Source organism: Oncorhynchus masou, chromosome 1, assembly GCF_036934945.1.
Source record: "Oncorhynchus masou masou isolate Uvic2021 chromosome 1, UVic_Omas_1.1, whole genome shotgun sequence".
Classification (NCBI taxonomy): domain Eukaryota; kingdom Metazoa; phylum Chordata; class Actinopteri; order Salmoniformes; family Salmonidae; genus Oncorhynchus; species Oncorhynchus masou.
In genome coordinates this window covers 77,042,102-77,114,190 of record NC_088212.1, presented here as the reverse complement: position 1 = coordinate 77,114,190, position 72,089 = coordinate 77,042,102, and the positions used below count along the sequence as shown (strand labels likewise).

The 72,089-nt window shown below is 43.4% G+C and overlaps 1 protein-coding gene across 1 annotated transcript; it reads left to right on the top strand.

Annotated features, from left to right (window-relative positions):
* The first annotated feature begins 35,536 nt into the window (after nt 1-35,536).
* Nucleotides 35,537-49,907, top strand: LOC135551035 (sal-like protein 1). Its single transcript, XM_064982414.1, has 3 exons — nt 35,537-36,375; nt 43,172-46,887; nt 48,196-49,907. The coding sequence occupies exons 1-3, from the start codon at nt 36,303-36,305 to the stop codon at nt 48,634-48,636; spliced, it is 4,230 nt and encodes a 1,409-aa protein (XP_064838486.1). The 5' UTR covers nt 35,537-36,302; the 3' UTR covers nt 48,637-49,907.
* The last annotated feature ends 22,182 nt before the right edge of the window (nt 49,908-72,089 follow it).

Here is a 72,089-nt window from a genome sequence, read left to right as displayed (position 1 = left end):
ATGAGTTTCGGCGGACTTGGTTTCCAACGATTTTATGCCTAGTCATGATGACTTATCCTTGTCATCCTTCTCAGATTTCTTACGATGTAGTACATCTCTTATCAGAGCTACTAGATCATTTCGGTTAGCATTTAGATCATTGTTGAACACTTTGTTGCCCTTGTTACGCTTGATACCCTTAGGTCCTGACCCTTTGTGAGAGTTAGGCGCAGGGGCATATTGGCTAGGTTGATCTCTACGGGACCTGTTAGATTGGAGACGTTCATCGTAGCTATTGTTACGGCGGTGGTTGGCGGGGTGGGTTGTCACTTGGTAGCCACCACCTTTGATCGTCCTCTTTTACTGCACATGTCCCCGATGCAGCACCTTCTAGTTCGAGTGATGGTTCACGCCTAAGCTCGAAGATCGAGGTGTCCGGGCTCTTAGCCCGGCTTGCTTTTGATGCTTCAACAGCGGTCCTTGCGAGTTCTCGGAGCGTCGAGATTGGCAACCCAATGTGGGCAGTAGGGCCCAAATAGTTAATGAAGTTGGGAGACATATTTGACAGGAACAGTTGTTTAAATGGTAATAGATCTTCCATTCCGGTTTCAGTGAGCATGCCAAAGTAAGCTTAACGAAACCGGTGATAGTAGGCTTGTGGATGTTCATTTCGAGCTTGTCTGATATTGTTAGCAAATGAGCTATCGTGTTTGCGAGTCGCAGAATCACTGAATTCTATTTTCAAAACCGTGGCAAGTTTAGCATAGTCGTTTTGCACGTGTTGCTCTTGTAGACGGATGAACCTTGTCACGTGTCTGTTGGACGTTCGCTTCAAAAGGTTGAGCCTGTCTGCATTTGTAGCATTTGGGTAGCCATCCAAGGCATCCTCTATGTCTGCTAAGAATGTCTCAGTGTCATTTGGCTTTCCTGGAACAGAGTAAAAGAGGAGTTTTTGACGATTTTATCAAGGTGATCCCCGCCAAGTGAGCGGGGAGCATCTGCACTCTCCCATGGGGAATTGTGGGCCGAAAGGCAACGAGGAAAAGTCCAACTGTGGTTGTGTTTACGAGGAGGCCCCAATTAATTGTGGGCCGAATGGCCAAGAGAAAGAGGCTGAAATCTCCGGTCATCTACCTTCCCTCGGTCTCTGAGCTCCGGATGTGAGCTAGGTTGCTTGGTTTGGTTGTCCCGATAGCGCGTGACTGTTCTGGAGTTCCTCCAGATGATACCTAAGGGTGGTGTTCTGCTGCATCGCAGAGTCCACCTGGGAGTTGAGGGTGTTTATTTTAGACACGTAAGTGTCGCCCTTCCTCAGCTCGGCATCATACTTATCTGTCATGGTTTGCAGTGAGAGGTCTTGAGTGTGGAGTGAGAGATCCAGTGAAGCGATGTCCTCCTTTTGTTTAGAAGTCACATTTTCCAACTTTCTCACCTGATCTTTCTCATCCTTCATTAAATCAGTGACTTCATTGAGTTCTGCTGTTTTGTCCTCCAACTTGGTCATTGTGTTCATTAACTGATCGTCTTTGGTCTGCAGCTTTTGGAAAAGAACATTATTGCTTTGAATGGTTTCATTCACAACCGCTTGCAGGGCAACAAGTTGCTTGCCCCGGTTTCTAGCTAGCTCGTCAGATTCATCTAGCTTTGCGTGGACTTCATCGTATTTAGTTTTGGCTAAAACGAGTTGTTCCTTTAGAATACGGACTTGGTCAAGAGTTTGTTTGCGTTCTTTGTTATAAGTGTTAGACAGATCTTCCAATTTATCCGTCCTCACACACAGTTCCTCGGCTAGCAGTATCCTATTTCTTTTGGCTTTCGATGCCAGCTCCCTGGTTCTCTCCACCTGTGCCTTGAACTCCCCAGCTTCCTGCTCTGCACTGTCCATCTCTGCTGGTGGGCATAGTTGAGGGCTAAACTGGAGAGAACCTTTTCCAGGCCTCCGCCTGATGGTCTATTTTGAAGAGCGTCTGTCGCAATGTCTGCATTTTTCTCGCTTATGGCATCGAAATCTAACATTTCCAGCCCCTTGGCATAGTTAGGATTTGCATCGTTGCTGAGGTCAGAAATCAATTTTTCCGTGGGTGAAGGTCCACTGATTAGAGGGGTAATGGGTGGAAACCCATTTGATGGATTGCTCATTGTTATAATTATCAGTTATTTCAATTTACAATTTGGGTTTTTGAGTTGGAGGCTGCAAATACGATTGAACTCAGTTTGTAAACGTCAATGAATCATCAAGACTGGGTCAGTAATGTGAGTTGGTTATTACTAAACTTGCCAAAACAGATTTAATTGATTAAATCGATTTTAATTAATGATAAATCTAACCTGTATAGGCTATTTGAGAATTTTTTGTTTAATTTACCTGAAAGAGTTTCTATCTATAAGTTAACGTTGAAAAGTTTAACGTCTCATTGGTTAGAACACATTAGTTTGCGTATTATTCCAATAATCAACCTGGTAAGGTAGTGTAGCAATTTAATGTATGTATAAAATTGAATGAGCCAAGGATATCCAATCAGTTGAGACTGGTTAGATATCGTACAGCATAACCTGAATTATTTAAATTAATTACTGGTGATTCTTCATCACCGGAGGATACTGTTACCACAAGCTAAAATCGACCAGGTACCAGTGAAGGTGGACCTTCACAATGTCTCCCTAAACAACATTAAGCTGGTAAAACAGATTTAATTTATTATTCAATTTGAATGATTAGTCAACCCTGTATAGGCTACAGGAATTAGCTTTAATTAACCTGAAATAGTTGCTATATCTAAGTTAATGTGGAACAGTTTAACCATGTCTCATTGGTTAGAACACATTAGTTTGTGTATTATTCCAATAACCAACCTGGAAAGGTAGTGCATCAATTTAATATATGTATAAAATTGAAAGACAATATTATCCAATCAGTTGAGACTGGTTTGATATCCTAGAGCGTAACCTGAATTATTTCACGAAAAATGACTCGCCAGAGGTTACTGATAGCGCAAGCTGAGATCTCACAGGACTCCCGCCTGGCGTGATAATTCACTATGAACAAAGGGAAAAACAAAAATGGCTGCTCCCCTTTATTAGCTTAGCATCTGGCGCAATGCTTAGCTTTCCTTTTGCGGGGTTTCCGCCTCGCCGCACAAGGGAAGTTCCCTCCAATAAGGGAACGAGTTTACTAGGTGACGTCTCACGTTCAACCCTTATCCTCTTCACGTTACCTAACGTGAGAGGTGGAGAGATGATGACTTCGCTTTGGTCAAACTAATATATCTACTCCAATTTCCGTAATGACTGGCTCGTATGTCCTCTGCTCTAGGAATTCCTTATGATCGAGTCTGGTCGCTCCTGAAGGCGATCGACAGAAATAACACTAAGTTGGGCCCGACTAGTATTATTCTTAGAATGGCTGCATCGGCCGGTACATATGCCCTGGCTCGTAGCATTCAGTAGACCCCCCTACACACTGGCTTTCGTCAGTAATGCCACAGGGGTGGTTCTCTCCAGACCAGTATCTGGGTGCAATTGAACGTCGCACACACACGCTTCTCTCCCGCACTAATTCTGCCTATAGCTATTAATGGTATATATGTATCTTGTTACACAATGGGTATGGAATTAACCCAACAGTGCGGCCTATTCCTATATTAGACTCATCACAGGGGGCAGTTGCCTCTACCAACCAGTTGCTTCTACCAATCTCGTTCTGAATGTCGTATAACCCGTGAATCTCCACCGACCCGGGTCTCACCAATGAGTTTGTACCACACCAATCTTAGTTGAATATTTATTTACTAAAAAGCTAAAATTATGAAATAATATACACATAGACAAAACACATTATAGGCTATTCATTAGAACTTAGCATAACGGGCCAACACACTATGGCGCGTGTTACCAACAATGGGGATTTCAAAAGACAGAGAAAAAAAGAAAGTACACAAGATAAATATACATTTGGTTTGTCAGCTATGCTATTCTAACCTTAGTCTTGCCCCAAACTGCCACTCTTATGAGTCAGAATATAATGATGTAATTACGTGGGAATGATCTCAGAGGATTCTCTGCGTAGGCCTTCAGCTGTTCGATGACGCACTAATCCGGCGCACCTCTCTGAGCGTCCTCCCGATGTCAGTGTCCTTTTTGGCTTAGGAGTCTGTTCCCTCACCCTTTGCTCTGGAAGGGGTCTTCTGAGGACAGACAGCTCTGTAGCTCAGAGCTCACAGCATAGGAATGAAACCCTTTAGATACCACGATTTGATGGGAGATGGAGGCTAGGTGGTTCGACTTGAATTCACCCGCTTAGACACAGCTACTCATCCGTAGCTTGGGTAGAAAAGGATTTCTTTGTGCTCAAAACTTTGGCTGCAGCTTGGGTCACGTAGTCTTGTCGTAAATTCTATACTCACAGGTTTTATACCCTTGGGTCAGTAGTGGGCATAACCGCCTTTCTCTGGGTGAACCAAGTTAATGAGGCAAGGTCTAGATTTGATTCAAATCCAATTTTAGACAACAAACTTAACATTTCATCTTCCCCATAACATTCTCTTTGATTTGGATATTTTCCATACAACGTACAATGTATAAACATCAAACATATACTAGAAAAACTCTTCACATTACAATGTTTTCGTAATAACGTAATCTATTAACCTTTAATAACAGAAAAAAATGACATACATTTTCATATTCCATCTATCGTCATGACCACCATTGTGGCTGACGGAAACCATTGTTCCAAAGTCCCTTTATTTCATGTTTAATGTTCTGAGGCTGGTTCTCCATAGTAACAGGACAAAGTAATTTGTCTGTGGCCTGAGATTTACCAGGGGCGAGAGAGATAATCTGTAGGGTTGTGGTCTCCTGTAACCTGACCTGGTCAGGACAGTCATGACAGGAGGTTAGGGAAAATAGGATTTTCAATGGGAATCAATTGTTTGGTCCCCACAAGGATAGTAAAAAAAGATGTGTGTGTGTGTCAGGGATTTATCTAGTTTCTGGACAAGTATGTTAGATCTTGCTTCTCAAGCGTTTTTAATCTCTTTGAAAATGTCAGTATTATTGGCTTGATGTTTCTAAACCAAAGATGTAATGTGCTGCTTTAGCATATCATATATAGTTCAGATATAATATGGCTTCTGTCACAAAACAAATACAGATTTAAAAATGAAGACGTTGGTGTAGTTACTTTTGCACCTGGTTCATGGCAATTTTTTCCAACAATACCAATAGTATTCTCAGGTCATGTGTGTTTATAATTTCATAAAGCCTGCAATGTGATTTGTAAAAGAGGGGGGTATCCTAGTAATCGTTGTTGTCAGAGTCCCTCTACTCAAGCCAAGGTGTGGGTGAGACAACCACGCAATTACATCTCTGCATGTTGTTGAGACGTTTAGAATTCCCACAACCTAATACAGAAGCATTGATTCAAATTACAGGCTTTAGAGCCCACGGTGGGAACATATTTATTGTGGCACCTTTTCTTTCTCTGCCGGTGACAGTCGACTACAAAAACTAATTAGTGCTTTCAGCCCGACACCCATTAGCTGAAACACAATCCTCGAAGCTCTGTGAAAAATACAATTATGACATTCCTCTTTATAAATCACTGGTTTGGTCCTAATCCCCTTCCAATGGAAATATGATTTCCCACTACAAATTGTCTGTTCTGTTATATGTTCTGCAACACATAATTAAACCTGTGATGTGCTTGAGGAAAGGAAGTCATTTTGTTCAAAGACTTTTGGCAACAGTAGTGTGCTCTGTCTTTCTGCTTGTTTAAGTAACAGCTACTGGTGAACCTGGTCCTGTGAGTTGTTCTAATGGATTAGTAACAACAACAGCAGCAGCCACCTGTAAATAACCTGCGTTCGTGGCTCGGCCAGAAACACAGAAACACACAAGAACACATACACACAGTGGCTGATATGGACACACACACACACACACACACACAAACACACACACACACACACACACACACACACACACACACACACACACACACACACACAAACACACACACACACACACACACACACACACACACACACACACACATGCACAAACACACACACACACACACACACACACACAGGATATTAAATTAATCATAAAGTGAGTGTGGGTTCTGGTGGCCATCAGCAGGTTAGTTAGAAGGCTGTCACTCGCTGACCTGGAGAAAATGTGTCGACACATTACTGCAGGCCATTAAAAACAATCCAGCATTATTCTCAAAGGTGGCTCTGCTGCATTTTCACACCAGGATAAATCATCCACTGCCTGGTGGTCGAAACACAACCAGAACAACACCCTATTATCAACAGAAACAAAGTCTAAAGGAAACTTTTATGAGAAATATTATTAACTTTTATTAATGTTTTTTCATAATTGTTCTACAAATCAAATCAAATCCAATTTTATTGGTCACAAACACATGGTTAGCAGATGTTATTGCGGGTGTAGTGAAATGCTTGTGTTTTTAGCTCCGACAGTGCAGTAATATCTAACAAGTAATATCTAACAATATCACAACATATTCCCAATACACACAAATCTAAGTAAAGGAATGGAGTTAAGAATTAATAAATATATGGACAAGCAATGTCAGAATGACATAGACTAAGATGCAATAGAATATAATACAGTATGTACATATGGGATGAGTAATGCAAAATATATGTAAACATTATTAATGTGACTAGCGTTCCATTTATTAAAGTGGCCAGTGATTTCCAGCCTCTAATGTGCTAGTGATGTCTGATGGTCTTGAGATAGAAGCAGTTTTTCAGTCTTTCGGTCCAAATATGGTCACGAGTGTTAATAAGCATTACCATGACATTATAGTGGTTTGAAGAATAGACTCATCCATTTCCATTACATTACAATGAAGAGGATAAGGATTAAACATAGGCCATAATCTGTTCTGTCCAGATTATTGTTGCAGTGGGTGAGCTAGGCTAAACCTCCACATAATTCTAATCCGACATTTAGTTGTTTGTCTGACTACAGTGCCCTTCCTACAGGTAAAGGGTGTGACTACCCTGGAGAGGGGGGAGGGGGGGGGCTGCCGACAGGACGACATGCCATAAACAACGTCACTGTCAGCCAGGCAAAGACTTCCAGTGTCTGACTGCCTGCTTCAGAGGTCAGGGGGCAAATCTGTTGCTAATCTGATAATCCAATTGGGCTGCCGTATTCACATGATCTGCAGCACTGAAGGATGGACACACTCACCTACAGTAGGCGTATACACACGCAAACGGTCACACACACACACACAGGAACACACACACTTGTGCTGTCAGTCTCCTGGCCTCTGTGTGTCTCACGTCAGTGTTTGACTCTGTGTCACCGTTCCATTTGATTCCTCTGACTCTTCAAGTAGATTAGTGAAGGTGACTTGGAGGGGGAATTCCGGTGCGTAATTGGCAGAATTTATAAACCAATTAAAAGAACATTCTAAAGAGCGTTATTCTCTGCTATTATTAACTTGCTCTGATTGGATAAGCAGGGGCCCCAGTCGATGTGCACACTTCTTATCATACCCTTACTGTTAGTAAGCACAGTGTGCCGACCCCGTTTCTCTAACGGCTCTGTGTTGTGGTCGGATAATTTCAAGGCCAACTCATCCCAACTCACTCAGACACAACAGCAAAACATCACTACTCCTTGCTTGTCCAATTCCAAGTGCATGTTGATGTTGCATGTTACACATTCTCTCTATGCAAACAAGTCAATAACAACAAGGGTTGTGTCCTGGTCTGCAGTATCTCTCTGTATGTGAAGGTACAGTCCTGCTCTCTGGCACGAGGGGAGTAGCAGGCTTAGAGGGAGACTGGATCCCATTTCCCAGGCAGGCCGAACAGAACAGAGCAGAACCCCAAGGCAGTATGCGTGTCTCTGTGGGTGTGTGCACGTAGGCGTATACTTGCATCTGTGTTTGTGTGTGCGTAGGTGTGCATGCATGTGCGTGCGTGTGTATGTGTAGAAACTGAACTAATTGCAGGATATTGGGTCTGATATGATTAGAGAAAGAGGTGAATTCCTGTGCTGTGATGCAACCAGACCAAGGTAAGGCTAATGAAGGAAGGATGCATTATTTTATATTATTAGATAAGTGTGGATCTCACAGTGGATGCTGTGACCCGGGGCACCCAGAGAAGGCAAGAGAAAGAGGAAGGATGACAACAACAGCTCCCAATGTTTAAAGAGTCATACTGCATACTGCCGTACTGCATACTGACGTGCTAATATACTAACAATCCACTGGCGACTCTCAGGGTGCTGTATGTCTCCTTGATGATTTGCAACAAGTGTCAATATTCCTTTTCAAAGAACACTTTCTTGCTTACAATTACTATCCAACACTACTAAATATTCTTATTGACAGAAGACATCTTGGAGGTCATCATGGCTTTCTGCAGTTGCCAGACCTTGATTGGGTCGCCTCTTGTTTAGCAGCCTCTTTGTTTGCTGTGTTTGTTTGACGTGACTTTAGAAACAAAGAGAGAGAAAGAGAGACTATTTATTGAGTACAGCAAGCACTGATCTGTGTTCAAGCTTCCCTATGACCAGGGAGGGAGACTCCAACCAGACCTGGGTTCAAACACTATTTTATATCTTTCAAATGCTTTGAGCGTTTGTTTCAGGCTGCCTGGAGTGACTGATGACCAGGGGTTGCACTTTTGTCACTATTCCATTGGTTTCATTGCTCCAGACACGTTCAATCAAGCACAGCTATAGTATTTGAAAGGTTTCAAATAATATTTATACCCAGGTCTGAGTACTACTCCTCTAACATATTCCCTCCAATCAGAGCAGGATGAGCAGGAAGAGGACATTGTTTACCAATAGAACTAATCACCCTGATGACACCTCTATACACCTAAGCTAACAGTCTCTTGGTCGGGGGACAGTGACTTGAGTGACTGGAGAGTACCTTTATGTGACCACAGACAATGCTGCAGCAGCGCCGAAGACAAATAGACAGGGGGGTGCCGTGCGCTGAGGCAATATTTGGCTTGGCCAGATGGCCAGAGAGAGCATGCAGGGCCAGGCAGGCTTCATAGCCCTCTCCACATCTGCTGCTTGTGATTTGACAGTCAGCCAGCAAGTGTCCGTCCGTCTCTTTGCGTTTGTGTGTGAGGTGTTTCCAGTGCTCTGAGGTAGTCAAACATGGGATGGGTTGGGATGAGCCCCTCCAACACTGACTGATCAGTGGATTGACTGACTGACTGACTGAGCAGTGAGCGCGACCCTGGAGAGAGTCGAGACACATTACCCCAGGGGACCAGGGACATTGCATTTCCCCTGGGATGAGCTTGGCTAAAGTCGATATAATAGAGATACTTACAAAGTCTAAGCAAAGTTTTGTTTTTGCATTAAGCCTTTGTGTCATATAAATGTAGAATTCATGTATGATGACATGCATGATAGAATAGCAATAACAGGATGAAGTCAACAAACGTGGTGTTTTTCAATATGCTGTGCTCAGATTGGCTGCTCTCATTAAGGCAGGAGGAGCTAATGTTACAACTAGCCAAACTCCTCCTCTCCTCTCCTTGAGGACTGCCAGAGTAATACTAGTGGTGTGGTCCCGTTGCATCACCAGTCACCCTGTCCACATTCAGAAGCTTGCTTTCGCAGCTGTTCAATATAAATTCTCTGTGAATATCTTGGTCCAGATGGTTTATTTTTACAAACAATACACAGGCTCACATTCCTGCAGTGTGCCCCCCTCCCACCCTCCCCTGCCTGCCTAACTGGCAAGGCTCACTTTGGAGAGAGAGAGATGGAAGGGTGGGGGTAGAGGGGTGCACAGAAGGCACAGTGACACTAGTCTCATGCCAACAAGGTACAATAAAAGTGATTTGTTCCTGTACAGGTGTGGATACATAACATAGACATAGATATTGAGAGACAGATACACACATAACACACAGTGTTTCATGTGAGGACTCAACAGATGTGCGGGGTTAAAAAAGTGCATGTATATGGATTTTGGATTCCAGTGTGTTTATTTGAACAGGATACATAACCATTTGTCATAGATCTTCGGGTTCCAGATGAGATCCAGATGACGGCGCAGCCGCGTTGTGTTAGTTAATGTCACTGATATTGAATGGAGGGGCGTGGTGTTTCTGTTTACCTTCCGGTCAGTCAAACAGTCTCAGGCCCTGCACCCCTGCCTGCACCCCCAGGCCCTACTGACACAGCCAGCCTACCAATGCCTGTGCACCTGCCTGCACCCCTCCCTGTACCCCTGCTTGCACCCCCTTCTATACCCCTGCTACACACCTGCATGCACCCCCAAGTCCCTCAGGCCCTCCACCCCTGCCTATATCCCGGACTGCACCCCCAGGCCCTACTGTCACAGCCAGCTAATGCACAGGCCTGGACCCCTCTCTGCACCCCCAGGCCCCACTGCCACAGCCAACGAGCCAGCCACTGCACACTGCACATCCACTCCCTTCCAGCCAACAGCTCAGGCCCTCCTCACAAAGGGAGCTCCTAACAAGAGAGAAGAAAGAGCCAGAGTCACTTGGACGGGATTACATCCTAGTAGGATTCTTCAGTCCCCTCCACAGGCCGCCCCCTAACTCTCCCCTCCCCTGTTCAGAAAGTGAGCAGGCAAGGACTCAGTGAATAAAGAGAGAGGGTCCACACAAGAACCAATGGACTGTTCATAGTTGGATGGAGTAGATCGACAGAAGGTCCAGTCTCTACAGAAGGTCTATTGTGTACTGAGGATTCAGTTACTACAGTATATATATACTTCACTATGGCTTTAGAATGAGAATCTTGATATTTTTGCCTCTGTGGAGTTCCTGCTACACACCTGCATGCACCCCCAAGTCCCTCAGGCCCTCCACCCCTGCCTATATCCCGGACTGCACCCCCAGGCCCTACTGTCACAGCCAGCTAATGCACAGGCCTGGAGCCCTCTCTGCACCCCCAGGCCAGAGACATTTTATGATGAAGGAAGATACATCCAATAGGGAAGATAGCTGTATGTCTGCCTGGTGTAAACCGTATTTTAGGAACTTGCCTTGACTCGTCCAGAACTCCCACCAAGCCTGTGAGAGGCAAGGCCATCACCCCACTGATGTTTTTCCATGTCCTCTATATCTTAAACACCCCCAGCACAACACATCCCTAAGGACTCTTTATCCCCCCATCTCTCTCTTTCTCTCTCTCTCACTCTCTCTCACTCTCTCTCTCTCTCTCTTTCCATCCCCCTCTCTCTCTGTCTCTACCCTCTTTCTCTCTTTTTTTATTGCCCCTCCTCTCTTTATTTCTCTTTCTCTCTGTCTCTCCTCCTCACTCACTCCTTCATCACCTTTACTCTAGGTGTTCTTGTCCAATCCACCACTGTGAGACCAGGCTGTGAAGCAGCCTATTGGCGGTGCTTCCTCCCGTTCCTCCACATGATCCCCCCACAGTGGCGGAAGGGGTCAGGTAACAGGTGGACAAAGCCTGGTCGATTCAGAGTAAATGATGCGTGGTCCCAGCGTGGTAAATAAGAGGCAGGGTGCAATCAAAGCAGAGCAGCCTGAACAGCTGCCATTCCTGCTGGGTTCCTGCCGCTGCCTGTGCTGATTGTGGGGATGAGGTCACCTGGCTGAGCCCACCGTGGCTCACCATGCACAGAGGGACAGGATGTGTAGATGAAGTTGACCGCGCTGCCTGTGTAAACCAGAGAAACTCACTGGTGTGCTGTATGAGTTCACTTTAATGATCAGAAGCGTAGTGACATTATTCTTGTTTAGGAAAACTAGAAACCAAAGATAGATGGAATTAGGTTTTTGGGCTGTGAGCGATGGCATAGGATAAGATTATAGTTGTTTATGGATGGAAGTGGTAATAACCGTTATTTTTTGTGTTTTTCTACTTGCTTATCTTTCATGGAGAAGTGTGACAGTCATTTCAGTGGTGAGGATAGGTTTATAAATCCCTACAATAAAACCACATAGTTTGAAAACAAAAAAACATCAAGCAGTTTCCAAATCGCTCCTTATAGTTACTGCTTTAATTTTCTTGTTCCCTCGCCAGCCCCAGAACAGGAGATGGGCTATAGAGATGTAGCTGTTGTTTGTAGGAAGCCTGCATGTGTTGTGTTGTTTAGAACGCTTTACGTCAGAGCTGCTGACCTCAGAGCTGAAAGACTGAATCACTCAGCAGCCTTCCCCTTGGAGCTCCTCCCTTCACTGGAGCCAGGGAGGCAGCCCCAGCTGCCTGCTCTCCCAGCCAGGGCTCCCCAGCCAGGGCTAACCCAGCCAGGCTTCCCCTCAGCCAGGCCCCACGGCACTGCTCCACACCCCTCCTGGAGCTGGGGACAGGTTCTGGGCCTGGAACTCTTCCTCACATCGCAGCCAGGACAGCAGTCCGCCAGCCCCCTCAGCCAGGCCCCATTGTGGTGCTCCACTGCCCAGTAATTGATGCCTTGGACTTGGGATATATTTAATCACCATAACAAGGAGTTGGTAGGAACAAATGACCTTGTAAAGTCTCGCTCTCTGTGAAGCTCTCTGAATGAGCTGGATCACAGCTTATGGGCAGGGGTGGAGGAGGGTGGATTTGTGTATGTGCAGTCCACCTACCTCCCCTGCTCCCCTGCCCAGCCACCCCCACCCTTCCTCCCTGCCTCCCTCCCTCCATCCACACCCCTAGCACTACCTCCCCTGCCCAGCCACTCCTCCCACCCTCCTTCCACCCCTCTCACCCCCATCCCCACCCTTAACACATCCGACTGCAGGCCAACAAATTTCATTACAACAGCCTTAAACTGCCCAGTTTTAGAGGCTTCTAATTATTCCTCTCTTAGATGTGGTTGTGTCGAGAAAGGCTGTAAATCAACAGAAGTGGGAGACGCCAGGCCTGGAGCTGTGAGAAAACTGGAAACAAATGAGCTGCCTCCCCTCCTCTCCTCTCTCCCTTCCTCCATGCTATTGCTCCCTCCCTCCATCCATCCATCCATCCATCCATCCATCCATCTATCCTTCAGCCTACCCCCTCATCTTCCAGCAACATGCAGGAACTAGAGGAGAGAGCGATGGGGGGAAAGTGAGGGGGGTGGCTGTTGTCCAACTGAACACCTCAAAGCGTTATATGAGACCAGCAGCCAGAGACACCGGAGTACAGTGACCCTGGCCAACACTATATATACACTCCATTGTCACATTCCATATGGCACCCTATTACCTATTTAGTGCACTACATAGAGCTATGTTCAAAAGTAGTGCACTGTGTAGGTAATGGGGTGCCATTTGGGATGCATGCTATATCACATAACTAGGTCACTCAGGAGATGGAACGATAGCAGATTGGGCAGATTTGTATGAAATGATAGCATGTTTATTAAGAGGAAATAAAACCAACGTGATATAGTATGACTGTGGACAGATGGGACAGGACGGTAGCCTGGATATATGAGCTGGTCTAAGGAAACACAGTCAGTCGTATTGAAAATACTTTGTCCTCTGATTCCTCGTATCCTCTGCTGTAGTGTCTAGTACTGAACAGACATGATAGAGCTTCATTGACCACAGATCTGAGCCCCACTGGTATAGGTGTAATAGGAGTTGTGCCTTTAGGCCTGTAGGTGTGATGGGTTGTCTGTGGCCTCATTAGGGTCCCATAGTGTGAGCGTCCGCTGGTCAGGTGTTGCGCTGAGGGCCGAGTTAGGGGACTGACACTCCTAGCAGACAGAAGTGCTAGCTGAGTGGTACCTGGAATCTGCCTGTCCTGTCTGTGTCTGCTGCTCCCTCCACAGACTGGCCTGCCTGTAATCAGCCACTTTAATGGTTCCAGCCAGTAATTGCCCTGTATAGCCCCAAGATAGCAATCAAAGGTCTCAGAGATGCTGAATTCCACGCTCTCTCTCTCTTTTTGTTTTATCCGCTGCTTTGTGTTTGGGGGCACTGTAACAAAAGCATCTTGGCATCTGTTTCTTAGAGTTTGAGAGGGGGGAGATCAATTCAAATTGAACTAATGGCAAAATTGATATCTCTTTGAAGAGTGGGCCCAGCCCCCGCTTCCCCCGCCTCTGTCTTGTGTGCAGTTTTCCCTGTCCTCTGCTCTCTTATCTTTCAACAATTACAAGACCTAGTCTAATGGCCCTTTTAAGTTGCCTGCCAGCTGTATTTGCAAAAAAAATGATGTCTTCATCTTCCTAAGACAAATAAAGCTGTGGTGAGCGAGGATCATTCTTATGCAGTGTCAATGCCTTTACTCTGAAGTCATGGCTGCATAGGACATCACGCTGTCGATTAGTGAGATGAGCTATGGCTGTGTCCTCAAGTCAGTTTGGGCCAACAGGTACACGTACACTATGTGTCATTTGTTATGCTCCAGGGACTTATGTGTCACAGTCACTTGTTTAGTGGAGAGGGAGGGCGGCTATGAACGAAGGGGGGCTATGATCAGTACAGCGATGTAGCAGGGTGAGATCATCAGTTAACACAGTGACAAGAGAAGGAGGAGTGAGGAGACACCTGCAGCTCAGCAGATGTTCAATCCATTATCACTAGCTTGCTCCTCTCCCCCAGCCCCATCCTCCACCCCTCATCCCCAGCCCCCACCAGTCCCAGTACCCATGTAGGCCTAGCCTGTCAGGTGGGTGGGGATAACTGATGCACATTGCCTGAACGAGGCATCAGCCACCAAAATACACCTGCTTCTTATCTCCCACCTATCCTGTATCTAAGTACTGACAATGACCCTACAACACTACACAGAGTACATTACCAGTCCTTACCTGTTAATGACATCAGATGCCTGTGAGAGGGTGAGATGCTAACCTGATTAGAGATCTACCTTGCATGATCCAATGCAAGGAGGTCAAATCTCATCGTTGGTTAGCATGCACAGCGATGGATACTAATATGTATGAGAAACTGAGAAAGAGAGAGGGAGAGAGAGAGAGGGGGAGATAAAGAGAGGCAGCAGATACCAGAGAGAATAATGAAGAAGTCAAGGGGAAGAGGGTATCAGTACCACAGCTCAGCTGAGAGAGAGAGAAGGGAAAGAGAGAGTGTTCAAGCGGGTGAAAGAAAGTAGCGCTGGCCAAGTGTTTGAAGTGTATCACTGTAGGCCAAACATCTGAAGAGGACAAGATTGCAAACATGTCACAGTATCGCCTGCTTGCACTTAACAGCAGATGTTAGGTCTCTCTGGGCTGGGTAATGGCTCCATACTCAGGTTGGCCTGACCTGATGAATGAATAATGTTCTGCACAAAAAACTGAAACTGTAACAAGCTCATAACGCCGATCGCAAATCCTTTGCTCTTTTCCTCTTTAACCTTCCCTCCCTTTTCACCCCCACTCCTCCTCTTCTCCGCCACTTCCCTGGTTGCAGAATGCCCAGCCACGCTTCCCGTTTAGTGTGTGATTACTTTGAAGGGGACGGATGCACATACATTCCCCGCACGTAACCGCACCGGGGAGATTTAGCTCCTAATTTATGGGCAAGGGGTTCAAAGTTGTAATAATATTTGGCTAGTATCATGGTAGGCCCTGTCTGCTCTGCCGTGATGGATGGAGGCAGGATCAAGCCATTGTGATTCTGAGCATGACGAGGTATTGGCACCAAATAAGTTTATACCCCCACAACACAGTCCTATAGGGCTGGCTGTGGCTGTTCCGAGGCTGGACAGGGCGTGGGAGAGGAGCCGGGGTGGGGGTTCATGAATTATATATATGACTCTGTGAGTGATTGGGCCTGGACCTGGCCATACAGTCAACAGAGACAAGAGACAAGGGAGAGAAAGGCTAGCTAGCTGACATGCTGCTGTCCTCTCCTGCTCCACTTCCATGCTTATGTTTATGTACGTTAATGAGGCTCATGTTTATGTACATTAATGAGGCTCATGTTTATGTACATTAATGATCAGAAGCTGGAATAGAACAGCGTCTCTCTATTCGGTTTGGTGTCTGTGTTGGTGCAGTTCATTGGCAGTAAAAGACAAAGCCACGGGCAGTGAAGGCGGCTGAAGTGGTGATGAATTATTTGGGCAGAGCTGGCTGGCTACCAGGCATGGTGTGGGAGGGGCTGTAGTGTTTTGGTTAATGTGGGTCTGGTGACTGGTTTTACTGGTGTGAGTTAATAATCATTCTGAGGTGGTTTAACCCACTGTTTGGGTTAGCTTTAGCTCTTCAGGTTTGTCCACATCTATTTTGTCTATAAGACCAAACTTCACTTTTCTACAAACGTTTGAATATTGTCCGTACAGCAAAACGTATCAGAATGCAGATTCATGGTACTGCATAGCCTTTAACAATGGTTTCTTTTCATCTAAGAAAGTGAAATCCTTTATTCCTTAGGGAAAAAAATATGTTTTAGAATACTGTATGTATTAGGATATACACTGACTGTACAAAACATTAAGAACACATTCCTACTATTGAGTTGATTCAATGCTGGCCTATGTTGATTACAATGCTTCCCACAGTTGGGTCAAGTTGTCTGGATGTCCTTTGGGTGGTAAACCATTCTTGATACACACTGTAAGCTGTTGAGTGTTTCAGTTCTTGACACAAACGGTATGCCTGGCACCTACTACCATACCCCTTTTTTGGGGGGGGGCTGCAGGGTTGCCTAGTGGCTAGAGCATTGGACTAGTAAACAAAAGGTTGCAAGTTCAAATCCCCGAGCTGACAAGGTCCACATCTGTCATTCTGAACAGGCAGTTAACCCACTGTTCCTAGGTCATGATTGAAAATATGAATTTGTTCTTAACTGACTTGCCTAGTTAAATAAAGTAAAATTGTCTTGCCTATTCACCCTCTGAATTGTACAAACACAATCCATGTCTCAAGGCTTAAAATCCTTCTTTAACCTTTCTCCTCCCTTTCTTTGATTTAACAGGTGACATCAATAAGGGATCATAGCTTTCACCGGGATTCATCTGGTCAGTCTATGTCATGGAAATAGAAGCAGTGTTAGATTGATCATATTTGTTTCGTTACAATATAGTAATTAAAAGAATTTCCCTGCTTGTGCTTTGATTTCTGTCTTGTTTTAGTTTTTTCTCTAGTCTATAGCACCACTGGCAGGTCTGGAATGAGTGCCAGTACATGTTTGTAATACACAGAATTAAACATTGCCATTCTGTTTTAATGAACCACTTGTTGGAAGGGCATTGATTCTGAGGACCAGTGGAGCCACACAGAAGATAACAGAACATTATTTAATTTAACTCTGTCCCAGTTCACACTTGACCAGATGGAGATGTTGTTTTTTATCTTTGTAAGGAGAAAAAAATCTCTTTAAAAATTAATACATTATTTACACCCACCACTGACTTACTAGCCTGGCGTGTTAAATCAAGTCCACAGCAGGCTCTTTGCTGAGTCCGTCTTAATGACTTCTAAAGCATATGCTTTTAAATCTTTGTTTTTTTTGCCTGGTGCTGCAGCTCTGGACTTTTTTCCCTTTATTAAACCATACACGCAAGAACGGTACATATGCACGCAAACATACACACACACACACACACACACACACACACACACACACACACACACACACACACACACACACACACACACACACACACACACACACTCACACACACACACACATGGAACTGCCCTGAATGACTGTATTACACTGTGTCATTTCCACAGGCCAGTGATTAGAGGGGAGCAGGTCCTCCACTGGCCTGATTAGATCTGGGAAAGGAGACCGAGTGACCCCCCCTCCGGGAATGAGAGGAGAGGTGGAAGGAGGCAGCAGAAGAGGGAAGAGAGGGGGCCTGACCCAAGGTAGTCTACAGAGCAGCTGCTTTCATTGTCAACATCCCCCAGATAACATCAGCAGAGAGAGGCCAGCAGGTAACTGTTTTACATGGTGTCATCTGGGGTGGGCCACACTGGGCTGGCCGGTTACCACCTGAGATTTATGAAAATGGGGAGTGATAAAATAACAATGGTCCCTGGGCCAGACAGGGGAGAGGTGTCTAATTCAATGAGCTGTCTTTATCCATGGCTCCATACCAACAAATAGATGGATCTCTAAAATGAATGCTCCCGCCACTTTGCCTTCAATTAGCAAACAAACCCAATTGTTTGATTGTCTCTGAGGGAAGAAAAATAAAATGCATTTGATACGGGACAATCAGAGGAGCAGGTGAGCAGAGAGATAAGTTTCCAGGTCATTGTTCAGGCGACAAGGGGGAGGAAGGAACAGGTCGGACTCTGGGTGAATTCAATCAATTGATGCTGTTTCAAATGATCCTGTTGTGCGATTATGCTGTCCCCAGTGTCGTAGGAGATAGTCCACGTTCAAATGGATGTTGCTTGCCAACATGCTCAGTGTATGTGATTTTTTTAAATTAAAAATCTGATTTCTGCTGTTTATACAATATAATAACTACATATACATATTTGTACATTATATTTACATTTAGAATTAATCAAAATTATATATAAAATCTGTACATTTCTACTGCAAATGGATAAAACTAAAGCCTATGGCATGTGGTGTGGATAGATTCTCTCCACTCAATAACAGCAGTGATCCTTACAGATGTTCCATCAGTCCGACATGCATGGCAAGTGTATGTTTTTGTGTTAAGAGGATATGTTTAATTCAACCAGAGAATAATTATTGAAAATACTTGGCTGCAATCCTAATCTGTGGGTCCAATCTGAGCATAAGCCTTAGTGAGATTAGATCTATCCCCACATTTTCCATCCATCCATCTGCTTCAAGACATCACCCAAGAAATACACATTTTCTTTAGTCGGGAGAAAACAACAGAATTAGGGCCCTGGCCGCGGTATTAGCGTGAGTGTTTACCAAATCAGCGTGGATTAGAGAGAAAGCCCCCACCCTGGCACAGGAGCATGGTTCCACAAAAGGACAGAACAACACTACATTCCTAAAGTTCTTTGACCCAGACCCCTCCACCATCCCACCCCATTTCCATTACCCGAGCCTATGACTTTATATGCAATCAGCTTGTATATTGCTTGGATACATTCTAAAAACCACAGCAACAAATTTGGGTCTCAAATTGACAGAGGAATGAATCAAAGGGATGATAAAAGGGGTGACATCATCAGACGTAGCCTTGATCCAGCTGGAAAGCCTTCCTTCCTTCGTCGGTCGGGGCCATAGGAGATAGATCGCCTCCTTGCCTGGGTTTTTTCATCCCGTTGTTAGTTTTTTTATGAGGCAGGAATGGAATGGCAGGTGCCCCTCTGTACCCCTTTGTCTCTTGGCATCTTGTGGCAGTGGTCCTCATCAGGGGAAAGAGATGCTTTGAGAGCTTACATTAGAGGCTTCCGACACCATGCCTGGGCTCAAATAGTATTTGTTTTCTGTCAAATACTTAAAATGTTTGATTGAGCCTGTCTGGAGTGCCAAGTAGTCCGTGTTTGCATCTTTGTGGCTATTCCATTGGTCCCATTGCATTAGGTAAAACTTAATTAAGTTCAGATAACGTATTTTACATTTCAAATAGAATTTGAATCCAGCTCTAGTGGCAGACAGCTGCATTAAAGGCATCTTGTGGATGAGGTTGGTCACGTCAGGAGATTCATTAAATTCTGTGTGTCAGGCCTGTTTCCAGCCTCCAGCCTGCCACCACTTAGCCTCTGACTGAAGATGCAGGTCACCTGTAATAAACACTAAAGATGGGACTGGGAGGAGTGTGGGGACAGTCGGGGAGAGTGGTCTACTCTAGGGCCAAGGAGGAGGTTGGAGGGAGGGGAGAGTCACGAGAGACTTTGAGAAGTCCATTTAGAAGGGCATCAATGGAGTGATAGTTCTTTGTTCTTCCACTGCAAATCTACCATTCCAGTGTTTTACTCGCTATATTGTATTTACTTTGCCACCATGGACTTTTTTTTGCCTTTACCTCCCTTATCTCACCTCATTTGCTCACATCGTATATAGACTTGTTTTACTGTATTATTGACTGTATGTTTGTTTTACTCCATGTGTAACTCTGTGTCGTTGTATGTGTCGAACTGCTTTGCTTTATCTTGGCCAGGTCGCAATTGTAAATGAGAACTTGTTCTCAACTTGCCTACCTGGTTAAATAAAGGTGAAATAAATAAAAATAAAAGTTTGGTGTTTATGTATTCATGGTAAAACCGTTGTTTTTTATTTGCTGTTAGATGCAACAAATCATATTTCTTAGTTTCCCCAAAGTGTATTTCTAACTTCCCTAAAAGAGTATTTCTTATTTTCCCCAAAGTGTATTTCTAACTTCCCTAAAAGAGTATTTCTTATTTTCCCCAAAGTATATTTCTTAGTTTCCTAAAATCATATTTATTTGATTCATCAAAGTATGTTTCAAAATGTGTTGTGAATATTTAATATTACATATTTATATAATAACTCTTATCTTTTGTCATATTTTAGACACCACCATTGTCCATCCTATAGTACACTTCAGTAGGAAGTACAGTATCTCTCCAGTCAGTCAGTTCATATGAGCCTGTCTTCTCCCCAGACATCTTCATGTATTCTGCTCTGATAGGTCCTGACAGGAGGCTACTCTTACATCACCCGGACACAGTCTGCATGGCGGGGAACATGTCCACCCATGGCATTTGGGGATTTGATGATTTAGTTACACATGTTCACATATGTCTGGGGGATTTAAGACACTTTACTACCATTTGGGCTGATGTCTTATTCAACCTCATGGTATTTACATCTTAACTCTGTCTGTCTGCAGCTCAGCGTTTCTGCTTCACACTTTGGCTTATTTCATTTCTCACTTTGCGTTTCGCAGCAGCACATCCCAATAAATCACCAAATGGCTCCTCTGTCTGCCCAACAACTCACTTTCAGTCCTGCTTGTTTTAGCCCTCTCACTTTTAATGAGCATGACCAATTGGATATGTGCTATTGGCAACTGCATAGCTCCTCCAGTACAGCGAGCCATTGTGCATTAGAGTAGCAGGGGACCAGGAAAGGGATGGCTTCATGGGCTGTCTCCGGATTTCTACTTTTTAGTATGTGTGACGTTCTGTAAATATGGTTCATGTGGCTCCCTGTCAGCCTGTGGGGTCATATGTAGCCCTATGTCAAGTGTATGAACTGTGTCTTATGTCATGTCATGTGTACTGTATGTTCTGTACTGTGTATGTGATTATATGTGCATAAGGTGTCAGTGTGTATGTGTGCTTACACAGCCAAGCGAATGTAGAATACGTTTTATGTTACAGTTCAGCAGGGAGGAAGTATCCTATACAGTCTCGTTACATCACCTATGGAGGTTATTGCAATCAGACACACCACCAGCAGGAAATGGCATAAGAACTGTCATTCATTTCAGTGGAATATTATGTTTGTTGTTCTCTCTGGTTTTTGAAATGTTTGAGGATGTACATGTAATATTGATGTGCAATGTGTTGGGGCTACCCTCTGGCTTAATAGTGAACTTGCCAAGGTGTTTCTGTTCGTGCCGCAGAGCATTTTCAGTATCTGAGATAGGCATCAGGAATAGAAAGCTACTGTATTTTTGAGGTGACAAAAATGTAATTGAGTAAAGAAATGTTTTCCTTTGTTTGAGACAGTTGTGTTTGACCTGTATTCAGGTATGTGGTGAAATGTGAAAATGAAGCAAGGGTTTAGCTCTACGTTTACACAAAGACTTTTCAAGAATGTTTACAATTTCATGCATGAAGTGTGTTGCATTTTATTTGACGTGAGCATAATTCAAGCTTGCTCCAGATGCATATTTTTGTCTCTTTGAAGATGAAAGAAGAGCTGTAAATCTGAGTACAATAACACAACAGATAAAATTCTGTTATCACTATCAATATGTTCAGTCAACAATACCCAAGACCTTATAGATAACCACATTATCCACATCTCAAGAAGCTCTTTAAGTGATTCTTTATTAAGGAGTCTTTAGTAACTTGAAGTACTACTGCTGTGTTTCTCTACAGATCCCTAACTTGGTCTGTAACTCCACTGAGGGGATGTTTCTGGTGACCTGGCCTAGTTCAACTGTTTCTATATTCATCCAGAGACCATTTTATCCATCAGCTCCTTTAAACACTCCCTCTCTGTGGGAGATTGTGGTCCAATTATCCGTCTGAATCTCACTGCAGGTATCCAAATGTCAGCCGTCCCCTGTGTTCTTTGTGCTACTGTATCTGCATTGTGGATGCAGTAATTAGTACCTGTGGGACGTTGTCTGTGTGATCAGAGGGCTCAGGGTATGCATGGCCTCCATTATGGCTCTGCAGTTGCAGCGTTCAGGCTTGGATCTTCTGTGCGACTGTGAGAGAGGCCTTGCATTCACCTCGCATGGATCAAACATGGAGGTGTCATCGGTGCACAGGTATGGAGGCAGAGGCAGCTGATGCATTAGGGAGGGTCTCAGTGTTCTCACAGCCTGGAAATGGAGACTGTTCTAAATGTACATTCACAAGCCTTGGTACAGAATAGAGAATTAGCTGATAGTTTCAAAACTTTTCAAATGAAATTACTGTGATGCCACTTGCAAATAATTTGACTATGTCAGTGTAGGATGTATAGAGGAAGATTTTACTTAATTTGAGACTTTTGTAATTATTTTAAATTAGCACATTCAGTTTAGTATCTTTTTCATCACCAGTCTCACAATGCATGATTTTGATAGATCCCATGCCACACAGCATGTCTTATGCTCATCTTGGTTCTGTAAATGACGTAGGGAAGACTAATAAACCACAAAAAAGGGAATCGACTGATGAGGCCTCTCAGTTCAATGTCCCCTGTTTGATATAAGAGCTGTTCTATGCTAAAGCACTCTCTGCTCGTTTTTCCTCTCCCCTCTTTGTCACTTAAAGAATGCTTGGCGTCTGTGGATTAATTAAGGCCCAAACATTAAATATTGATTGATGCATTATCAGTGGCTCACAGTCGCCTCCTCTCAGATTGATTTCCCACGTGATTTATTGTCATATTTGCAGAGTCATTTCACTTGATAACAAAGAGAAATTGCCTTGCAACCTCAGTTACCCCCCTCCGCCTCCACCACCCCCCACTACCATTAGCCCCCACATTCACAGTCTCTGGTCTCCCTCTGTATTGCTCTTTCTCTCTCTCACCTGATTGTCTTTTGCTCTTTCTCTTTATTTCCCTTTCTCTCCCTCTTTCTCTTTATTTCCCTTTCTCTCCCTCTTTCTCTTTATTTCCCTTTCTCTCCCTCTTTCTCTTTATTTCCCTTTCTCTCCCTCTTTCTCTTTATTTCCCTTTCTCTCCCTCTTTCTCTTTATTTCCCTTTCTCTCCCTCTTTCTCTTTATTTCCCTTTCTCTCCCTCTTTCTCTTTATTTCCCTTTCTTTCCCTCTTTCTCTCACTTTCGCTCCATCTTTTTTGTCAAACTTTTGTCAATCTCCTAGCACTTTGCGGCTGAGCCTTGCTCCTAGATATTTCCACTTCCCCATATCAGCACTTACAGTTGATCGGGGCAGCTCCAGCAGGTCAGAAATTTGATGAACTGACTTCTTGTAAAGGTGGCATCCTATGACCATGCCCAGTTTGAAAGTCACTGAGCTCTTCAGTAAAGCCATTTTACTGCCAATGTTTGTCTATGGAGATTGCATGGCTGTGTGCTGGATTATACACCTGTCAGCAGTGGGTGTGGCTGATAATTACCAAATCAACTAATTTGAAGGTGCGTCCACCTACTTTTGTATATATAGTGTATGTCCGCACACTAGCACTTCTGATAGCATTATCTACTGAGCAATGATTGACAAGTGTTAACCACGATGCAATGTAGTAGCCAAACCATTTAACGCTTTCTCTCCCCAGAGAGCTGGAAGTCTGGGATCTGGCTCCAGGGACCTAGCTTCAGCGTGAGTATGTTATAACACAATCCTCTTGACTTTTGATGTAATATTAATATGCCACACAGTATTTATGATTTGTGCCTACCCCATGTCAGCTGTGAACTACATTACTTTGCAGAGGAGGAGACTGATTTATGAGCTTATGAGCCCCATGTATTCACATGATCATTTATACTGCTGATATTTACTATCAGCTCTCTGGCTGAGGTCCTGATTTCTCTTTAACACAGAGATTTGATTTGATACAGAACTGTGCTTCCCCTGACTTTTACACGTGTCAAACTTTGATCCTTCTTTATTTTTCCCAAATTGACAAACCTGAGGTGATCCTCTGATCTTGTTAAGTATGTACTACTATACATGTATGTCATTTCAGAAAAATTGATTGGATTTATATAGCACTATTCTACCAACTGAGGTACTCAAAGAGCTTTACAGTAGTAGGGGAAACTCATCTCATTCACCACTGTATGTTCACAGATTATGATTGTGTTTACGCCTTTCATCATTCAATTAAAGAATTAATCTTCTCAACACAATTTGACAAATAAACCGAATGCTCCCACGATAACGGTTAAGCACACTACTGTATGTAGACACATTTCAGAGGTTTTCAAATCAAATAAATGGGTTTACTTCATGTGAAGTTAGAAACCATTCACTGTCAATCCAATGATCCTGTCTGTTATGTTGGTATAATCCAAACGCTATATCTGTACCTGCATTATGTAAGGCATTAAGATGCCTTCCTTCATTTGCTAATTCATTGTTATCCTGTTGATTTATACCTTGTCCTAAACAGAAAAATGCATTGTTTACATAAGTTTAGGACTACCATTGATATTTTTAGAGAGTATACTCTAATCAACTTATTATTTGAGGAGGAGGGTTGGACAAATGTAATTTTCCTGATGGCAATTGAATTTGGAGAAATGTAATTATGAGACAGACAGGGTGTGAGTAACATCAGTGTTGAGGTGTGGGAGTATGAAGTGCAACAAGCTCCTCGTCTCCAACCTAGTACACCCTAACAAGGCCTGGTCCCAAACTGTTTCCTGTACTCCTTCTGTATCTTCTTCTGTTTTAGTCTATTTTGAATAGATTTACCAATTGAGACCAGATTTTGTTTTCACCAAGTCATGCAGCCTCTATTTGGTGCGCTTGGTGATGAATTCATTAACAATTAAGATACGTGTAGCTTTTCCTTTTGTACTTGACATCCATGATCAGTGATAACTGGAAGGAAATGATACAATTAACCCTAATTAAGTCACAGTAATATTCATGTACCTACCTAAAGATTAGAGATGAGACATGTTCATGTACATTATTGTACAAGCTCTTTGTAATGTCTGGAAACAGCTAATTAAGACCACATTTGCTAATTGTTCATTTGTATTATTCAGATCAGCCTGTCGTGATACATCAAAGTGCTATAATTCATCATGGAGTCCTCCGTTCATCTCTGTCAGAAGAGCAGCGTGTCTCACTGTGTGGCTGAAAATGAAATGTGCGTATTTCACATCAATCACGCTGTAGGGGGATAGTGATGACACAGGGGAGAGTCATGTTCACTTGGTTTACAGCAGAAGTAGAGTTGTTTGGTGCCAGGGGCTCAGTCTGCACTGTGGCCGTTATGAGCACTGGGCTGAATGTCAGACACAGTCTGCACTGTGGCCGTTATGAGCACTGGGCTGAATGTCAGACACAGTCTGCACTGTGGCCGTTATGAGCACTGGGCTGAATGTCAGACACAGTCTGCACTGTGGCCGTTATGAGCACTGGGCTGAATGTCAGACACAGTCTGCACTGTGGCCGTTATGAGCACTGGGCTTAATGTCAGACACAGTCTGCACTGTGGCCGTTATGAGCACTGGGCTGAATGTCAGACACAGTCTGCACTGTGGCCGTTATGAGCACTGGGCTGAATGTCAGGCTCAGTCTGCACTGTGGCCGTTATGAGCACTGGGCTGAATGTCAGACACAGTCTGCACTGTGGCCGTTATGAGCACTGGGCTCAATGTCAGACACAGTCTGCACTGTGGCCGTTATGAGCACTGGGCTGAATGTCAGACACAGTCTGCACTGTGGCCGTTATGAGCACTGGGCTGAATGTCAGGCTCAGTCTGCACTGTGGCCGTTATGAGCACTGGGCTGAATGTCAGGCTCAGTCTGCACTGTGGCCGTTATGAGCACTGGGCTGAATGTCAGACACAGTCTGCACTGTGGCCGTTATGAGCACTGGGCTGAATGTCAGACACAGTCTGCACTGTGGCCGTTATGAGCACTGGGCTGAATGTCAGACACAGTCTGCACTGTGGCCGTTATGAGCACTGGGCTGAATGTCAGACACAGTCTGCACTGTGGCCGTTATGAGCACTGGGCTGAATGTCAGACACAGTCTGCACTGTGGCCGTTATGAGCACTGGGCTGAATGTCAGACACAGTCTGCACTGTGGCCGTTATGAGCACTGGGCTGAATGTCAGGCTCAGTCTGCACTGTGGCCGTTATGAGCACTGGGCTGAATGTCAGACACAGTCTGCACTGTGGCCGTTATGAGCACTGGGCTGAATGTCAGGCTCAGTCTGCACTGTGGCCGTTATGAGCACTGGGCTGAATGTCAGACACAGTCTGCACTGTGGCCGTTATGAGCACTGGGCTGAATGTCAGACACAGTCTGCACTGTGGCCGTTATGAGCACTGGGCTGAATGTCAGACACAGTCTGCACTGTGGCTGTTATGAGCACTGGGCTGAATGTCAGGCTCAGTCTGCACTGTGGCCGTTATGAGCACTGGGCTGAATGTCAGACACAGTCTGCACTGTGGCCGTTATGAGCACTGGGCTGAATGTCAGACACAGTCTGCACTGTGGCTGTTATGAGCACTGGGCTGAATGTCAGACACAGTCTGCACTGTGGCCGTTATGAGCACTGGGCTGAATGTCAGACACAGGAGTGTAATGCTCTGTATAAAACCCTCTGTAGATTCAACGGGTGGATCTCAATACACTTTCATGGATTCTGGCATCATCTCTTTTCCCTCCTCTCCTACAAATAGGTGAAGGTTTTGCATAAAGTTGGATAAGCTTTCAAGATATTTATTTCAGACCATCTGCCATATAGAAACGGTCCTCTGCTACTTCGCCTGTTATCTAGTCCCGGGCTATTCCCTCCTCCATACCTCAGTAAAGAGGGTTGGATACACTTCCAGTCCAGTCTGTTCCCTGGCCCTGCCTGTATTGGACTCAGCCCCTACCCATTGTCTTATTGATCACAAATGAAACAGTGAACTGATCAATACAGTCTTAATGCGAGTTTGTTGTTCAGTCACTTGCCATTTAAATCACCTGTATCACCCCCAATGAGTCATCTGTTTTCTGTCATACATTGCACATGTTCCAACTCTTTGCTTTGTTATTTTGGGGAGGAGGCTGCTACTCCCAGCTATCATCATAAATACCTAACCTCACTAGACTGTTGTTCAGTGCCATGTGTTATCTACACCTATAAGAATGCACTGCTTTGACCCTTGACTACCTTTTACACAGTGTTGAAGAACAGTATTATTATTTTGCCACCAATACTTATGGAGGCTATTCTTAAATGAGGTTTCATGAATGTCACAAATGAAACCAAAGTGCAACCCCATTGATTGTGCAGGTAATTCAGATGTAAATGTGACTGTGGGCTGGATGGTGGCTGGTGAGGGAGACAGTGTGGAGCTAGCCATCACACCTGCGATAATAGCAGTGTGCTGTTAACATCACCAGGGGTCTGACTGCCACATGGTCTGCTGCATTATCAATGTTTGGAGTGGAGTGATGCGCTTGGCTCTTAAATATAGGGCCTGTACTTAATACATGGTGTGTGTTTTTTACCGCGGTGGGGTTGGAGGAGTGTAAGGCTGCAAGGTAGAGATAGTACCTTGATAGTCAGTCGGCTCTCAGCTGAGCCACCTGGTTGAATAAAGGCTACATTATAAAATCAAATTAAATACAATTGTAATGTTGCTTTCCATGTTAGCTATGCTTAGTTAAATTATCATTTGAAATGGTACTATTTATTATTTAACATTCTTAAATTGTTCAATGAAATATGAATTTGCTTATGATAGTTAGCATAAATGTATGCATCCACCCCCAATTTTCGACTGCAGAAATCAAACTTGCGAATTGTGACTCGTCAGGAGATGGAGGCATGTGTGTGTGTGTGTGTGTGTGTGTGTGTGTGTGTGTGTGTGTGTGTGTGTGTGTGTGTGTGTGTGTGTGTGTGTGTGTGTGTGTGTGTGTGTGTGTGTGTGTGTGTGTGTGTGTGTGTGTGTGTGTGTGTGTGTGTGCGTGTGTGTGTGTACACGTGTGCCCACAACCCTCTGGCAGTGATGTCTAGTAGGTACTATCACGTTCCCGTTTAGCTCCAGTGCCAGACTGGAGGCTGTGAATGACGGGGCCAGGGGGATCCGAGGGGGGCCAGGGGGATCCGAGGGGGTGCCAGGCTGGCACGTCCTGGGAGATGTTTGTCAGGAGATGTCCCTCCCTCCAGCATGTTTACACTCACAGGGCTGTTACTGGGCTGGCTGGAGGGAAGCTAAACTGTGAGAGCAGACGTCTTGTGAAAGCCAGAGCTCTTTCTGTGAATATTAACGAGAGAGTAGAGCAGAGAAAAGCAGAACTATCTGGACAAAACAAAGCTGGGTTTTGAGTTTTAGTGGGATAATAGCCCAGGCTCTTTCACAGCAGAACCCAGGGCACTCTGGGAGAGAGGGGAGAGACACTGAATGGGAGAGGAAGTCATAAAAAAAGCAAACCTCTTTGAAAAGAGACCTGTGTGAGTGTACTTGTGTGCATGTGCGTATGTCGTTGTTGTTGTAAGAGAAGGTTTTTGGTTTTCAGACATTAGAGTGAGACAGAATTAACGTAGCTAGCTATGACATCATAAAAGGGGAGGGTGAATCACCCTGGTCATGAAAAGGTAAGGAGATCCACGCTATGCTCTTTGCCAGACACTGAGGGGAATCGAAGCAACACAGACAGACAGACAAGACAGCCAGGCCAAAAAGCTGGGAGGTGACTCAGATTAGAGGGCAGAGAGAGTCTGCAGACTGCAGCTCTGCTCTGTCTGACACACTGCCTGAGTAGGGCTGAGGAGCGAGAGAGAGAACGAGAGGCAGAACAAGTTGGGGGAGAGAGAGACACTGGGAGAGAGTGAAAGAGTGAGGAAGAGAGGTGGAGAGAGAGAGAGTTTGTGAGAGAGAGATGGCACTGCTGTAGCGTCACTGAATAAACTCACACATCCCTCTAGCTAGTGAGTGTGGTAGTCATTGGGAAAGAGAGGGAGCTCTCTGAAGTCCCACATCCGACTGTGCTTCAGCTTGTGGGCTAAATGAGTATGACACATTAACCCCTGGGCATCTTCTCCTTCTCTCACAGTGCCAAATACAGTAATACTGTAGACATGATGAGGAATGAAATGCTCAATTCTAATCATAACACATATTCCTGAATGCGTTTGTCAGAGATGATCTGCCAGCAAGGTTGGGGTCAGTTCCATTTCAATTGTAATTTTTGGTTTATTTCCTGAATTGACTGAATTGAAATGGAATTGACCCCAACCTTGTCTGCTAGTTGTTATTGCTCTGCAGACATTTCCTTAGTGTAGTCTACACTCAGTGCTTTACGGCGTGGTCCCTATGAAATAAAATAACAGACGGCTTTACAAAGAAGGACCTCTACTACTCCTCACTTTACTTTTCCAGACAGTGACACATTTCAACCACCATGACCTCAGTTCAGTATAATGTGTGTTTGTGCTTGTTTTAAAGAACAATTAAAAATGGAAAGGCTTTCAAAATAAGGCATTATTTTCTTTATAGGGGCAGAGGGAAACATGAATGATGTAGAGAACATCTTGAAATACTCATCTGATATATCTCACGCCACTTTGGCCCAGCATGGAGATAGCATGGCAACTGTTGTCCACCCGAGTAAATTGGGATCATTATGCCAACCACGAGAAAGAACACTCTGAACCTGAAATAGTGTAATAATTTAATACTGTTAAACATTATTGCAATGGCCAACAAATTACAGTACAGCTTTAAGATGACACCATATGAACTAGAAGAAGAACACAATTGAAGACAGGGCAAAATTATGTGACGGAAGATTTGCAGTTCTCTTTGTTGCTATTTTTTGTGTGTGATGTACTTACAGTAATGTTAAAGCCTCATACCTCATAGGACCCTCAAACCTCATAACTCCTCAAGGTGTCTAGAGTAAATATAGTGAAGGCAGCTATCTGTCACAGATATACAGTAGTCCCCGGGTGTACCACTACACCAGCCCTACTTCCCCAGGAGTGCCAGGCAGGGGGGGGGGGTTGTGTAGTGGTACACCCGACCTCCCATCCCTCTCCTTCGGCTCCAGGCAAGTCAGGGACAAGCGTGAGATCAATAGCCCCTGTTTGCCCGCAGCATCTCCATTTCTCAGCCGGGACACTGATGCTAACTATCAATAGCAATAAGGGTCTGTCTGAGACAGAGTTAAAGCGCTGGCCAACCAGCATGGCTGTCTGACGATGGCTGATAAACATCTTGTGACCAGGACTGCTACAAATAAACCACTTGATATGTTGGAACTTTTCAGGGTTATTTATTGCGAGGACATATGGTTTTCGTGGTGTTCTCTGACTCGCTCGCTCTCCCTCCATTTTGTTACGTGTATGCATGGCCTTTTGTGGGGTAGTAAGTTACACTGCCTGTTTGGTTGGTTCACCCGAAGAAACGCCATGTTTAATGTTCGCGAGTGTATGTGGTGTTGTGGGGATCATTTCAAGTGTAATTTAGATTTTTTTCTTCTAGGGTCTTAAAAATACATAAACACTCAGCTTTTTTGGTGATGTCTGTGATTTCTTCAAGATGTTTAAAGTGTTTTGTCCTCCTCTAACTCCCATGTCTGAAGGGATGTGTGTCCGTGTAATTCTGACTCCAGTGAAACATTTAACAAACTAAGCATCTCTGTTTCCAAATATAATTTGTCAAAGTCATATGAAAGCAGAATCTGTTTTAAAAGAATATGAAGGATTCCAGAATTAGAATATTGGTGGTATTCAGAGTGTCAAGGTGTTTATCATTATTCCAACTCAAGCGAGTGGGTTTCATCAAATACAATCAAGTGAATTTGTATCATAACTATGGAGAGTATTTGATGATTGTATCTCTGGGAATGACTGTTTATCTATTGAGAAATCACTCTGGGTCTCTTCTGGTTTTGGTTGAACTAACGAGAAACAGACATTGAGGTCCAGTGTATGGATGTGACACAAATACTTTTAAAAATCAAATATCTACTATCCTAAATGCATTTATCACATAAGATTGTTAAATAGATCAAAACCCACTTATCAAGTGAGCACACAAATACCACTTCCTGCAAAATAACACACAACACCCTATGTGTGCAACAATACTCTAAATCTTACTTAAATCAAAAGAGGCAAATAATTCCATTCAAATAGCCTTATACATATGTGTCATTAAACCCAACCTGGGATTTGAGCATGTATGAACAATTTGACAAACCCCAACCCACAGTGTCCTGTTTTTTGGTTCTGAAAGGAGCTCTCACTCCCCCACTAACATCCTGAAGCCGGTATGTATACTCGAGCTAAGTGTCTCGTGGCTTTAAATACAAGATCAACTGTTGGCTCTCTGCTCTCACACCTCACTTCTAGGTCAGATACTTATTAATCTACCCACAGCTCTCAGCACTAGTACCTGGACAACAGCTAACCTGACAACACACATACACAAAATGGAGCAACAGGGTGCTGGAGAGAGATGACCTCTGGCACCACTGTGACACTTGTGAATGTTTGCTTGTTTTGTTTTTTCAAACAAGCCAGACCTGAAAGGAGAGGCTGTAACTCCAACTAAGGTCATGTAAATACAAACAAGTTCCTATTGATATGGAGTAATGCTCCAGGAAGTTGTGGAGGGCAACAATGGGGAGACACAATCTGTGGGACAAGTGTAGCAGGGCTGCTAGAGGACAATAGAAGAGGCCTGATCTCTTAATTAATGGACATCATTCTCTGCAGCATGAGGCAGGTACTGAATTTTAATGCAGACAATTTTTCAAAGGTTTCCCTGCAAAATGGCACATTGTGTTGTCTTATATAGAGTTTTAAACACGGGAGAATTTGACAGAAAATATGTTGTCAGTTATTTTGCTGTTATTGCTGATGGAAACTTGATACATCACAAAAATCAAGATGATTGACAGGATGTTAAGTTACTTATGAATAAATGTTGTCAGAATATTATTTTGTCAAAATATGTATTTAAATAATTTTAACAACGAAAGACATAATATAATATGTAATGTCCACAGTTATGTTATCTTGGGGGATTTGTATCGAATAGTTATAGTTGTATAATACTCTAAACCTTTAGAAGCAACATAGGTCTACTTTAAATTCTAGAAGGTTAGCACATGGAAAATAAATGACTATGGCTTTGTGTAGCAGGCTGGTCTCTGCATGAAATCCCTTTAATCAAGACTTTAATCCGCATCAAGGACGGCAGTGTCATGAATGAGGCCATCCTCTGCTTGTCCAGTATTCATCTTGATCATGATTATTGTGAAATGCTTGCGTTTGAAATTAAAACACTAACTAATTGATTATATCGTTTTAGGCCTACCATGGCGTGCATGTCATGTAAAGCAAGAAACTCAACTGAAATGTAAACATTCTAGTAAAGCAATATTCATGCTTTCAGCTGAGTATTGTCTTGTCCCATGTCAGTTGATAATGTGTCATTTGCTCGTTTATATCCTATTGAACGCCTCTTTATCCTCATGAGGCGCACAAGTGACTCCGAATAAATACCGAATCTTAAAATAGTCCGGTGTTCTTCAACTGTTCGCATGTAAATTAGGCCGATACAGCGTAGACCTACTGGGTAAGTAAATGCCTTGAGGAGTGAAATGAGCGGTAGCCTATACCCGGAAGACTACAGAGCGTTATCCGTTTTTTACAGATTGAAAGTCCTCATAAATGTATCCGTGAAACAACTTGTCTAGTTTCTTTACATTAATTAAATAATTTCGAGCTGTTTAGAGCTTTTATTATTCTGTTTTAGCCTCCAGCCCACTAATGCATCTGACCTAGTTCAAAGTGTGATCCAACTAGTTGTAATTCTTTGGGCATCGTGTTTAGAAACCGACAGAACTGTGTGTGAATACTACATGTTGAATGCGGTGTTACACAAAAGCCCTCTATTACAGAGAGAGAGAGGGGGGGTGATATTCGCAAGAGACTGATCTATGGGATCCACCAACAACACAGGTCTCGGGGTGCGGTGGAAATGCCCATTTTGCTTATGATATTCAATTATGCGGTCAAACGCTCTGTGTTTTCTGAGCAATGATCAATTATCGGATGTCAATGATAATAGTGAATGATGGTCCCACGCATCCCCCACTCTTGGATGCTGCGTATCGATTGCGCGTGACAGAGAGAGTGAGTGCGCACTGAGATTGTGTGCGCAAAATACAGCGTCAGTCACTTTTCCTGCGTTGCAAAAATATTCTCCCAAACTCAAGAGAATAAATACTTGTTTCTTGACTGAAACAACTAACATCTAATTTTTAATTGACTCAATCTTAATGTATACGCTATGTCTTACTCTAGTAGTACCCGCTTTATGAATATGATATAATTGATAATAATTTTGACATATTTTCATTATAAGCGAGAGATGTCCACCTAAACAATTTGTAAGTCGCTCTGGATAAGAGCGTCTGCTAAATGACTTAAATGTAAATGTAAACATTTGTTTCCAGTGCTGCCAATTAATTACCCCTCTCAATGTGGGTGGGAGTGAGTTTCGGACAGCTTTTATTTAACCCCTACCCCCATCCCTCGCTTTCATTCCTCCACTTATTTCAATTCAGACCCCCAAAATTCTTGTTGATTGTGTCCTTTATCCCGTGATTGTTAACACAGTATAGTCCGACCGTTTGGGGTGAATCTCATTTAAAGTGTCTCTCGCTCGGTTGGGCTGCAAATCACCCTGTTTACAATCTCACACCAACACTCACATCAATTAACTGCCCATTGATTTTTCAGCCCGGGACATTACAATATTGCAGACCTATTTTCTTGCGCCTCTTAGTTTTATCGCCGATATAATTATCAGCAAAGTTTCTTGCCCATGGGTATCAATGCGAGTAGGCCTATTATTACCCTGTATGACATATAGGTATGTAATTGTGTATGTAATTGTATTCCATTTTTCTTATCATCTCTGTATGAATAGGCTTTATTTTTGTTGCATCATTTTATTCCTTGTTGTCTTATTTGTACGTTTTGAGATATTGAGGGATTGTAAACATAAAACTTTATTCCATAGACTATACTGTAAATGGCCCTTCCAATATGAAAATATATAAAACAATATTTCAATTTTATAAAAATGTGAAAATAGGTATTACTTTTGATATTTTGTACTTTTGATATTGATATTCTGTATTGACATATCAGTGTCCGCCAAAAACACAAGTAGCTATCGCCAATATTTTTTTCCCTGTCCCTTCCTCAGCCATTAATAAGTAAATAGGACTCGTCCTAAAAGATAGCTGAAACAAGAGAGGACTAGAGGACTAGCCTGCAGCAGCTCTTTAAATATTCAGTGAAAAATAATGGCATCCAAGCCATCACCTATAGTAACATTATTATCTTCATTTCTCAAAATCAGCCAGACTGATAGCTTCGTTTATCTTTTCCGCACAATAAATCTAATAGACACAGAGCAGCTCCTATGGGAACTCCTGCTCTCTTCAAACATTCCCAAGGATGACTCCAGGAGTCATCACGAATAGTGTATAATTTTAGAACTATGATTCTTAGAATTGTAATATTATTATTTGTATTATCATTATAAAAAAAGTACTAACGTACATACAATAGGTTATAAAATGGAGTTTGCTATTGGCTTCACATATTCAAAGCAATGGGTTACAATTAAATTATATTAATCAACACTTATTAGTTTTCTATGTTGAAAAAGTATACAGTTATCGTTGTGTTTGAAGCAAAGATCAACGTCTATTCAGTGTAACCTCTATAGTTTTAAATTTCTATTATTCTACTATTATTATTCTCTTTAAATCCACTTATTGAATAGCAACTGCTTTTGTCTTGCATTACAACTGCGCAATAAGGCTCTCATTTTTGTTACAGAACTGATGAAAATATAAACTTGACGTACAGCAAAATAAACATACACAGGCTACCCGTGACATGCTGGGCTACTGTAGGCTACAATTTGGACAAGACGCTGATTGTAGCGAGTTTCGCTAAACAATCCAATCAACGTATGAAATTAAAACAACTCAATGTTTCAATGACGCGCAAGTTCGTGAAATGTATGCATGATGTGCTGAAGTAGCCTATGTATAGTAAACATATATAAACAATACAAACATGTCCATGCCTTCGAAACAGAATCATATACTCTTTACTGTTCCCTCTACTGGTCAGTCACTCGCTCACGCTCACACACACACACACACACACTCGCTCGCGAACCATGCGTATGAGAGAGAGCGAAAGAGAGAGAGGTGAGCGAGAGATTGCACCTCCAACGGCTTATGATAGAGTAGCCCAGTGACCAATCACATCATAGGTGGGCTGGGCTCAACATTTCTCACAGTCCTACATGGGCCCTTAAAGTTTGTTTGTTCGCGGAATGCGGTGTGTGATGAAAACGTGTTACTAACCCCGTTCGGCGATAATCAAATGAATCTGATTGGGATATTCGATACATATCTTGGACTTCCAAGACACCTACAGTGTAATTACGCACGAGACTCCTATAGTCGATCTACGTTTCCCTCGCTGCATTGAGACACCACTAAACAACGATTAGGTATCAGTGTTTCAACATACAAGATCTGAATTACAGCGACCTCAATGCAAATCTGAAAGGAGGATACAGCAACAGCGACCAGAGTTGTGGAAAGTATTTGTATGTGAGATCACGGAGGTTTCACCGTGAGCGTCTCGTCAGTTCAAATTGACCTAACTCTGCTTGGTTTGATCGCTGCTTAGTCAATAGGAAAGATACCGTTCAGCGAATGGACTGAAGACTCTGACATTCCACTAGTAGCCAAGATAAGCTTTACGTAGCTACCAGCTGGTTGCTAAGAAGGGTTAAACTGTATCTAAAGGGAGTTGGAAAACCCAGCCTTTTCTTCCACACGGATCAACTCATTGGGTGGGAGCTGAGAGAGAGACAAGAGTCCCCAGCAAATCAGGACCTAATTGATTAAAGAGACTTAATTTGAATAGGGGGCTGGCGAGGTGCCAATAGCCTTTCAAGGAACCCCCGAATGATTAATCGCAAAGCATTATTGATAATCATAACAGGACACATGCGCGGTGGATGGACTCGATTTTCGTAATTTTGAGCAGATTTTTTAGCAATTTTTTATTCTTTCTTGGCTGATGTGTGAGCCAGCATGTCGCGGAGGAAACAAGCAAAGCCGCAACATTTCCAATCGGACCCTCATCTGGCTTTATCCGAGCACAATGGTAAGTTCTGGCAATGGATCGCTGTTATCCACGCTACTATCTTTTAATATCTGCTTTTCAGATGTTTTTGTCATTTTAGGATGACAAAAACGTCTTCCCCCTTTTCGAAGTTAGATTGTTTTTTTATGAATCCATGCAATTTACTTTTTCAATCATTTTATGATAACTCGACACATTTGCTATGTGTATAGGCTATCTACTTTATGATCAAACTATGGCCCGTGCCTTTTCTATATATCGCTCTAAGACACAGTCACATACTTTTATTCTTGAAAATATCATGTTACTGCGTTTTGTTGTTCATATAACTTTAGAATAAAACTTTGTTACAAAATAAAACCATTTAAAAGTGCATGCGTTATATTCTTGTTATTAGGCTGCTTAGCCTACTTTTACCTCGACATAGGCTTCTATGTAGCCTACACTTTTAGAATTCACTTTTTAGAACACTTTGTGTAGTAGGCTACAAAGATTGATTTTTTAATCAACATTTTTGTCTTACACACTTTGAAGCAAGTTTCCTCTATTGCTGCTGCAAGCAAAGTTGCTGCAGCGAAAGGCTCGTTTAAGTTTCTGCTTTTGTAGTCGACTTAGTTTCACTCCAATCGTTGCCTAACCTACTCTATACACGGACAAGTACTGGTGCGTAGAAATAAACCAGTATGTTCTTAAATGTTTTCCCTCTATTTTGGGTTTAGGCCTATATAGAATATAAATAATCATTTGCATACTCGCCTAACGTTTCTACTGTTTCTGACTGTCCTGTACATAGGCTAGTCTACAAAATCGGTATTTCTCAGCCAAGCCTTGATTCAAATCAAATGATAAGAAAATATAAACATTATTTGCTTACAATGAATACCTTATCGATTTTCAGTTTGCGGACATGGTGTGGTCTTAATTGTGGATGGTAATCATTCGTTTACAAATCATATGACTTTTAAACCACAATCTCAATGTGGTGCACGATGCAACAGAACATTGAAGCTATAATGGCCTTATAGTTATTATGTATATCATTATTTAATGTTAATACATTATAATAGTTTTATGCTTAGCCGCATGCACACTTTTTGTTTACTTCCCACATTTCCCTTGTGTATAATTTTCAAGATATTTCAAAGGTGAAATGTTCAAATTCTCTCTCTTTCGCTCCCCCCCCCTTCTCTCTCTCTCGCTCTCTCACATACACACAAACACACACACACACACCGAGAGAAAAAGAGCGAGAAATAAATAGTGAGGGACAGAGGCCTGTTATTTTACGAGATAAACAAGTTAACGTATCTCTAAATTTTTCAAAAATATGTAAAGGATTTATGTTAATTTACTTTAACAAAAGCTCAGCACCAAATTACCTCACGTCATGAAAATTAGCTTGTATAAAGAATATGTCAAGTTGTGGTTCAGACCATCAAAAAGATGGCGACAGGGTTGAATGAACTACCTTGGTTGCTTTTGGAACGCTTTGTCACCCTTGCGAGTTTCTACGACTTCGGAGTGACCAGCTGACCATCTCTGTTAAATCCACCCAACAATCCACCTTTTCCTCTTATGCTGATACATTTGATAAAATTACGTTTTCCAACGAGATTTACAACAAGCTGGGCTTTAATTTTCTATTGCTAAAGATGTGCTTTAGACCTGCTGTGAAAACCAGGTTATGGAAGTATTTTCTATAGGCCTACAACACCCATAGCCATAACTTTCACCCTATGGTGTTTGTAAGGTAGTTTGATGCGGCAAAGTTTAAGTTTCACTGTCTTAAAAATATCAAGTAATTTCCAGATTATTAAAATTTGTATATTCTATGTTTCCTCAAACGTACAATTTCCGGAATTATTTTTTTTCAAAATGGTTGAATATTCATAGTGAAACGACTGTAGTTTCGATCTAACATTTTAGAATTGTGGATGTATTTTAAAAGTCTCACATGTATAGTAGATTTTAATGTTGCGCTTTCTCTATTCATTAGTTTATATGAAAGGAAATCATAATCTCCTATCTCTCATACAGATTACATTTGACTTGTTTGTAGTTACTGCTCTATAGTAGCCCATATTACACTAGTATTACTATTATTACTATTAATATCTGTTTATTGGAAGTCTTTGCCATGACATAGCCACCAGAAAGGAAACTCTAGAGGCTCTTTAACTGACCTTATATGGCTGATTTTTCCATCCACATTGTCTATGTATTTTCCTTCTGAGGAGTTGTATGGAAATATATTTTCCTTGAGACAGTCAATTTAGTTTGACTTATTTTTCATATATAACTAATCATATTTTAAGCTCTTTCTGTGTGTGTACAGCTATGTTGTTTGCAGTATCGTTTACAAAATGCTAGCTGGAAATAAAGCTCTGTTTCACCCAACTATAACCTTGCATAAGAAGCATTTACTGCTACCTAAGGTTGCAAGATTTGGTTGGAACTAAGGATCAATGCAAAACATAGTCTATACCTAGAATCATACTTGTTTTCCTTGACTGCTGCATTTCCCCTAAAATGTAATAAAGTAGTGAATAGTAACTTTAGTCATTCTCTGTCAGCAGACTGGTGCCTACTGAGTTTCACAATAAATAACCCAAATGCATCCTGCATTAAACAAGCTGAAAATGCAATACCTGTAATTATGGGTTAGGGACATGGAATACTTGCATTTCTGGTAATGGGTTGATAATTCTAGAATGTGTGCTCATGACTGAGATATCTCCTGTTTGTGTGGAACTGGAAAGTCCTCAAGAGTCTCTGTATGCAAAATAAAAAGAGGGAGGCTAACATTCCCAATACATTTGAAGGAGATGCTGAGGGCATTTTGCCGCTGGATAGTTAGTGTATGAGGCTGAGAGTCAAGGCTGTCTGTCTCTCATCTCGTCCCTCCGAGAGAGAGAGAGTTCTCGGGTGGGATGTTCAGCTGTTTTAACCTTTGCCAGGGTCCCCCTGTGTCTCCCTGTGTGAAGTTGATGAGAGTTCAGGCTGCAGTGTCTTCTCCTGTACCTCGTCATTGACCCCGCTGATCAGAGCCACAGGGGCCTAGCAGGGCCTCTGTCCTCTATTTGTGATGGGGGGGGGGTCTTATCAATGTGACCGTCATCCACTTCCACCCTGCAAGAGTAGCCCCCCCAGAGGGAGATCGGCAGGGCGGTCCTCGGCCCTTCGCACTGTTGTACCCCGCAAACAACAGGGATTCAGTTACTTGTCATTTTGCCAATGTTTATATAGTGGAAGGCTGAGATGTATCCCGACTGAAGGACTTGCTTGCTTTTCTCCCTTCTCCTCCCCTTTAAGCTTTAATCATGTCACCAGGGCAGAGCTGGGGCTTGTCCATCCGGGAAACGGCAGCTATAGTGGAACCCCATCTAGTGTTCACTGGGATGTTTCCAGTGAGGCCAGCAGTGTGAGGGCTGGAGAGGAGGTGGGTTAGCTCAGGCAGGCATCAGACATTCTACTGAATTCACAAGTGTCAAGAGGCTTGAAGCCAGCGTCCCTACAAAGTAACGTAGGAACTCTCAAAAAGCTACTCTGCCATCTTTTCTACTAATCCACATCTCTATATCACTTATTATTTACTCTCTTCTGTCTTTTCTATCAGTGTCTCTCTGTTTTGGCATGTGTCTCTTCTGCTTCCCTGAAGGCCTGTGCTCTGGTGACTCCTTGTAGCATGATGATGATGATGATGATATTTAGCTGTTTTAGGACACCATTTTTATACAGAGTAACGCATTATTTCTATTCAGAGATAATCGTCAAGCTATTTTTTAAACATTGACTAATGTATGCACTGTTGCTGTTGATATTTGGGTGTTGTGTGCATTGGGGCTGTTCTCATTTAGGCTGCGCATTTGTTGGCATTATTTTCATAGTATTTGTTTTTTTATTCATAAAGACATGATATTAACAAAATACCATCTCTTTTTAAGTGCATGTCTACTTATGTAAACAGACATGATTACATGTCAGTACATGATTATAGATGTACTTTCAAATACTCCATGCTTCTGAGATGTTTACCTTCTTAGTAGTCAAGGTGGTGGTATGGAAATAGCTTCTTGTGAAAGAGCACATTTGAGATGGAATAATTTGATTGTTTTAATTTGACCACTATTTGCTTTACAATCACTGAGTATTTACGAAGGAAGGGGGTGGGGTGGGGTGTGCTGGGTGTTGAGAGTAACACACTTTGAGATTTAGAAAGTGAATTTACCCCTTGGTCGGTCAAATCCTAGCCTGTTACAAGTACGTTATTATTAGGGACATATATATTGTGATATCAGTGAATGTTATGAGAAGTTGATAACAGAGTTACATGTGGGCATATGCTCTTTGTTTTATTTTTCTCTGTGGTTTTGGATATAGTTATTTTGGTCGCTAAACATGATCATGTTTAGATAGAATCCACAATGTGATATAATCCACAATGTCCAGTTTCCATTCACTCGACGAATGAGAGAATGTTACATTTAAAGATAGTTATTACTGACTGCCTAACTAAATAAGTTATCCACAGGTCTCTGAAGAAACTTGAGCTAGTCACTTGTTCTTAGTGTTTTCATACAGATTACATTGGACAGTTTAAACAAACCTTTGGATGTATGGAATCTTAAATCCTTTAAAAATATATATTTATGATATATGGAAATAGTAGCTTGCGGCTTCAACATGTGTGTCATCACTACACTCCAGTGCACTTTAATCTAGTAAGATAATAAGAATTAACACTATGAACTTGATGTTTACATTTTTGCTTTTATAGTGCATTTTTGTACTTTTGTAAAAGTTTGCTCCTATAACCTAGGTAAGTTCTTGAAGGGCGGTTCAAGCGCTTTCATTTTGTTGACTTTGGATAGTTTTCTCACATTTTTGTTTAGCTACATTAGTGTTTCCTACAGCAGTATATTCAGGACATTGTGTAAATTGATGTATTTCCTCTTACATAAAATCCACTTTTGTTCACATGGTCAACCAATACCAAACAAAGCTACTCTTTCTTCCCACGAGGTAAATCAAACACATTTTTCATTACTGACGCTTTCAGGGGAGGCTGCATGGTTGATATTAAAAAGTTACCATTAAAGTTGGAGCAAGTCTTCTCCGTTTGCATGGTTAGAGTGGTGTGAGTCTGGGTTTTACTGTCATGGCAACTTTACGTTATCTGATGTCCCAGAGCAGAGAAACATTGAGGGAGATAATCCCTGAATTAAACAGGATCTGCTTTGAGTTGGCCAAGATGAGCAGACCAGGCCAGGCCAGGCCGATGAGCCCGCCGCTCCCATGCTGTGTGAACAATGGGAAGCCATCCTGTCTCAGTGGGGAAGGGCCGCACTCCTCTCTCTCTCTCTCTCTCTCTCTCTCTCTCTCTCTCTCTCTCTCTCTCTCTCTCTGTGTTTCATTTTCAAATTAACCCTCCCTTTCCACCCGTGATGAAAATGTAGATCGCCGGGGCCCACAATGAAAGGGATTCATAGAGAATTGCAATTTGTAAATCAACTTGTATGTTAAACAGTGAGATTTGGGTTTAACAAAAAGAAGATAGAATGGGGAAAGTCTGGAGCACAGCAGTGGCACAGGGGTGTTGACTCGCCTTTTGTTCTTGTCACACTGACCCCTGTGTTTGTTGAATGGAAATGGCATAACCAAGACCAGTTTCTATGCACATTTAAAAGACAATTATTCATTTTGCGTATTCTTATTGGCTGGTATTGAATTGCCTGTTGCTTAAACTGCTGTGGCCAGTTGGTTGGTTTTGGGCAGCAAAGCCGTTCATTCTAATAAATATGACAGCAGCTCTACTCATAGTTCTTGACAAATTTTCTTGAGCCATTTGTAGTTATGTTTTTTTTTCTCCCTATAAAGTATATATATATATATATATATATATATATATATATATATATAGCACTGTGATACTTACACATTTATATCACTACACATTTTTATACAAAGTTTTATACGTTATGTTTTACTCTTCATTTTATGTTAGGGACTATAATGTGTTTTATTTATTTTATTTTATGTAATTTATTAAATATACATAACATATTTATAAAAACATGTGTTATGTAAACATTACAGATATTTTAGTAAAAACAAAATGTATAATTCTTAGTGATATCAGTACAATAATGGCATATATAATTTTGCACTGTCTTTGTTGAGTGTCCGAGTGGCTAGAGAGAACAATCTGGAGTCCAAAGGCTCTGTTTATTGTGGCTGTCAGATTCCGATTGCAGCCTGACTGGATACAAATTAGCTTAGTGACAGGGATAACCTGTCCAAGATGCCTGTAGTCGAGTTGAAAATGAGCAAAGATGACAGCAAATTGAAAGTCTAATAAGTCCTTCAAATGGTTGATTTGTGCTCAGTGGACATGTAGACATTGAGGAGTATGAAATATTGGAAATCAATGCTTCTCTATGAAATGTCATTAAGCCCCAATGTCCTCACTTCATAGTATTTTATATGTTGATGGATTATCTATAGAAATGATTACTTAAAAGATGGTTGGATTGATGAAACCAGATGTACATCTTCAAAGATCACTTATTATTGATTTCCATTCTTTTCTTATCCTGTTTCTCAGAGCCACCACATTAAAAGGGGTCTTTTTCACTCTTTTTTTTGGTTTACTGCTGCTTTTTTGATGGTTGTTTTTCGTGAACGTATCAAGCGGATAAGTGTAAAACTGATTAATTTAAGATGAACAACAAAATAATATGAATAGATAAAGCTGCCTCTTCAGCTGCAAAACATTTCTAATCACTAATCCTCTGTTTCCTCCTCCTGTGTTTTTCAGGGGACACAGAAGAGCCCTGCTCTGAGGAAGACCCCCCCTGCAAGGAGTCAGATGCCCATGTCTGTAGCAGATGTTGTGCTGAGTTCTTTGAACTATCAGATCTTGAACAACACCAGAAGAATTGCACTAAGAATCAATTAGTTCTGATAGTGAATGAGAATCCTGCCTCTCCTTCCGGAAGCTTCTCGCCTGGCTCCCCTCCACATAATCCTGATGAGCAGATGAATGACATGGCTAATAACACTGATCAAGCAGAGTGCAGTGACCTTTTGGAGCATAACGCTCTCGACAAAGAAGAATCCATGGACGTCGACGTTTCCGGAATCAACGCTCATTCTGGTCACGACAATGATGGAGGCAGCAGCCACATGGAGGGAGGCAGTAACATCAACATGAACACGGGCGAGGGAAATGGCCACAGCTCCAGTAGGAAGAGCTCCGGACCAGCACCGGGCACCTCGTCCGTCTCTGTCCCCCAGCTACCTCCGCTTGGCAACCTGACTGACCTGGGGAGCATCTCTATGATCAACAGCAATGTCATCATCGAAAACCTGCAGAGCACCAAAGTGGCTGTGGCCCAGTTCACCCAGGAGACGCAGCGCTCCTCTGGGTCCGGGGGCCCCAGGGTGGCAGTGCCGGCCCTGATGGAGCAACTCCTGGGCCTGCAGCAGCAACAGATCCACCAGCTGCAGCTCATTGAACAGATCCGTCACCAGATCCTGCTACTGGCCTCCCAGTCCCCTGAAATGGTGCCCCCCAGCATCTCAACACCAGGAGGCTCGTTGGGGCCGTCAGCCAACCCACTGACCACGCTCAGCTCCCATCTCTCACAGCAGCTGGCTGCAGCTGCGGGCTTAGCACAGAGCCTGGCTAGCCAGTCTGCCAGCATCAGCAGCCTGAAGCAGCTGGCTGAAAAGGCGCAGCTACCTCAGAGCAACAATCCCAGCAGGGGTGAATCATCTCAGAGCATCAGCTCACTGGGATCGTCCACAGTCAACAACGTCCAGTCGTCCTCTGACAAGAGGCCAATACATGCGATCAGCAGCAACCTCCACTCTCAGCTCAGTAACCCATCACACACTAAGTCATCCATGCCAGCCTTTGGGATAGGTAACCTGTTGAACCCTGTAACTAATCCACATCTACCTCAACCCCCATCTGGAAACCACCTGTTTTCCAGCTCCCTGCCCAGTATTGGCACCACAGTGGAGGACCTCAACTCTCTGGCTGCGCTGGCCCAGAGGAAAGGCAAGTCACCAACTTCATTTGAACCCAAGAGCAGCTCAGAGGAGGCGTTCTTCAAGCATAAGTGCAGATTTTGTGCCAAGGTGTTCGGGAGTGACAGTGCCTTGCAGATCCACCTGCGGTCTCACACAGGTGAGAGGCCGTACAAGTGTAACATCTGTGGCAATCGCTTCTCCACCCGCGGTAACTTGAAGGTCCACTTCCAGCGTCATAAAGAGAAGTATCCACATGTTCAGATGAATCCATACCCTGTCCCCGAGCATTTAGACAATATTCCAACGAGCACCGGCATTCCATATGGTATGTCAATGCCTCCAGAGAAGCCTGTGACCAGCTGGCTGGACAGCAAGCCTGTTCTCTCCACTCTGACCTCATCAGTGGGCATGCTGCTCCCACCAACCATACCCAGCCTGCCGCCATTCATTAAAAAAGAGGATCATTCGGTAGCCATAACCAGCCCCCCCATTTCGACAAAGACTGACTCCGGTCGTGACGCTGCTGAGCCATCAATGAAAAGCAACGACGGGTTGTCTGAAGAAGCTGCTGCCCTGCCTACATCAAACGGGAAAACTGAAGAGGGCAGTCACTCGTCGAGCTTCATGGCGAGCGTGAGCTCTGAGTCTGAGCGCAACACAGAATACACAACCTCCAACAGCCCACCTATGATGACCAACCCTCTTATGCCCCTCATGTCTGAGCAGTTCAAGGCTAAGTTCCCGTTCGGGGGCCTCTTGGACCCGCTCCAGGGGTCGGAGACCTCCAAGCTGCAGCAGCTGGTGGAGAACATCGACAGGAAGTTGACGGACCCCAATGAGTGTGTCATCTGCCACCGTGTGCTCAGCTGTCAGAGCGCTCTGAAAATGCACTACCGTACTCACACTGGAGAGAGGCCCTTCAAGTGTAAAGTGTGTGGCAGAGCCTTCACCACCAAAGGGAACCTGAAGACCCACTACACCGTCCACCGGGCCATGCCTCCACTCAGGGTCCATCACTCCTGCCCCATCTGCCAGAAGAAGTTCACCAACGCAGTGGTCCTGCAGCAGCACATCCGAATGCACATGGGAGGGCAGATCCCAAACACCCCACTGCCAGACAGCTACCCTGAGTCCATGGGCTCCGACACAGGCTCCTTCGATGAGAGGAACTTCGATGAGAACTTCGATGACCTGGACAACTTCTCTGATGATGATATGGAGGGGATGGAAGGAGTAGAAGGGATGGAAGATGGCCCTGACAGCAGCGTCCCAGACACCCCTAAGTCAGCTGACGCCTCCCAAGACAGCCTGTGCAATTCCCCCTCTCACCCCGAGATGGTCGTTCAGGACGGGCAGGAGAAAAATCATCATGCCCATCACAATGCCTACCACAATACCCACCATGATATTGACTATAGAATCCACCACAACAACCACCATAACAATCAGCTTAACAGCCACCATGACAATCAGCATCACAACCACCATAACCCCCACCAGAGGCTGGTAGAGGAGCTACAGGCCAGCAGAATGAAGGCCATGGGGAACGGAGGTTCAATGGAAGGGGACTGCCTTACTAACGACTCCTCATCCCTAGGTGGGGACATCGAGAGCCCGAGTGCCGGGAGTCCAGCAGTGTCAGAATCTACCTCTTCCATGCAGCCCCCATCCCCCACCAATGGGCACCCCCAACATCACCGTAAATCCCCCAGCTTGGAGGAAAGACAGGAGAGACAGGAGAGGCACCAGAGGGCTTTGTCCCTGGATCACATCAGTGCCAGCCTCATGCAGCATCACCCTTCTAGCCTCGGGGCCCTGGACCTGACATCCTGCAACCCGTCTAAAGACCCACTGGGCATGCTCTTCCCATTCCGTGAGCGTGGCACGTTCAAGAACACGGCCTGTGACATCTGTGGGAAAACGTTTGCATGTCAGAGTGCCTTGGACATCCACTACCGAAGCCATACCAAAGAGAGACCGTTCATTTGCACAGCCTGTAACCGGGGCTTCTCGACCAAGGGCAACCTGAAGCAGCACATGCTCACCCACCAGATGAGGGACTTGCCCTCGCAGCTCTTCGAACCCTCTAACACCAGCCTCTCCTCCAGTCCGACCCCCTCCCTCCTCTCTGTGAACTCCCTGTCCTCCATGATCAAATCAGAGGTCAACGGCTTCCTCCATGGCCTCCACCACCACCAGGACCACCACAGGGACCACCACAGGGATCACCACAGGGACCACCAGGACCGAGATCACCATAAGGACATGCCCAGCAACATGCCCCATGGCCTGGTGACCACCTCGGCCTCTACATCCCCAGTGCTCTCGGCCTCTGCCCCTCCACGCCGGACACCCAAGCAGCACTACTGCAACACTTGTGGGAAGACCTTCTCATCCTCCAGCGCTCTGCAGATACATGAGAGGACCCACACTGGGGAGAAGCCCTTCGCCTGCCACATCTGTGGTCGGGCTTTCACCACCAAAGGAAATCTCAAGGTAATTGTAAGATTATAAACATCATGAATGCAATGTTTAAAATACACACATATTCAATATCTCATGGCAATTGTATATTTAAAAACATTATGAATGGAATTGGAAAATGTCCACATATTTATTCATGAATATCATATAGGAGGAGTATAAAAATCACCAGAATTTTGGTCCATAACTTTGAGCAACAAATTGAAGTGTGTTATGTCAGTGCCATTCGGAGGCAGTAATGTTCTATAATTGATGAAAGAACCAGCTCAGCGGAAAGGTTGAATCACCCCATTAATATGATTATTGGGTAGAAACCTGAGAATGTGATCAGCAGAGCACAGCTGGGAATGGTTCAGTTAACAGCATTAACTACAGTAACCAGAGGCAACCATCCTCAGTTTTCCAGAGTTTACCCCTTGAAAATCCCAGAGTTTCCCTTTGATCAGTAGGAAAAGGCCCCTAAGAGATAAACAGGAAATGAAGGGCCAAATGTGATCACACCACTCAACTGTGAGAAATCAAAGGGGCGAAACGTAGAGAGGCGTAATATTTAGGAAGCATTGTCAAATGTATAACCAGATTGCAATTACTGGGTAATCAGCACCAGTTATAGTTTACACCCTTGTTGATATAAAAAAAAACAACGTATTATTTGTAGCACGATTTCACATTTAGCTGATGCTATGATTTTGTAGTGTGTTTTTATTAAAATAATGTGTAATTTCTAGCAAGTGATATTGTAAAATGTGTTATCTAGAGCACACATCTAACAATGTATTTTAAAATATCACTTGCTATAAATTATGCATTATTTGAATAAAAACACACTCTAGTCAACACAATCAGTTGTGTGTCTGACACCTCCATGTTTCTACATTGATTTAAAAAGAATAACATTAATTATCTGTAACAGTCATCCTTTCAGGATCAAAATAAGAAGACAAATGCATTGTCCTCGTTGGGAAAGGGCATAGCAGGGTAAACATCAGATGTAATACTGGCCAGGGCAATGAGAGTGGGCACTGCAATTTGAACCAAAGCACAAGGGTCTCCCTCATGAGACGTTTGAATGAAGGTTTCAGATTAAATGCAGTATTTCATCCTAGCCATAATAAAATGGTTACACCATGCCCACGTCCCCACGCCGTTCACAGCTCACTGCACCAATCCTCCTGCTGCACCCAGGGTGCTGAACTCTTTTAATACTAACTTTCTGTTTTATTTTTTTCCACGGCATCATATGTGCCTTTGTCGTGGCCAAGTTTGAAATATTTATAATTTGCATCCTCTCTCTCTCTCTGTATCTGTTTCTCTCTCCAGGTTCATATGGGCACACACATGTGGAACAGCGCCCCTGCCAGACGCGGCCGCCGGCTCTCTGTAGACGGCTCCATGGCCTTCCTGGGCACCAACCCTGTCAAGTTCCCAGAGATCTTCCAGAAGGACATGGTGTCTAGGGTGGGCAACGGAGACCCGGCTAGCTTCTGGAACCAGTACGCTGCAGCCTTCTCCAACGGCCTGGCCATGAAGACCAACGAGATCTCTGTCATCCAGAACGGAGGCCTGCCGTCTCTGTCGGGGAGCATGGGGAACGGGGGCAGCTCGCCCGTGGGCGGCCTCACAGGCAACCTGGAGAAGCTGCACAGTACAGAAACCAGTGCCGCTCTGGCTGGGCTGGAGAAAATGGCCAACGCAGAGAACGGGACCCACTTCCGATTCACACGTTTCATGGAGGACAACAAAGAGATTGCCACCAACTAGATACTTTTTCTCTCTCATATGTACACACACACACACACACACACACACACACACACACACACACACACACACACACACACACACACACACACACACACACACACACACACACACACACACACACACACATAGTGAGAGAAAAGAGAAAGAGAACCAGGCAAAGACAAAGAATGACTTGGCTTTGGCTTGCCTTTGAAATATTACCAACATGAGTGTGAAGAGAACTTGCCTTTTTGTACAATGTACAACATGTTATAGTTTTAAGGAGCTTATTTATTAGTGATTATAACCTTGCTTGGAACCAAGTGGAAGCATTAACAGTTAGTTTTTTTCTGTTCTACAGCCAGAATGGGTATGAGCTGAAAGTAAGCTGTTGAAACTTTAGCATATCTTTACCTTGGCATTAAGTTATTTTTGTCTGTAGTATATAGCTTTAACACAACTGTTGATGTTCATGTGATGCATTTGATCTGTAATAAGTGAAACAGAATGGCTGTAAATAATGTACACTGATCTACTCTAGATGGTCTAACAGATGTGTATTAACGTTCCCCCATGAAAAGAATCATTGAGACTTCAGGCAAGGGACTATGATTACACTGTAGTCATTTCCTTATCAACCGCTGTTGATCTTTTATTTAAGGAAAATGCAAGCTTTCAAGCATTTCAAGTGTTTATTTAGAGTTACAGTAGGCCTAACCTGTTTTGTTCATTCATTTTATTCTATGTATTGTACTTTTTTTCTTTCTTCCATAGTTCCATTTTTTTCTTCTTGATCTTTTTTTTGTATTGCTTTTTTGTGTAAAGTTTAACACAAAACAGTTGTGTTGTTAGAGGAGATGATGAATTCAGAGAGGTTCGCTTCCGGGTTTGAACTGAGAAGAGATGTGGGTGGGATTCTCCTATAGGTCATCTGCTGGATTTCCACATTGCTGCTATGTCCTCAGCATCCTCATTGGCATCAAGTGCAACATATGTGTTGACGTCTATGTAAATAATGTAAGACGTGAGAACTAGAAATTCCATCACAACAAAATGTACATATAAAGCTCATAAGACAAAGTCCATCTTGGCTAGGGGACAAATGATAGTGTTTTTATAAATATAAATATATATTAGGTTTGACAACCTTCGGACTGTTACATGCACTTTCTTGGAAAGTTGGAAGATCTTTATGGGTCCAGTTTCTCTACACTTTAATACCTACTAACAACTAAGATACTGTCATTCTTTACTCTATTATTCAAATACATCCGTTTTCCAAAAGAAAACTATGAGTGTTTGTGTCTCTTCATTCTCTTTTGTTTCTTTCTGTTTTGTATGCTTTATGATTGAAGATAATGGGGGTTTGGAATAATTGGAGGGTTTTCACTTTTGAAATGTGGTCTTCTCATGTTATTTGAAGGAACATATATTTTTTGTGTGGATTGAACTTTTAAATGTGAGTTTAAATAGGGATACATGCACTTATGAAATAACACTGTATCATGGATCTATAACACTTGTCAATGGTCAATTAATTTATCTCCCCTCTCATTTTCGACTGGCACTTGTTGTGAAGCAGCCTATTCTTTCTAAAGTAATTTAAAAGTGATTTGCATGATTGTGTCAAACAATCTGAGTTCGGATGTAGACGTAATCAATGAGGACACCAGGGTTGTGTTGATCGGTCATAAAAATGTATGCGATAGCAGAAGTCACATTTCTTAGTTCATCATTCCTGCTGTTGTCAGCCCTTTGAATCTTTAATTAAAGAATCGACCGGTCCGAAACGCCCTGTCTTTCATAGGCTTGATGTGCTGGATTTATAAGACTCGTCGTCACTGTCTAGGCCTGGGTAACTCTCTCTGTCGCTCATTTTACATTTTAATCCATGGTTCACCAGAGTGAAATTAGATACGAAGTGAATGGGAAGAATTGGCCTATGCAGATTGCAGCCCACGTTTCGTTCGAAATTTAAAATAATTAATAATTATATTCTTGATGGCCAGAATAGGCCTGATAAATTACTTCAAAGTGAACAACAGCATTCTAAAACTGTCTCTAAATTAGACAATTTAGGCGTACCATGTGTCATAGCGCATAGTATTTGAATATTTGATGATAGAAATATTAACTTTTGTTTTGAGCTAATGTGCTAAAACAGGCTGCATTGTTAATTTCTGTGTAACGCCTCACAAAACTAGAGCAGGAGACATATCGCCAGAAAGACCACGTGGACAGTTGATGGAACGGCTGATGACATTAGAAGCATATTTCCCCTTTTGCTTTTCAACAGCTGCATTTAATTTAACACACCATTGCACATCCTGCAATACAGGACCTGTTCATTTGAGATTCGCATCCTCTCTCCCTCGCCGCTCTCTCTCCCCCTCTTCGGGATTTTATAGCTGGCTAAATTCCCCAATATTTACAAGATATCGACGCTAAATGATCCTTGCAGCGAGCCCGGTGCGGGACCGACAATGAGATCCCCGCCCCTCGTGCCTTTTTTCCCTTTGACAGTCACATCTGGTCCCCTGATAGAGCGTTGTTTGTACAGTGCATCAATTTCCGGATTATTTTATTACAGAGTCGGAATAGCTGACTCCTTCCTCTGTTTATTGACTCAAAATTATACAAATGTGCTCTCATCTCGGTGCTCCGTGATTTGGTTTGTGAAAAGAAAACAAGAAAAATTAAGTGTAGGATAATATCGGATTTTTTTGTCTTTTAAATGTGACATTTATTGATAAAGCAATTTATGATTATAGTTTGACTAATGATACCTCATATGCCCATTTAATCCGTCGTAGATTTAGCTCCATACACTTTGATGTAGAATGGAAGTTAATATTTCGTTTGTAACCTTAAAACTATGCAGGAAAAAAGTTTTTCTTTAGATTTATTAACACGAATTTCATAAATAATTTTATACTATAACTATAGTTGGTTCAATCTCCATCCAGAAGCACCATATTAAACAATCTATAATAGTGAATTTAATAAACTATAATGAACTAATAATAATAATAGCAATAATAATAATGGTAAAATTGCCATGACAAAGAGAACAATTTGTTTGTTTAATTTGTTTATTTCAACCATATTAAATCATTCATAATTCTTAATTAAATATAATAGATTCAATTTTCAAATGCATTTAATAGTGGATGGAAATTATGTTTTTTATTTTAAGAGCTGGAATTACTTAAATTCAATCAAACTTTGAACGGGTGGAGCTTCAAACATGAGTTATATGTTTATATGCAATGTGTGGCTATAGTTCACTATATCACTGCTGTGCATGTAGGGGTAATGAAGTGTTTGATGTGATACAATGTGCTTGTTTTCACTCAGCCTCAAGGTGGATAAACTACTCTGATTGCAGTAGGGTATAGTCGATGTTCTTGATGACAGTCCAAAGCTCTGAAATGTTGCAATGCACCAAGGGAAATGTGTTGAAGTGTTGTTGTTTTTTCAGGAATATCTCCTTTTAATGTATATATCATTTTAATTCAGCTATTTAAAGAAAGATCAACTCTTCAGAGAGGCTTGAGAGCCCATATACTAGGGAGCAAACCATCAACGATTGCTAATTACATAATCATAAAAAATAACCCAGCCTTAACTCGAGGGCCCGGCCACGGATTTGGGAGAATGGAAAATGGTGGGATAAGCATATGGAGCAGCTCCCCTTGTGTGATCAAAGGAGAGAAAAGGGATGCAACAAGGAGAAATAATGAAATAGTTACATGCTTTTAGTTGTGTAACAAACCCTCAGTGAGTGGTCCTAGTGATGTGTGGTGGAGGAGGGCCTTTTTCCCCAGGCGTGCAGCAGGCAACAGCCCTACTAGCTTTGGTTAAGTATTGATTGAGCTGTGCAGCATTACAGAAACACTTGAATCTCAGGTGGCAGGAATGTGTAGAATTGATCTCTTCCACTGTGCCTCCCAGTAGTGGCTTTCTGCTTCACAACACAGCACCACAGGAAGACTGGGGTGAAACATGGTGAAACACAATCTCCACAGGCTGAGTGGGGCTGCCCCTAGTCTGCCCATGTGGCTCTCTGACAGACAGGCTTTTGGAGTGTGTCTCCATGCCACCATCCAGTGTTATAGAATAAGATGAATACACACTTTTTAATTCACACTCATGCACATAAGCATCTTCCATAACGTTCTTATAGAAGATGTAGATCTGTCTCATTTCCACCACTACGGGTATTGATGTTTGTTTTGCAGACTTTATAACATGCTGTTTTAGGGTTGTTGTCTAATGGACTTAACTGGTTTAAGGTGGTAATGTCTGAAGGGAAGGATGGGACACATTAACAAAGTAACTTTACTGTCCCTTTAGTTTTAGTGTCTCTACAGTAAAGTCTGTGCTCTATAATTAGCAAATGTATAACTTGTAATTTGCTATCCTTTTTTTGTTTTTGCAATCTTAGTTATGAAAGAATCAACAGCAAGGGAGCAAACACCTATTTAATTCTATAATCCATCAGACATATTTTATGGACTTGAACTCATGCAGTGTACCTTCCATACAGTCCCTACACAACCTCCCAGTGAAATGTGGATTATGCTCCACAGACCTGTGTACTCCAAAGCCCCCCTTCTTCACTGTCCCATCCTGGGCTGTCAGGCCTGCCGAGTCGATACAAACTGTGGCCTGGGGCCTGGTGGTGTGGAGAGCCTGGTATGGTGTGGAACCGGGACTCCCCACTGAGTCTCTGGCCTGGCTCTGGGTGATCTTAGACCTGCTGAGAACAATGGTGAGCCACGCTGAGCCACACTCCACGGCCCCAAGACACACGACCACCGAGCCACACTTGCACCGCAGCCTACACCTGTCAATCAATACCAGCCAGTTGACAGGCCTGCAGCTAAGGGACTCTCAAAGGAGCTTCCTAGAGTGACTCTCAAGTGAGTGTCAAGTTCAGGTCTTTTTTATCATATGTAATCATATGTAATATACACTTTAAAAATGAATTGGAAGTCATACTCATCATTGAGTGAACAGATACGTGAATAAAATAAAATAAAATAAAAATGTTCATATTCTCTATAACTATCAGCTAATTAGAGTATGCTTTCAAATCTCCTCTCTTCTCCTCTTCAGCTCCAGTATGTCTCCCCCTCTCTTCTCCTCTTCAGCTCCAGTATGTCTCCCCCTCTCTTCTCCTCTTCAGCTCCAGTATGTCTCCCCCTCTCTTCTCCTCTTCAGCTCCAGTATGTCTCCCCCTCTCTTCTCCTCTTCAGCTCCAGTATGTCTCCCCCTCTCTTCTCCTCTTCAGCTCCAGTATGTCTCCCCCTCTCTTCTCCTCTTCAGATCCAGTATGTCTCCCCCTCTCTTCTCCTCTTCAGCTCCAGTATGTCTTCCCCTCTCTTCTCCTCTTCAGCTCCAGTATGTCTCCCCCTCTCTTCTCTTCTTCAGCTCCAGTATGTCTCCCCCTCTCTTCTCTTCAGCTCCAGTATGTCTCCCCCTCTCTTCGCCTCTTCAGCTCCAGTATGTCTCCCCTCTCTTCTCCTCTTCAGCTCCAGTATGCCTCCCCCTCTCTTCTCCTCTTCAGCTCCAGTATGTCTCCCCCTCTCTTCTCTTCTTCAGCTCCAGTATGTCTCCCCCTCTCCTCTTCAGCTCCAGTATGTCTCTCTCTCTTCAGCTCCAGTATGTCTCCCCCTCTCTTAGCCTCTTCAGCTCCAGTATGTCTCTTCCCCTTCAGCTCTTCTCCTCTTCAGCTCCAGTATGTCTCCCCCTCTCTTCTCTTCAGCTCCAGTATGTCTCCCCTCTCTTCTCCTCTTCAGCTCCAGTATGTCTCCCCCTCTCTTCGCCTCTTCAGCTCCAGTATGTCTCCCCCTCTCTTCTCTTCAGCTCCAGTATGTCTCCCCCTCTCTTCTCCTCTTCAGCTCCAGTATGTCTCCCCCTCTCTTCTCTTCAGCTCCAGTATGTCTCCCCCTCTCTCCTCTTCAGCTCCAGTATGTCTCCCCCTCTCTTCTCCTCTTCAGCTCCAGTATGTCTCCCCCTCTCTTCTCCTCTTCAGCTCCAGTATGTCTCCCCCTCTCTTCGCCTCTTCAGCTCCAGTATGTCTCCCCCTCTCTTCGCCTCTTCAGCTCCAGTATGTCTCCCCCTCTCTTCTCTTCAGCTCCAGTATGTCTTCTCCTCTTCAGCTCCAGTATGTCTCCCCCTCTCTTCTCCTCTTCAGCTCCAGTATGTCTCCCCTCTCTTCTCCTCTTCAGCTCCAGTATGTCTCCCCCTCTCTTCTCTTCAGCTCCAGTATGTCTCCCCCTCTCTTCTCTTCAGCTCCAGTATGTCTCCCCCTCTCTTCTCCTCTTCAGCTCCAGTATGTCTCCCCCTCTCTTCTCTTCAGCTCCAGTATGTCTCCCCCTCTCTTCTCTTCAGCTCCAGTATGTCTCCCCCTCTCTTCTCTTCAGCTCCAGTATGTCTCCCCCTCTCTTCTCTTCAGCTCCAGTATGTCTCCCCCTCTCTCCTCTTCAGCTCCAGTATGTCTCCCCCTCTCTTCTCATCTTCAGCTCCAGCATGTCTCCCCCTCTCTTCTCCTCTTCAGCTCCAGTATGTCTCCCCTCTCTTCTCCTCTTCAGCTCCAGTATGTCTCCCCCTCTCTTCTCCTCTTCAGCTCCAGTATGTCTCCCCCTCTCTTCTCCTCTTCAGCTCCAGTATGTCTCCCCTCTCTTCTCCTCTTCAGCTCCAGTATGTCTCCCCCTCTCTTCTCCTCTGATGGTTCTCATGGATTTGGTTTCCTGTGGAAAAAACAGTGACAGTCTACAGCGTGTACACAGCTGGTTGGGAGACAAGACTTCCAGATAGTGAGTACAAACATTAAGCAGGATTTCTTTGCCCTGTGTTACACTCACAAGGAAATATACACTATCCACCCAGTTCTAACACTTTTCATTTACCCTTCGTGTTTGTTCTACATTTAAGTAATCCTCTTTGGGCTCATGTAGTTGTAAAAGATAGTATTTGCATGGTTTATTTTAATGGTAGTGCGATTCTGGGGACTATCCAAACGTGAAGGTCATTTAGCTTGCAGTTCATCCGCTCTCTTTCCTTTTGTGTGGTGAGAAAGAGAGATTGCATTTCATGACCTATTGTGTCCGGGGAGTCCCCAGACAAACAGGTGGGAGCACTAATGTGGGGTCCTCTTGGGGAGGGCAGGAAGACTGGTTTAGTCAGACCAGACTGGAGGAGAGGAGGGAATGGGAGGCTCTTTGGGTATTCTTTAATAAGCCACTCATGCATAGCACAGCCACCACAATGCTCTGTTTCCCCATCGTCCATCCAAAAGGATCCTTCAGGGATGCTAATGTCTGTAATGTACAGTAAGGGCTTGTCTTCCCCACAAGGCCTCTGTTGTCTTTCTCCCCCCTGTTTATCATCACCAGTGAAATTGCAGGGCCGTTTTAGGAGGGGTTTATTGCAAAGAGAGACATTTAACTTCTTTGTGATGCTAATTCTTAAAAATGTGCTGCCTGGGTTTGTGTCTTTCAAGCCAGGTAGTTTTATAAGGCTGGGACTTTTGAGGAGAAACAACCTGCTTTTATTTAAAAGGGGAAAACGGTATTGAGTCTTTCTTTATGATCTCTCCAATCTGCGTTTTTAATTTAATGTACGTTTGCTTCCATTTTAAGATAAGTCACATGTACGTTTGTTTTATGCAGTAGAACGGAGACAGATCATCTTTCTTTTCTTTAAGAGACTAGCTCTTTGAGATTAAGTAGGCTGATTGTGTCCCTTTCACCGTCAGAATTACGGTTGGTAACCCTAGCCACCACTGTCTGCTAGAGGGCTTAGACACACACAGGCTCATTGACACTCTCTGTTAATGTCATCTCACAGATTAGATTTCCTCATCACCATCTAACCTTAAGTCCCACAACCCTCGACATACATTTTTACTTTCCTGTTTGTCACAGTGCCCAAGCATGCCAGCAAGGCAGTGGTTCAATATATCAAAGCTATGGTCTCAAAACAGAGATAACGATTTGGAAATGATCAAATATTATGGTTGATTTCGATGTTCGCACGGAAGACTTCAGTCACTTGTCAGGTGTGCTTGATGCCATTGACACTTGACCAAGATACTTGAGTTTATTGAATGAGTCATTTTCTGCCTGGAAGTGAAAAGGGTACCTGTGCAGTGGTAAGCCCCTACAAGCACATCACACAGTGACAGCTGATGCTCTAGTACAACCCTGTAGCTATTGAAGTTTGGTCAAAACAGACCATGCTTGTTCTAAGGTTTTGTGTTGTCCTCCTGTATGTACACGGAACAAAAATATAAACACAAAATGTGAAATGTCGGTCCCATGTTTCATGAGCTGCAATAAAAGATCCCAGAAATGTTCCATGTGCACAAAAAGCTTATTTCTCTCACGTTTTGTGCACAAATTAGTTTACATCCGTTAGTGAGCATTTCTCCTTAGCCAAGATAATAAATCCACCGGACAGGTGTGGCATATCAAGAAGCTGATAAAAAAAAAGCATCATCGTTACACAGGTGCACCTTGTGCTGGGGGCAATAAAAGGCGACTCTAAAATGTGCAGTTTTGCCACACAACACAATGCCACAGGCCAGTAAGCTTGGGCGATTAAGAGTGCTGGCCAGTAACTGAAAGGTTGCTGGTTTGAATCCCTGAGCTTGCTTGGTGAAAAACTTGTCGATGTGTCCTTGAAAAAGGCACTTAACCCTAGTTTCTCTGGATAAGAGCATCTGCTAAGTGACCAGAATGTACTTCCTCAGTGAAAAGTGTAACTGAGTATTGGAAAATATGTATTTGGTTTGGCCAGGTTAGTCCATAACACCTGTGATGAGCTGGAAATATCCCACATCCGGTTGGTTAATGTTTGATCAATTAGAGAAGGGACTAAAATTGTCCTGTTTATTTTTAGGTTAGGGAGATGTTTGTATTGTAATAGTGTAGAGAGATGTTTGTATTGTAATAGTGTAGAGAGATGTTTGTATTGTAATAGTGTAGAGAGATGTTTGTATTGTAATAGTGTAGAGAGAGGTTTGTATTGTAATAGTGTAGAGGAACGCGAAGCGAGGCGGCCATCTCTGTCGGCGCCGGAACTGGTGACTGGTAATATGACTGAATACAAACAGTGCAGCTATTCCCTCCGTAAGGCTATCAAACAAGCTAAGCGTCAGTATAGAGACAAAGTAGAATCTCAATTCAACGGCTCAGACACAAGAGGTATGTGGCAGGGTCTACAGTCAATCACGGACTATAAGAATAAATCCAGCTCAGTCACGGACCAGGATGTCTTGCTCCCAGGCAGACTAAATAACTTTTTTGCCCGCTTTGAGGACAATACAGTGCCACTGACACGGCCTGCAACGGAAACATACGGTCTCTCCTTCATTGCAGCCGAGGTGAGTAAAACATTTAAACGTGTTCACCCTCGCAAGGCTGCAGGCCCAGACGGCATCCCCAGCCGCGCCCTCAGAGCATGCGCAGACCAGCTGGCTGGTGTGTTTACGGACATATTCAATCAATCCCTATACCACATGCTTCAAGAGGGCCACCATTGTTCCTGTTCCCAAGAAAGCTAAGGTAACTGAGCTAAACGACTACCGCCCCGTAGCACTCACTTCCGTCATCATGAAGTGCTTTGAGAGACTAGTCAAGGACCCTATCACCACCACCCTACCTGACACCCTAGACCCACTCCAATTTGCTTACCGCCCAAATAGATCCACAGACGACGCAATCTCAACCACACTGCACACTGCCCTAACCCATCTGGACAAGAGGAATACCTATGTGAGAATGCTGTTCATCGACTACAGCTCGGCATTTAACACCATAGTACCCTCCAAGCTCGTCATCAAGCTCGAGACCCTGGGTCTCGACCCCGCCCTGTGCAACTGGGTACTGGACTTCCTGACGGGCCGCCCCCAGGTGGTGAGGGTAGGCAACAACATCTCCACCCCGCTGATCCTCAACACTGGGGCCCCACAAGGATGCGTTCTGAGCCCTCTCCTGTACTCCCTGTTCACCCACGACTGCGCGGCAACGCACGCCTCCAACTCAATCATCAGGTTTGCGGACGACACAACAGTGGTAGGCTTGATTACCAACAACGACGAGACGGCCTACAGGGAGGAGGTGAGGGCCCTCGGAGTGTGGTGTCAGGACAATAACCTCACACTCAACGTCAACAAAACTAAGGAGATGATTGTGGACTTCAGGAAACAGCAGAGGGAACTCCCCCCTATCCACATCGATGGAACAGTAGTGGAGAGGGTAGTAAGTTTTAAGTTCCTCGGCATACACATCACAGACAAACTAAATTGGTCCACTCACACAGACAGCATTGTGAAGAAGGCGCAGCAGTGCCTCTTCAACCTCAGGAGGCTGAAGAAATTCGGCTTGTCACCAAAAGCACTCACAAACTTCTACAGATGTACAATCGAGAGCATCCTGGCGGGCTGTATCACCGCCTGGTACGGCAACTGCTCCGCCCACAACCGTAAGGCTCTCCAGAGGGTAGTGAGGTCTGCACAACATATCACCGGGGGCAAACTACCTGCCCTCCAGGACACCTACACCACCCGATGTTACAGGAAGGCCACAAAGATCATCAAGGACAACACCCACCCGAGCCACTGCCTGTTCACCCCGCTATCATCCAGAAGGCGAGGTCAGTACAGTTGCATCAAAGCTGGGACCGAGAGACTGAAAAACAGCTTCTATCTCAAGGCCATCAGACTGTTAAACAGCAACCACTAACATTGAGTGGCTGCTGCCAACACACTGACTCAACTCCAGCCACTTCAATAATGGGAATTGATGGGAAAGGATGTAAAATATATCACTTGCCACTTTAAACAATGCTACCTAATATAATGTTTACATACCCTACATTATTCATCTCATATGTATACGTATATACTGTACTCTATCATCTACTGCATCCTTATGTAATACATGTATCACTAGCCACTTTAACTATGCCACTTTGTTTACATACTCATCTCATATGTATATACTGTACTCGATACCATCTACTGTATCTTGCCTATGCTGCTCTGCACCATCACTCATTCATATCTTTATGTACATATTCTTTGTCCCCTTACACTGTGTATAAGAAATTAGTTTTGGAATTGTTAGTTAGATGACTTGTTGGTTATTACTGCATTGTCGGAACTGGAAGGACAAGCATTTCGCTACACTCGCATTAACATCTGCTAACCATGTGTATGTGACAAATAAAATTTGATTTGATTTGATTTGATGATTAGAGAGATGTTTGTATTGTTTTACTGTAGAGAGATGTTTGTATTGTAATAGTGTCGGGAGATGTTTGTATTGTAAAGGTGTAGAGAGATGTTTGTACTGCAATAGTGTAGAGAGATGTTTGTATTGTAATACTGTAGAGAGATGTTTGTATTATAATAGTGTAGAGGGATGTTTGTATTGTAATAGTGTAGTGAGATGTTTGTACTGCAATAGTGTAGAGAGATGTTTGTATTGTAATAGTGTAGAGAGATGTTTGTATTATAATAGTGTAGAGGGATGTTTGTATTGTAATAGTGTAGAGAGATGTTTGTATTGTAATAGTGTAGAGAGATGTTTGTATTGTAATAGTGTAGAGAGATGTTTGTATTGTAATAGTGTAGAGAGATGTTTGTATTGTAATAGTGTAGAGAGATGTTTGTATTGTAATAGTATATTTCGGCTGTGTCATGATGAGAATGCACCTCATAAAGTATGGCATGATGAGACTACCCCTCACTGTCACGTTCTGACCATAGTTCTTTTGTGTTTTCTTTGTTTTAGTGTTGGTCAGGACGTGAGCTGAGTGGGCATTTTATGTTGTGTGTCTAGTTTTCCTGTTTCTATGTTTGGCCTGATATGGTTCTCAATCAGAGGCAGGTGTTAGTCATTGTCTCTGATTGGGAACCATATTTAGGTAGCCTGTTTTGTGTTGGGTTTTGTGGGTGGTTGTTTCTTGTCTTCTGTCTTTGTGTCTATGCACCAGATAGGAATGTTTTGGTTTTTCACATTTGTTGTTTTGGTATTTTGTAGTGTTCACATTTATGGTCTTTATTAATCATGTTGAACTCTAACCACGCTGCGCTTTGGTCCGATCCTTCGTCCACAGAAGAAAGCCGTTACACTCATACACTATGGCATGATGAGACTACACCTCATACACTATGGCATGATGAGACTACACCTCATACACTATGGCATGATGAGACTACACCTCATACAGTATAGCATGATGAGACTACACCTCATACAGTATGGCATGATGAGACTACACCTCATACAGTATGGCATGATGAGACTACACCTCACACACTATGGAAATGACGAGACTATAACTCATACAGTATGACATGATGAGACTATACCTCATACAGTATGGCATGATGAGACTACACCTCATACACTATGGCATGATGAGATTACACCTCATACAGAATGGCATGATGAGACTACACAACAAACAGTATGGCATGATGAGACTACAACCTCATACACTATGGCATGATGAGACTAACCTCATACACTATGGCATGATGAGACTACACCTCATACAGTATGGCATGATGAGACTACACCTCATACACTATGGCATGATGAGACTATACCTCATACAGTATGGCATGATGAGACTACACCTCATACACTATGGCATGATGAGACTATACCTCATACACTATGGCATGATGAGACTACACCTCATACAGTATGGCATGATGAGACTACACCTCATACACTATGGCATGATGAGACTAACCTCATACACTATGGCATGATGAGACTACACCTCATACAGTATGGCATGATGAGACTACACCTCATACACTATGGTATGATGAGACTACACCTCATACACTATGGCATGATGAGACTACACCTCATACAGTATGGCATGATGAGACTACACCTCATACACTATGGCATGATGAGACTACACCTCAAACACTATGGTATGATGAGACTACACCTCATACACTATGGCATGATGAGACTACACCTCATACACTATGGCATGATGAGACTACACCTCATACAGTATGGCATGATGAGACTAAACCTCATACACTATGGCATGATGAGACTAACCTCATACACTATGGCATGATGAGACTACACCTCATAAAGTATGGCATGATGAGACTACACCTCATACACTATGGCATGATGAGACTAACCTCATACACTATGGCATGATGAGACTACACCTCATACAGAATGGCATGATGAGACTACACCTCAAACAGTATGGCATGATGAGACTACACCTCATACACTATGGCATGATGAGACTAACCTCATACACTATGGCATGATGAGACTACACCTCATACAGTATGGCATGATGAGACTACACCTCATACACTATGGCATGATGAGACTACACCTCATACAGTATAGCATGATGAGACTACACCTCATACACTATGGCATGATGAGACTACACCTCATACACTATGCTATGATGAGACTACACCTCATACACTATGGCATGATGAGACTACACCTCATACACTATGGCATAATGAGACTACACCTCATACAGTATGGCATGATGAGACTACACCTCATACACTATGGCATGATGAGACTATACCTCATACACTATGGCATGATGAGACTACCCCTTATACACTATGGCACGATGAGACTACACCTCATACACTATGGCATGATGAGACTACACCTCATACACCATGGCATGATGAGACTACACCTTATACACTATGGCACGATGAGAATACACCACATACACTATGGAATGATACGACTATACCTCATACACTATGGCATGATGAAACTACACCTTGTGGAATATGGCATGATGAGACTACACCTCATACACTATAGCATGATGAAAATACAACTCATACACTATGGCATGATGAGACTACACCTCATGCAGTATTGCATGACGAGACTACACCTCATACACTATGGCATGATGAGACTACACCTCAAGCAGTATGGCATGATGAGACTATTTCTCATACAGTATGGCATGATGAGACTACACCTCATACACTGTGGCATGATGAGACAGCACCTCATACACTATGGCATGATGAGACTACACCTCATACACTATGGCATGATGAGACTACACCTCATACACTATGGCATGATGAGACTACACCTCATACACTATGGCACGATGAGACTACACCTCATACACTATGGCATGATGAGACTACACCTCATACACTATGGCATGATGAGACTACACCTCATACACTATGGCATGATGAGACTACACCTCATACACTATGGCATGATGAGACTACACCTCATACAGTATGGCATGATGAGACTACACCTCATACACTATGGCATGATGAGACTACACCTCATACACCATGGCATGATGAGACTACACCTTATACACTATGGCATGATGAGACTACACCTCATACACTATTGCATGATGAGACTACACCTCAAGCAGTATGGCATGATGAGACTATTTCTCATACAGTATGGCATGATGAGACTACACCTCATACACTGTGGCATGATGAGACAGCACCTCCTACACTATGGCATGATGAGACTACACCTCATACAGTATGGCACGATGAAACTACACCTCGTCCACTATGGCATGATGAGACTACACCTCATACACTATGGCATGATGAGACTACACCTCATACACTATGACATGATGGGACTACACCTCATACAATATGGCATGATGAGACTACACCTCATACACTATGGCATGATGAGACTACACCTTAAACAGAATGGCATGATGAGACTACACCTCATACACTTTGGCATGATGAGACTACACCTCATACACTATGGCATGATGAGACTACACCTCATACACTATGGCATGATGAGACTACACCTCATACAGTATCGCATGATGAGACTACACCTCATACACTATGGCATGATGAGACTACACCTCATACAATATGGCATGATGAAACTACACCTCGTGCACTATGGCATGATGAGACTACACCTCATACACTATGGCATGATGAGACTACACCTCATACACTATGACATGATGGGACTACACCTCATACAGTATGGCATGATGAGACTACACCTCATACACTGTGGCATGATGAGACAGCACCTCCTACACTATGGCATGATGAGACTACACCTCATACACTATGGCAGGATGAAACTACACCTCATACAGGATGCTTTGTGTCACAGGCCATAAATATTCCTTAAATCGCTGTTAGTTATTGCTCTACTCTGTTACTGCTGAGGACGGTTGGATGGCTGGTCTCCAGTGGTCAGTTTAGCCCCGGGGCAGGGCGGCAGGCAGGGGGAATGAGATGTTAAATGGTTCCGCAAACAATTTGATTATGCCATGTAATTCCTCTCATATAGATCTCCTTGGATGGCATGCTTGCTGATGCACTAATTTCTCTACTGAGTCTCTCTCTTGCTCTCTCTCTCTCTCTTTCTGTGTACAGCAGTATAGTGCTGAGTCTGACCCACTGACCGCACCACGCCATACACCAGCCCCTGGAATATAGCTGTTTCTCTGTAGACCTGTAGATTCCAGATCAATAGTGACTCCTTCCTCAGAGTTTATGAACCACAGCCCACGTCTGTCTCCACTGCCCAGCCCCAAAACTCTGCTACACCCACTGTTCACTGCATTCACTGCCCAGCACCGGAACTTCACTGCCCAGCACCGGAACTTCACTGCCCAGCCCCGGAGCTTCACTGCCCAGCCCCGGAGCTTCACTGCCAAGCACCGGAACTTCACTGCCAAGCACCGGAACTTCACTGCCCAGCACCGGAACTTCACTGCCCAGCCCCGGAGCTTCACTGCCCAGCCCCGGAGCTTCACTGCCCAGCCCCGGAGCTTCACTGCCAAGCACCGGAACTTCACTGCCCAGCACCGGAACTTCACTGCCCAGCCCCGGAGCTTCACTGCCCAGCCCCGGAGCTTCACTGCCCAGCTCCAGAGCTCCTGGAGCCCTGCTACACCCACTGTCCACTGCCCAGCCCTGGCCTGGCCCCAAATCTGTTTGTGCTGCACAGCCAACCTCCTATTATGCCAAGCAGGATCTAGGATCCCACAGGTTCCCACTGGGTCTAGTTTTTAGACAAATGCTGGTGAGATCTCTGACTGGTTGCAGTGTAGACACACTGGTATAGGCTATGCCTCAGTCCCTCCTTGTGTTGAGTTTAAATGTAGCATGGAGAGTTGGGGGTTAACCATTAACATGAAGACAGACTGTCCTTTAGTTTACAGACAGACTGAAAAATGAGGAATGAACACAGAGCTCTCAGGCAGTCACAGTTGCCTAGTTCCCAAAATTAACATTTCAATTCAAAACCAATAATAACGCATTGTGTGTTAGCTGAATGAACTCTAACAGCAAGGGGAAGGCGATACCTCCTGTTCGTTCTCTGTAAATGAAACAGCTCCTTCATCCCTACTCCCTCAGTCCATCTAAAAAGGCCACACAGCTAACAATACCCAGGAATCACCCTCACTAATATCAAGCTCTGCATGGAGAGGATGTTTCTCCCTCCACCCGGGTTCTACCAAAGACTGGGCTTGCTTTTAGAACAGGGAAATATTGTGTTTTCTGTGTAACATTATATTTGTTGTCTTTATCTATTTGGGGATGTGTTTCGTTTAGTTTTGATCCCAACTGCATTACCAGTGGACCACATCAGCACTGCTTGGTTGTCGTTGGTTACAGGGCAGCTGTAGTGGTTGAACTAACTACATGATGTTTGTTTCCATTGCTTACTTCTCTGTGGGCAGTTTTACATGAATAGTTTTATGTCATTCCCGCCTTTTTATTGACTTTTAAGACAGGTGGCACTTCACTGACCTAATTGTCCTGTTTCTCTAGTGTATATGAGTCTATGTGTTTCACTTCATAGACAGCCTCCTGATATGCTCAATGACAGATGATCCCGGCACAAATGAACACTATGTGCAGTTTTTTGGTGCAACTTGGCTCCTGAAAATGGGATTTGGAGCCAAACTGTGAGACCCTGCCAAGAACATGTCACAGTAGGCCTTTGCTACATGGCTCTCCTCTACTCCCTTTTACCAGAGAGCAGATTACCTATCTGGGAGGTGAGGGGAAAGGATGTGGGGCAATTTCAAGAGAGAGTAGTGGCTATTTCTATTGAGGCAGGGAGGTCTGAGAGGCTGTCTCTGCTCAGAGTGATGCTAGAGGTAAGGTGTGTTTATCCTGAGTGAGCAACTCCTCAGATGGCCTTCAGTAGACTGTTAAGAGGAGACTTGCCCCAGTGTGTTAAAGTCATGAGGCTGATGTTTCACTTCTTCTCCATGATACTGCATAGGCCAGGCCATCCATGGCACCAAACAGAGCAGAGACTCACACAGGATACACAGGATGGCCAATTAAAGAGGATATGATGCATGTACACACACAGATACACATACACACACGGATAGAGATAGAGATATAGTTCACCATACTATACTGTGTACAAGGTGGAGTGCTTCATTTAGGGTTGTGTTGTTTATCTAGTAGTGATGACATCACCACTCCCTCCACCACAGAGTTGGGCTGCTCCCTCCACTAATAAGACACTGCTGGGACCAGCCACCCCCTTAGGTTGTCAATGAGTCTGTCTTGATCTGAGGATTAGGCCCTTCCAATTACAGCCTGGTGCCTGGAGGTTTGTCAGGCATCGATGTGGACGCCCGTCCTGTCGATGCACATTTCAGGACCTTGTTGAGTGACAGGCGCCAGCCTGGGTCTTTATGCCAGGATACACTTACAGTACTGTGTGTGTGTGTGTGTGTGTGTGTGTGTGTTCATGCTTAGTGGATGTCTCTACTGCATCATAGTTGATACCCTATCTGTCAGTCCATCCTGTATGGTCTAAACTAGCTGCCCATGTTCTAGTCTACAGTGTAGAATATATGCTGTGACTCAGAGTGTAACAGGTTCACCAGCTCAGCCCGTAACTTAAATCACCCTCTACTATCATTGCCTGGGAGGTTTACACCCACAGAGTGCTGGGTCATGTGGCACATGTTAGATACTTAATATTCACCACCTGGTGTTATTTACATGCCATTAAATGTGAGATGGGAGATGCTGGCTCGGCTCTGCAACTGAAACATTGTTACTTTGTACACACATCAGTATGAGGTGGAGAATAAGACATGTGTGTGTCAGGGAGAGACATTTATGTGTCTTGAAGGAGAGTTAATTAAGGCATTTGTTTTTGTAACCATCTCACAAACTGTCAATAAGTTTTCCTCCATGTACAGTATTTGATAGCAACATGACTGGTATAGGCCTAGGTGGTGTAATGCTATCCGAGGGAGATGTTAGAAGCTTGTAATTAAATATGAATTGAGTTCTGTTCGCTGCCCGGTCAGTTTGTTTGATTGAGTGCTGAACTGGGAGGAAAAAGCTCTTCAAATCAGTTTGTTCGTGTCATTCTACACCCCTAACAACAGCCCCTGACAGACAGGGAATCTCGGTGTTTCCTTCTGTTTGAATGGGCGGACAGGATTGAAGGAATCACCTGTATTCAAAGTTAATGGATTTGAAATAACCCACGAGGCCTGGGATTTAATAATGAGAGCTGGATTAACGAAATTAAAAAAGGGGAACCTCCCTCTGCGTCAGCCTGGCTCACATTGCCTGACAACATTTTCAAATTACATGGTGCAGCAGATAATTCACTTATTCTGAGTAATTGGGTGCTGACCAGGGTTAATATGTTTGGTGTCATTAAATGGAAATGTTCTGTTGTAAGTGGAACTGTATGAAACATGGAGCCGTTTCAATAGATCTGCTCTGAGCTCTGTTAGAGTTCTCATTCTCTGCTGCCGGCTAGCTAGCTGGGGTCCTGTTTTATTTGAGGCAACTCAAGAATGAATTCTGCTCTGAGGCAAAAGTTCAGGACAGTTATATTCAGTTCTGTTTGGTGCCCGGCTGAATGAAATGACCTTTAAGATGAAGCGAATCTCTTGAGCAAGTCAGGTGAAGAAAGGAGAGACAGATGAAGTGAATGGAACTTTTTAAATACAGCCAGTGTCAGAGGGCTGGTAGCCATGGGTAGTTAAAAGACTGTTGGTCACTGTTAATCCCTCTCTGCCATCATCACAATGTTATAGAGGAGGAGCCGGTCCGTGTGGACACTCCTTATTTTGATATAAAGGGAGATTGACCAGCAGGGAATTACTTCTCTCAATCCCTCATGTTTTCTTTTTTTGTTTAAATATAAATTGTCGGAGCAAAGTCTTGATGATCCCTTGCTTACTTGCTAATTTTTTTTGTGTGGAAAATTGAACTAACAGAGGTGAACCAGGGTTTTCTGTTTTCTGGAGGCCAGTTAATTAACTTGCTCCTTCAACCTCCATTCAGATGGCAACGTCCTGTAATTAGTTCTTCCCACAAAGCAGAGCTATTTTCTTTGGATGGGTCAACTTGAATTCCTCCTAACTCTACTGGAGGAGAATGCCTTCATTGCCGTGGCTTCAGACGAGGCCCCTTAACCTGCATTTTCTCAATGATACGCTGTAACACTCTAAAACCTTAACCGAATGTGAAAAAATGAGAACCATTAAAATCCTGAAGAATGTGGTAATACAGTCAGTTCAGGGAACAACAAAACAAGCACTCTGATTGGTTGGTTCATTACTGGTTGTCTGGTTGTTGTTGTTGTGCCAGTCTGGTGTCTTTGGGCAGTGCCAACCCCAACTTGCCAACACACTGTTTCACTGCCACTAACAAAAGGCTGGCTAACTTTCAGGTACGTTTTTAGAAGTTAATCATGTACCCTAGATTGGCGCGACACAGAAACACTGGTGTTTCTAAACGTTCCCCTGCAGCTCTGCCCATAATTGGCTCTCCAACTGATTGCCTCTGCTTCCTGTCAACGTTATATCTGTGTTCACACCAACACCGGCCCAACTGCCCAGCATGTGAAGACTCTGGAAACATGGCCGCTGGTTTGATCTCTGGACTGTGAAAGCAAAGTGGCCAGTGTCTAACAATAGTTATATGCATGGCGAGGATTTTAGAGGCTGCGCTCATATAGGGAGGATTATACAGGCTACACTCACATGGGGAATATTTTAGAGGCTGCAATTGTATAGTGAGGATTTTAGAGGCTGCACTCACTGCCTTGAGTTGGAAGTTGGGTAGAAAACTTGCTTCCTGCCTCACTTGCTCTCAGTGTAGAGCTTATTACAATGGCCATGTTACATTTTTATATTTCTGTTTTACTTATCAGATTTAGCATTTCAACTAATGTTGTTTTTAGGTAACAAAATTATATATATCATTTTGAAAAGAGTATACTGTAATCTCAATTGCTTTATTCTAAATTGTGAGAAGGGTACATTAACTCAGCGGCATCTCTTTTTGTTATGAAGTGGCCGGGGTGTTTGTTAATTTGGTGTAAATGTATATATTTCTCAACAGTATGTCAGCCTAGCTTATTTTTTCACCCGTAAAAGCACACCTTCAATTAAGTGTTTTCAAAGCATTATCAAACACCCCTCAGTGTTGGTATAGCTATGCTTGGAATGAATAATTACATACAATCTTTTGTTGTGAGCTTGGAAGAACAAGTACACGTTTTCATATAATGAGCAACTTATCATAATGAACAGATTGGTCGGTGTATGAGAGGGAGGCAAGCAGCGATGTAGAGCGGAAGAGAATGTGATTTTGATATCGACACATGCACAGGGAATCTGACATCAAAATTGTAAATGTACAGACGCTGCTGACACCTCTATGTGTGGAGAGAGGCTCTTCCTGTGCAGCTGTCAAACAACACCTCTGAGTCCCAGCCAGCCAGCCAAGCAGGCAGCCAGCCAGCCAGCCAGCCAAGCAGCCAGCCAGCCAGCCAGCCAAGCAGCCAGCCAGCCAAGCAGGCAGCCAGCCAGCCAGCCAAGCAGCCAGCCAGCCAAGCAGCCAGCCAGCCATCCAGCAAGGCAGCCAGCCAGCCAGCCAAGAAGCCAGCCAGCCAGCCAAGCAGCCAGCCAAGCAGCCAGCCAGCCAGACAAGCAGCCAGCCAGCCAGCCAGCCAAGCAGGCAGCACCCATAGAACTATATAGGCTTTCATATCGTTATCAGCACCTCTGCCTCACTAATTATATTGCAGTGGAAATTAGACTTGCATGCATTGGAATTTGTTTTGCTAGTTTTCATTAGAAGAAGTTGTGATGTTAGCTTATTAGCTCATTTTCAGTGTGCGGGATGTCGAGACACCTATTCTTGGAAAACACAATTTGGCCTGCCAGCTTGGAGTAATGTAATGGAAAAAATGCTAAGTACACGCTTTCATTAAGTACAACCTTTGAAATATCAGTTTGAAACATTTGAGTTTGTGGAATTTATTTTAATTTCTCTTGTTTCACTTACTTAAATTAAAAAATGCTCAGGCTTTAAAAAGCACAATATGAGATTGAAGTTTGACTGGTCATATATTCACCTTTTCTGATTGATGATGCATTTACCAATAGCAGGACTAACAGCTTTGAACATCATATTGTGTGTTTATTGGTCTTTTGAGGCAGACCAAAAGTCTTCTGACAGATATCTAAGCCAGGTACACAGAGAGAATACTCATGTTGCAGCTGCCTCGCCACATGTTTGTAATGGACACCCTTTGTAATGCAGAACCCAACCAGCCCTCTTCACTGTACTGAACATTTCCTTTCAATATGACTGAAACTTTTCTCTGACTGTTCTCTCATTCATAGTGAGGATAGATTTGTTTGGTATTTTTTGTAAACCACACACTGATGAACATCCTGCCTCTAGAACATTTAATTATAACCCTTCTATTTGGTTCACTTGCTGTGCTCTCTTTTTAAAGCAATGTTTGTTTTTGGGCGTCCAAATATATTATTGGAACCATGTCGTTACTGCAATCAGGCATTTTTCTTTTGAAATTACTTTGTATTTAAATGTTGACTTTTTTTGTGGATTTAAAATTGATAATCCTTGTAACCGTTCATACTGCAGATGAACCTCTAAATTAATAAGCACTACATGGTTTTATGTAAATATATATATTTTTTGCATTACATTTCAGATATAGATTCTCAAGCTTTTTATTACAGTGTCTTAAAGTATTCTTAATTCTTGAATATTTATTTGAATGTTTCTAATACAATGGAGAAACGAATACTGTAAGTCTATTGTAATATCATATACTGATATTTAAAGCTTCTTGTAAATAAATACAAATGTGTGTTATAGTTGTTGATATAAACTAAATTAAATTAATTTACGTTCAAACATTTTAAAATCCAACTACACTGAATACAGGGAAAGATATGAATAGCAGAGAGAGAGGGGAGGGGTCCCTAACATTGTCAGGAGAACATGAACAAGCATCTCGATCATAAATAGCAGTGGGCTGATGCTAAATATTTACCATGTGACTGCAGCGTGGGTTTCTGGTGACAGACTGTAGGCTTTTATTTTGTTCTGTCAGCATGTGGTTGTAACTGAACTGTAAACAATGTTATTATTTACTGCACTATGCTGCTGCTCAAAGCATTCGACCAACCACCAACTCTCCCCTCCCACCCACCTACCCAGTCACAAGAACAGAGTCTAAGTCATATTGACGCTGCGTTATCTTAAAGGCAGTGAAAACAATATACGGCCAGCTCATCCATAAGTCATGTCTTTTATGCAGCTGGGAGCAGCAGTATGACTGAGTCCCAGCTCTGGAGCCCCGAAAAAGGCTTCTTTATGAATGGCAGCAGAAAGTCTGTGAATGATAACGGTCATTAATGTGTCCATTGAGGGTCAACACATTCATGCTACATATCAAATCCCTTGTGAATGAGATCAGTTCCCTCCTGTCAGTGCCCATTACATCCGTCCCACAGCCTCAGAGAGCAGCCCCAGAGAGCAGCCTCAGAGAGCAGCCCCAGAGAGCAGCCCCAGTGAGTAGCCAGGCTGGCCAGCTGACAGGGGAGAAACCATGGCCTCCAAGTCCAGCCTATAGGCCAGCCACAGCCTCACAGGCAGCCCAGACATTCGCATTAGAAAATGAGCAATCAGCTGGAATGAACAAGGGGAGAAGGGTGGGGGACATATCCAAACTTTGGTCATTATAGGCATACTGAGAATATTGTGCATGTGATATAATATGATATATCAACAACTAACAAAAGACTTGTGCACACACACATGCATATCATTTAGGGTCCTGTGTGGTGCAGTTGATAGAGCATGGCACTTGCAACGCCAGGGTTGTGGGTTTGATTCCCACAGGGTACAAGAACAAATGAAAATGTCTCACCTCACTACTGTAAGTCGCTCTGGATAAGAGTGTCTGGTAAACGTATATAATATGAGTTGTTATAATTAGATATTTAATTCATTTCATTTTCTATAAATATTTATGTACATGTTTAATATCACCAGTATAAATAGTAGTTGTCATTGTTAAACTGAAAATATGCATCTTAGGTAAGTATACTTT

Coding starts and splice junctions, on each gene's coding strand:
- LOC135551035 (XM_064982414.1), top strand. CDS start 36,303: ATGTCGCGGAGGAAACAAGCAAAGCCGCAACATTTCCAATCGGACCCT. Junction 36,376..43,171: donor GGCTTTATCCGAGCACAATG/GTAAGTTCTGGC, acceptor TGTGTTTTTCAG/GGGACACAGAAGAGCCCTGC. Junction 46,888..48,195: donor CCACCAAAGGAAATCTCAAG/GTAATTGTAAGA, acceptor TTCTCTCTCCAG/GTTCATATGGGCACACACAT.